This window comes from Clupea harengus, chromosome 15 (assembly GCF_900700415.2).
Source record: "Clupea harengus chromosome 15, Ch_v2.0.2, whole genome shotgun sequence".
In the NCBI taxonomy this organism is placed as follows: domain Eukaryota; kingdom Metazoa; phylum Chordata; class Actinopteri; order Clupeiformes; family Clupeidae; genus Clupea; species Clupea harengus.
This window is the reverse complement of record NC_045166.1, coordinates 5,265,085-5,337,173: the sequence shown is the minus strand read 5'-3', so window position 1 is coordinate 5,337,173 and position 72,089 is coordinate 5,265,085. Positions and strand designations below refer to the sequence as shown.

General features: G+C 41.0%; 4 protein-coding genes across 4 annotated transcripts; 1 reads left to right on the top strand and 3 right to left on the bottom strand.

Moving 5' to 3' along the window:
- Positions 1–9,810: 9,810 nt before the first annotated feature.
- Positions 9,811–11,746, bottom strand: LOC105900069. Its single transcript, XM_042709910.1, has 5 exons — positions 11,666–11,746; positions 11,379–11,509; positions 10,985–11,275; positions 10,640–10,891; positions 9,811–10,549 (listed from the first exon to the last, which is right to left on the bottom strand). Exons 2-5 carry the CDS (start codon positions 11,405–11,407, stop codon positions 9,913–9,915), a joined length of 1,209 nt encoding a protein of 402 aa, XP_042565844.1. The 5' UTR covers positions 11,408–11,509; positions 11,666–11,746; the 3' UTR covers positions 9,811–9,912.
- Positions 11,747–18,262: 6,516 nt separating this feature from the next.
- Positions 18,263–19,300, bottom strand: LOC105900070 (alpha-(1,3)-fucosyltransferase 7-like). The gene has a single exon (XM_031582117.1). It carries the CDS (start codon positions 19,298–19,300, stop codon positions 18,263–18,265), a length of 1,038 nt encoding a protein of 345 aa, XP_031437977.1.
- A 21,699-nt stretch (positions 19,301–40,999) lies between these two features.
- Positions 41,000–49,083, bottom strand: LOC116223865 (transcription factor EC-like). The gene is given in 7 exon segments (XM_031582115.2): positions 41,000–41,522; positions 41,524–41,626; positions 42,965–43,040; positions 43,161–43,175; positions 43,178–43,216; positions 48,472–48,497; positions 48,989–49,083. Coding segments are annotated over 7 exon segments (867 nt in total). The 3' UTR covers positions 41,000–41,009.
- Positions 49,084–51,819: 2,736 nt separating this feature from the next.
- LOC116223855 (feline leukemia virus subgroup C receptor-related protein 1-like) lies at positions 51,820–65,018 on the top strand. The gene is made up of 8 exons (XM_031582072.2): positions 51,820–52,334; positions 52,618–52,685; positions 53,839–53,942; positions 54,681–54,791; positions 56,432–56,537; positions 58,124–58,235; positions 64,294–64,361; positions 64,715–65,018. The coding sequence occupies exons 1-8, from the start codon at positions 52,124–52,126 to the stop codon at positions 64,799–64,801; spliced, it is 867 nt and encodes a 288-aa protein (XP_031437932.1). The 5' UTR covers positions 51,820–52,123; the 3' UTR covers positions 64,802–65,018.
- The last annotated feature ends 7,071 nt before the right edge of the window (positions 65,019–72,089 follow it).

Sequence of the window (72,089 nt, the reverse complement as noted above, 5' to 3'; positions counted from 1 at the left end):
TTCATGAAAACTGAGTTAGCCAAAACTGAGCTGGGAGGAGCAGTTATGCAGTGAACATTGACTACTTAAGACAACTTTACAAATCAGGTTCAGTTTATCATGCAAACAGCAGTAATTTAATATCAAACTCATCTTATCATCTCTAACCTTTCACTCTGATGGTGTGGGAGACAAGAGTCTGAACCTGCCCTCCTGCAGTCAGCTGGCATGTCCGAGTATGAACAGGGTTTGGACCTTTGAGCTCTTCAGTCAGTGTGATGGAACAGGGAGATGTGGTTCTGAGCTGGAGATTGTTATTGCTCTGCAGCTCTTTCCCTCCCTCATCCACCCAGCTCAGACTAACTCCTTTATGTGCCACTGATTCTGTACAGTTGTATGGTGTGTGCAGGAGGCAGTGGAGAGTCACATGACTGTCTGCCTCCATCTCAGTCTCACTGGGGGAAGCAGAGACTACAGGAGGAAATTACACCTTTACACTACATCAGATTTAGCAGATTTAGAATTTATTATATATTTATAATTTATATTTAATTATAAATTCATATTTTTTCATTCATCATTACATTTACATTTACATTTAGTCATTTAGCAGACGCTTTTGTCCAAAGCGACGTACAAGGGAGAGAACAGTCAAGCTGTCATCAGACACTATCCAAAGCAACTTGCAGTGTAGTACAGATATATCATTTTCCCCTGATCAGTATGTGTGCTCCCTGGGTATCAAACGCATGGCGTTTTGTCTAGAACTGGTGAGTTAATCCACTGAAAGCCAGCCTTGCCTTGCAAACACCAGCAACAGCAGAGTTGGCACTAAGAAAAGAAAACTAGCTTGCATACTGATTTATTTCAGTGAGTGTATGTGTCCTTCACATGACCATATAAGATGAAAATGAATTTTAGTATGTCATTAAAAATAGGTTACATACAAAACCTTAGACGAAACAGTAAAAAACTGAAGGATACATTATAATACAGACTAAATATATCCATCAAATCCATTTTATTTCAGTTACTGAGCCACTGAGTGCCTGAAAATAACAACAAATAAAACGACACCAACAACACCTACCCTTAAGAATAGACAGATCGACTTCAGCATCCTCTCCATGTTGGGGTCCATACTCTCTCCGGTACTGCCGACAGGTGTAGAGTCCAGCATCCTCAGTGATGACCTCAGTATTCTGGAGAGAACAGTCAGAGCCCAGACTCAGTGTCTTAGGTCTGTGTCTGGCTACATCAGGTTTGATCTTTCCAAGGGTGACCAATTCTACAGCAGGATTAGATCTGCCACTAACCCATGTAGTAGAAGAGCAGTTTGGATATGCCACATAACTGCAAGGAAGAGTGGCATCACCACCCACACTGGAGAAGACAAAAAGAGTCTTTCCCTGGACACCTGAATGATAAATAAAATCACATCAGTCAAAGCTAATGCTAATACTATATTAGAGATATTGTACAGATAGAGGAATACAGTGTAGAGTGTCAAATGGGGTGTAAAAATGAATGACTTATTTTGTTCCAGATTATATAAAAATGCAACAACACAAAGAATCAGTGAGCTCCGGTGTTGGAAGTGGGGTATAACAACACCATGAAACATCACACAGCATGGTGACACTAAGAATAACAAAATAAAATAAACACATGTATTTGTGAACGTTTGTGTGTGTGTGTATGAGTGTGTGTGCGAATATGTTTGTGTGTGTATGTTTGTGTGTATGTGAGTGTGCGTGAGATGAATGTTTTTGAATTTGTGTGTGCGATTGTGAATGTGTATGAGAGTGTGCTAGTGTGTGTGAACGTGTGTGAATGTATGTGTGAGAGAGTGTGTGTGTGTGTGTGTGTTTATGTGAGTGTGTGTTTATGTTAGTGTATATGTGAATTTGTGTAAATGTGTGTGTGTAAGTGTATAAAGTGTGTGTTTGTGAATGTATGTTTGTCTTTGAATGTGAACGTGTGTTAGAGTGTGAGTGTGTGTACAACTGTGAAACTCTGACTTTAATCAAGTAGGTATGTGTGTTAATCATATGCCTTTGTGAGCTGAAACATGACGTCTCTGTATAATTTTGATTCTTAAGTGCTAATGTTTCCAAACACCTTCTCTCTGTGCATAAGCATAGGCTGAAAACTAGTAGAATTAGTAGTCCTTCTTTTCTGCCTTGCTGATGTATTACATTGCATCAGGTGCAAAAAAAGCATAGCAAAAAGCATAGCAACTGAGAACTGAGCAAGATGACCTTGGATGTGGTAAACCCACCACGTGGTTATCTCTGCTGACATAATGCTTTGGCGTCAGAGAAACGCTAATCTCAACCTTTATAAACCTTGTGTGATGTGTTTAACTGTGCTTCTCTCTTGTCTTCTGCAGTCTGGGAGGGAGCCCGGCTGTGTTTGAGTGTGAGTGTGTGTATGTGAATGTGTGTGAGTGTGTGAACGTGTTTGTGTGTGTAATGTGTGTTTGTGAATATATGTGTGTATGTGTGTGAACGAGTTTGTGTGTGTAATGTGTGTGTTTGTGAATATATATGTGTGTGTGTAAACGTGTTTGTGTGTGTAATGTGTGTTTGTGAATATATGTGTGTGTGTGTGTGTGTGTGTGTGTGAACGTGTTTGTGTGTGTAATATGTGTGTTTGTGAATATTTGTGTTTGTCTGAATGTGTGTGTGTGTGTGTGTGTGTGTGTGTGTGTGTGTGTTTGTGTGTGTGTGTGTGTGTGTGTGTGTGTGTGTGTGTGTGTGTGTGTGTGTGGTTGTCTTTGTGTGGGAATGTGAGTTTATGTGAGTGTGTGAATGTGTATGTGCGTGTTTGAGTGTGTAAGTGTGTGTGTGTTTGTTTGTGTTATGGTAAGTTAAGCTTCAGGCAGCTGCAGAGTATCACTCTATATAAATGGCAGTGGTGGTCCTCAATTATAAACAAGAATAAATGTCTCATAGAAAACAAACCTACCTAAAACTCCTTGCTCCTACCTGTTCATATTTTCAGGCAGCCTCTTCATGAACAGCATTAGCTTAACAATAAATCCATGTCAGGTGTCCAAGTAATATGAAGACAGGCTAATACTTCATGTAGTGCCCTTGTTACATTACAGTTTACCTAATTATACCACAATATCAAGTGTAACATACTAGCCAACAGAGCATAAGATCATATTGATCTTGGGTCATAAAATCAGTGACGTACAGTCAGGGTAGGCAAGGTAGGCACTGCCTACCCTGCCAAAATTCAAACGTAAAAATGTTTATTAAATAATTGTATCTAATAAACTTGTATATGTATTTTTACTGATTATTCTTGTGATTTATATATGCAATATCTGTATTATTCCAATTGTTTAGACGTTACGATGACAACTGTAGCAGTTACGCATAATCAAATCCCCAAAAAATGGTAGAATAAGCAGTGCTTTTACTGTCCATTCATTGTGGACGACAACGAAAAACTCGTGTTGCGCATGCGCACTTCGACCCTGTATTCTTTAACATGTACGTCGAAAAGCACAACTCTGCTGTGCCTTTGCACGTAAATATGTTATGCCAGTAATCATTTACGTTACGTATCAAACATGGACCAATTAAAATCGAGATATTGCTGGACATTTGCGCAGCTGACGTCATTACACCAGCTAAACGTAATCCCCGCGAAATTCAAAGTCAAAATGACAGCAGCGGTGTCTAACGATATCATAGAACTGAAACATTTCTCCAAGCTCGATTTTAATGGAAAACATGAGTTAATAGCAAGAGGGAGGCCTACTAGGCCGCAACATGAACCACGAAAAGTCCTTTAGAAAACGAATCCCGCTCCACAGGCGCGCATCTACACAATCTTTAGCTCATAAAAAAGAACGAGTCGTGCTTAGCTACCAAAAAAAAGTTTGTCGCTGACTTTCCAGTCAATTTTTGGTGCGTCTATGTTTTATGCCGAACTAGTTTCTTCAGAGCGCACAAGGATCTTGGTCGCGAGTGCTGGCACTTTTCGACACGTGATCATGCTACACCAATAAGGTAGCTGCTTTTTGTCAACAGAGTTGCAAGATGGCGTCCACCATTCCTTCGTCGTGCAATACGGAAGACGAAGAAAATACACCGGAATGTCTTAATAAATCAAAAAACAAACATTGTTTTATGCATATTACTTCAGTCAAGCACGAGGAGGTACATTATTTCACCACTACACGATGGAATACATACAGGACAAGCCTACAAACGTGGCTCGGGTTGGAGGGTGAGTCTCCGAGACATGGCTGAGAACTTCAACACTGTGTTGATGTGGAGTTTGAAAATATTCCCGAGGATGCATGGGCCAGCTGAGGAAGGCCTTAATTGAACTGGTGAAAGCCAATGAAGGCCTTGATGCTTCAAACTACAGGTAACTGCAATGCATTTTTCTCTCAAGTCTTATTATTTGTCATGTGCAAGTCCAGCTTTACACAACATGTGTGTGACAGGCCTGAGAAACTGTTTTTAAGTCTTGCTGTTTGCACAGACATGTACCAGTTGGCAACAAGGAGAATAGCTGGTGTGTGTGTGTGTGTGTGTGTGTGTGTGTGTGTGTGTGGTGTGTGGTGTGTGTGGTGTGTGTGGTGTGGTTAGTGATGTTGTGTGCCTTTCTTGGGCATCTTTGGTGTTAAATGTGCTGTATGGCAGATATGTTCTAGCCTGTTATGTCTTGTACCACCTCCACCACTCTCTGCTTTTCATGATACTCCTGTGACTCTTAATTGTCACTGTTTTGTTGTGTTGCAGACAGGATATGTTGAAGAAGAGGCTGACTCGTGATTTCCCCCATCAGTATCAAAAACCTAGAACGGTCACGTAGAGCTGATGCAGGGTCACAACGCATACAAATCTTAGACCCGGATCAGAGGACCCCAACCCAATGGAAAAAGTTTCTCTCAGAAGGAACAAATAAGGAAGCACTTTGCCGAATTCCTGTATGTTGCATGGAAAAATGCAGACCTTACAATAGTGGGCAAAAACCTCTGCTTGTACATCGCACATACAAATCAATGTCACTGTGTGACTGTTAAGGAGGGTGTACAGTCTGTTCGTGTTGTTGAAGACCTGTTGTTGTTTTTACATGCACAACATGCTGCACGGGAGCATAAAGCTGTCATTATCAAGAGCTCTGACACTGATGTGGCAGTCATTGCTGTAAGTGTGCAGACAGATTTGCCATGCAGTTTATATGTTTTCACAGGGACTGGCAACAGGACACGTATCATTGACATTACCAAGGTGTCATCAGCAAACAAAATATAAGTGCTCCATCACCTGCTGAATGTGGTTGGCAAATAGAGGATGGGACCTTGCACCTGGATGACCAGAAATCCGGCCCCTGACAGTGTTTTGCATGTGATACACTGCGGCTGCAAAGGTGCCTGTGAGAGAGGAAGATGTTCCTGTTTTTCTGCAGGACTGTGTTACACAGACTTATGTCGTTGCTGTAATTGTGCCAACACAAAAGAAACTGAGGAACTGGAAGATGACTCTCCTGACACTGACAGTGAGGACTGAGTGTCCTTAATCTGTTATTTCTTATTTAGTTTTGTACAGTTTTATATATCATATTTTTCATAAAGATTGTTTTTATGCTTCATCAGTGTTGTTTTAATTTGTGGAAGAATGAATGAATGAATGAATGAACGAACGAACAAATGGTCATTGGTATAAGTACAATTACTGCCTTTTATTGATACAAGGAAGGAGGTTTATTGTCACATACATAGAAATACTAACGTAAAGCATGTAGTCATTGTGTGTGTTCAGGATACGGAATGCTTGAGGAAAGAAGCTCCTCCTCAGTCTCTCTGTTCTGGTCTTGTAGCAGCAGAGACGTTTGCCTGACCTCAGTGTTTTGAAAAGTCCATGGTCAGGGATGTTAGGAGTCCTTTACAATACTTTGGGCCCTGGTACGTAGTCCTTCTCTTGTAGGTCTCCTGCAGAATAAGGGAGAGGTGCTCTGATGATGCGGCACTGCAGTCACAGGCTGTACAGTTCCCATACCAAGTGATGATGCCTGGTCAGGACACACAGCTGATGGGTGCTGATGCTATGAACTTCCTCAGCTGACGTAGGAAGTACAGTCTTTGCCTTGATTTCTTCAGTGTGTGCTGGGTGTTCACAGTCCATGTTAAATCGTCAGTTAAGGTGTATTCCCAGGTATGTCAAACTTGATCTAAATGACTTAACATAAGCATAACATTATCGTATATTTGCCTCATTGTTCTTATGGGACGCGGCTATGTATACAGCACTATTTAGAATCCATTTAGCCCACTTTTGAGGATGTTCGGGTGTTTTCCTCTTTATCGGTAACGTTGAATCTAACCACGGGAGCCGCCATCTTGCCATTCTGTTGACAAAAAGCAGCTACCTCATTGGTGTAGAACGATCACGTGTCGAAAAGTGCCAGCACTCGCGACCAAGATCCTTGTGCGCTCTGAAGAAACTAGTTCGGCATAAAACATAGACGCACCAAAAATTGACTGGAAAGTCAGCGACGAACTTTTTTTTGGTAGCTAAGCACGACTCGTTCTTTTTTATGAGCTAAAGATTGTGTAGATGCGCGCCTGTGGAGCGGGTTGAAACGAAAACAGTGTTCATGTTGCGGCCTATACGCCAACCTTACATGAACTACTGCGTCTTTCAGCCCTTGCCATTCTATCAATTGAGAGCCAGAGACTATGCAAACTGAAGGCCTGTAAAGAGGAGTTTTACAACGCTGTGATCAACGTCTTCACGAGGAAAGAGCGGCGGATGGATTTTATATACAAATAATATACCGATTGGTGAGTCAGAAACTATTTTGGGCTTAATTTTGAATTGATAAGTGTGGTTGAATTAATGCCGACTGCAAGCCATTTGCCTTCATATTCAATTGAGCAGTGTGTGTTCTCATTGTTGCTGACTGACAAACATAATTTCCGCTGTGCAATAATTAAGGATAAAGATGGTTGCATTCTGATGCTGGACATTAACTGGTGTGTGTGGTGTGTGTGCGTGCGTGCGTGCGTGTGCGATGATGTGTCATCCTGATTGGAAATTTCTTGATATCGACCGTGCTTGTGTGCCGCGCTTGTGCATACTGTTTTGATGTAGCCTATTAGCCTAAACAATAAATTAGGTAATCTGGCTTTCATAACTCAGTGCCTACCCTCTTACTGACATCACCGCACGTCACTGCATAAAATCATGCATTCATTGTAGTGTGAATCTTAATCCAGAGTACGTTAAGAGAGTAAGTGAATAATGCTGAATAGAGCCTTGCACAATTATAGCCAAATGGGATCTAATCGATGTTAAATTGAACTCTGTTCCAATTAACTCTACACTGCAATCTTCACTCTTCATCATTCCTATCTAGTTTTTTTTGTCAGAGCTTTTTGTATGATCTCACACAAACTGTCACAGACACAAACACAGACTTGACCACACAAATTCAACCCCTGTGTTCAACCCCTCCTGTTCCTCCTATGGTGTTAAAACACATTTACACCAGCAAAACAGTAACACTAAAACCACACATGCTACTGGTGGTAGTTCTGAAAGCACATCATCACTCTTGTAAAGACATCAGCATGTTGGTGGTGTGTAAGTGTGAGACACCCTGAGAAAAAGACATGACACTACTGTCATATGTGTTCACTGTTCAGCAAAGCAAACACTCTCCATAATCAATAAGAACTTTTTTACTGAAGACCACTTTATCAAATAAATGACAGACAATGATAAAGGACAAGATCACACTGATTCCTTTCTCATCTCGAATGTGTGTCTGTGTGTGTCTGTGTGCCTGCATGGAAGTCTGTGTGTGTGTGTGGGACTGTGAATATGTGACTGTGTGTCTGCATGTAAGTCTGTGTGCATGTGTGTGTGTGTATGTTTGTGAGTGCGCGTGACCTTCTGTGCAAGGCCACAGCAGTTTGAAGAAGTAGCTTTAAGGCTGCAACGCCTCTACTGTGGCTTATGAGGTCATTCACAGATTTTTAAATGTTTAAGTTCAGAAGGGAACATGCAGATCTATGTTCAACCACAACCTAACAAGCAGGGTTTTCTAAGAATCTACCAGTAATATTAGATGCTTGAGAATTTGATGATGTGTGAAAAGAGAAGGACACATGAGTTCAGGTTAACTGTGCTTGACAATAAGCAAGACAGTGAATGCATGACATTATAAGAATTATTATAATATGACAAAAAATAATGATATAGTTCCTTTAAAATGGCTTCATTCAGTTTCAATGGCTTTAAAAAAGTTTAAAGTAAAGCAGAACACCATGGCACATCTGATCTAAAAACACTCAGAACTAACACTAGGAGCTACAAATAAGCAAAGTAAAACTCACAGGAACTTAACAGACACATGTTGCTCACTGTAATGCTGTAATGCCTTTCTGATATGGATATATATCTCCTAAATAATACTACACTGTTTGACAGACGTCTGGTTTGTACTGTATGTTTTCTGTCATTGCTGAGCATCTATAAGAAGCAAGCCATATCAGTGACACTTTGGGTACATGAGACTGGTGTGTGTGTGTGTGTGTGTGTGTGTGTGTGTGTGTGTGTGTGTGTGTGTGTGTGTGTGTGTGTGTGTGTGTGTGTGTGTGTGTGTGTGTGTGTGTGTGTGTGTGTGTGTGTGTGTGTGTGTGTGTGTGTGTGTAAGAGAAAGAGGCACACATTTCAAACCCGCAAACTCTGCACAGCAATGATGACATTCGACCTCAGAGCTACAGTCCCTTCGTCTACGAACTCTCTTCAGCCTGGCCCAACGAACATAAGACCCTCAGCGCACCCCTTTTCCCCAAGGACTGGTAACTCCAATATAATAACTGGGAGTGCCGCCGCTCCCATACACTGTGCGTAGGGCACCAAGTCCTGAGAGGGCACCAAAAAATAGGCTACTGAAAAATTATTTATAATGCCGATATTATTTCAGTATAGAAATATTAGGCACCTTTTAGGCATGTATATCACAAAACAGGCAGAACAAGAGATATATTTAATTTAATTGCTTTCTTTTGTGGGGCTTTCTCTGCTTCTTGTTTGACCTGTCCTCCTCCCCACTCTCTCTCTCTCCCACCTCTTTTTTAGGTTCCATGCTGTGGTTCTGGGAATCTTTCCCACGTCTGGACCCCGCTGCTCCAGCAGCCACTGCTCCGCCGCCGCCCTTCAGGGCCACCTTGCAGGGCGCAGAAAAACTGGCCCTTGAAATATGCGTGGCCGTCCTGGAGGGTTCGGGCTCGGCCACAAATGTCGCAGGGACCCCCCAGGCTCTACTTCTTCTCTCCTTTGTCTCTAATCCAGGCCAATATGAACAGTTTGACCCAGGTTAGACATTAAGTGAACTTGAACCCCTCCCCTCAACACCTCTGAACAGCAGGGTGGGTGGAAAGTTCCTTGAAACCTTTAAGGTTTTGAAAGCCCTCCCCTCTGGACAGCAGGGTGGAAAGTTACGTGCAAACTTTGGACAGTACACAATAACTATTTACAAATATTTAGGCGGGGCGGGGCGAGGGGGGGGCTGCCCCCTCCGCCTGTTTTTCTGCCAGCCACTGCTCCACCGTCTTAGACTGGCCACAGAGCCGGCAGTTAAACCTGCACGAGGTGGCTGAGGCTGAGGACGAAGATGTGCTGGCGCTGGCACTGGCACTGGCACTGGCGACGACGAGGTCATACGCACCAGTTTACCTGATTGCTGGATGAGATGTACCTCGCCATTATCTGATGGATGATTAAATGTAATGTGAATGGATTAAATGTAATGAAACTTTGACTGCTTGTTTGTTTTTCCTCTTAACTTTAAGATACATTTAAGAAAAACAAGTACATTTGTTTTTAAAAAGAAAAAGGATTTATTGAAAATTATTTACACACACACACAACACACACACACTAACTATTTACACTAACTATTTACACTATTTACATATCTAGGGGGGAGGGGGGGTTGAGCTGCCCCCTCCTGCCGTTTTTTGTCCGCCAGCCACTGCTCCACAGTCCTCCCGTCGGCCCGGGTGCAGAAGACCTCCCTCCTGTAGCGGCTGTGGCCATATTGTCTAGTCTTTGGTTGGCCACAGAGCCTGCAGGTGAAGTGGGAGGCCTTCTTGTAGTCTTTAATGTCTTTGCCTTCCTCCCAGGCACAACGCTCCTTCTCCTGCTGGACCTTCCACCTCCAGGCGGTGGAGCGTGGAACTGCTCCAGCAGGGGCGGAGGAGCTGGCAGATGGAGCAGTGGTGGCTGTGGAGGGGGCGCTCATGGCACCAGCGTTGGTGGACAGGGTTGCTGAGGCTGAGGAGGAGGATAAGCCAGCACGGGCGATGATGAGGGCATACAGCTCCGGGGCCAGCGGCCCTCTGATGGTGGAAGCCAGACCAGAGGCATCCGCGGGCAGGCGGTGTTGGGAAGGCTGGTCTGGCTGCTCGGGCCGCTGCAGCAGGGTACGTGGGGCAGACAGGGGCTCTGCTGCTGTCAGGGATGCGCTGGGCCCCGGTATTGCCATGGTGATGGTGTCCCTCATCATCGCCTGGTTCCTCTGATTGTGCCTGAGGGAAAAAAATAAATGCAAATTACAAATCGTGACAATACACACATCCTGCAACTATATTAAACCGACGTGATAAACAGAATCTTACCATTGCGTAAGGGTCAGTTGGCTAATGACGAAAAGCTGGATGCGGGTGCTCGCCACGAGGGTAGGATTGGTGTAGAGATTGTTCTTGATTATTCTGTAGTCCCTCATGACGGCACCCCAGCAACGGATGCAGACCCCGGCGATCGTAGTCCGGTCGTGGAGGTGCGTGCGGCACAGTTCCAGCAGGATGGCCTCCATAAGTCTGCTGGTCTTGGGAGAATGTGCCGGCCCCGCGCCCTGGCCCAGGACAGCACTGTACACACACACGCGCAGACATGCACTCTATTAGGCGGGTTACAGAAGAAGAACCAAACAAAGCATTGAAATGTGTGCCGTCACTGCTTACCGCCTCACACTGGCTGGATGGCTCGTCTTAAGAAGGTAGCGGGAGGGGAACACCGCTGCCTTGTCCCGGTCAGACAGTTTCTGCCAGAGAGCGATAATTTCTCTGGCCTGCCGTTGGGTTACAAAGGTGCGGTGACGCAGGTCCACGAGGGCGTGTGCCAGGGCCACGACGAGATGGTAGCCGCCGTGACCGTCTGGCCCGACTGCGTCCTGCAGGAAAGCACAGAGACAGCTCATGAAGCCACGCCGCACGATGACCCTCACAGGGTGCCTTCTCAGCCCGAGGCAGCAGCTGAAACACACAGCAATACCAGTCTGTTGGTGTAATGGCCTAAATGTAAATACACATACACACATAAACATATGGTACAAATACTGTTCATCACTGAGCACACCTGTATGCCGGAGACTGACTGCGGCACATCAGGCCGAGCCAGATTCATGGCCGTGGCAGGATGAAATACCGGTGTCTGCGGGGGTACGGCGAGAGAGGGGGGGGGCACAGCTGATGGGGTGTCCCTGACAACTACAAAGGATTGAAATCACAGTTATCCATTAATCAGGTGACATATTTGAACAACATTCGTTCATCTATGCAATACTTGCCTATAACGTTAAAGTTTTAGTGTTAACAAGTCATTCCACATTGAATCATTTGGTTTTCGTAATAACGTGCACTCACAACGAGTCGACCTCCATTGCAGTGGCAGAAAGGTCAGCATCAGATGTACCAGCAGGGTCCAAAGATGCAGCAGCGCCTGCTCACACACAGAACAGCATGCATACATACATTTTTACAAGTACATAAACATTGCAGATAGCTGTGTGTGGATATAGCATTTACCTGGATGTGGGAGACGATGAACTGGCTCATCCTTCCTCCCTGCATCCCGAGCCAGCACATACTTCTGCAAGTTATGCATCTTGCACCCTGCTCTCACCTTCTGCTTCCTGACCCACAGCACATAGCTATAGATATAACAGACAGTGCAAATGTAAAGGAGTGTGCCCGAGCGGTTGGTTTGGTCAGACTTAAGGGATGGATGAAAGGCAACACAGTACCTCCAAAATGTTTTATTTTTTTTATTTTCTTATAAGTTACCAGCAGGTTTAACAGACAACACAAACAAACAAAACACTGAATGCAAAATAAAAACAAACACCGGGACAATGCCCACTTAGCTCTTCACCTGGTTTCACACAACCATCAACTTAGGTTGCTGATGTGAGCAGACCTAACACCGGGACAATGCCCACTTAACTATTCACCTGGTTTCATACAACCATCAACTTAGGTCTGCTCGCGTCAGCAACCTTTCCCCAACTGAGCTGTGCGGCACGCATTTAAACAGCTGGTCGTTACCATTAAACGTGCATTAATCAATTAGCCGTTTCGCACGGTCTTCTCTCCTTACACACATACTGGCATAACACATTGCATATGTACCTGCATGTTTTACTATTAACTATGCCATTTAACACTTTATCAAAGACTTATTTAGACACACTAGGAACACCCCTGCCCCAATGAGCACTACCCTCGCAGAGCGCGAAATAAACACAGATAATCATTCTCAGCCCTGCATCCCCATTTGCTTCCCACGTTCCCGGAAGACACATGCAACAGGTGAGTACGCAGCTAAACCTTTTGTTCACGGATCAATGCACAGAAACCCCATCCCGTGTTAATCCCCCACATCGTATCACATCTATGCACATCACACAACATAATCACATATTCCACCGTTCATATATCTGTCCATCAGAACGTATCTTATAATCAGTGATCAAGCTCTGCGGGGAAACCCCCGCTTTACGTGACAGTCGCACTGCGCTCTGTCACAGCAAAAAACACAAGATTAATAGCAAAGAGCACATTACCAGGGGTGCAAACTCATCAGGGATGAAAAAGGTGACAACGATGCGAACCGCTTAGGAGAGTCCGGGGCATGCTCCCCGGGGAATTTATTTTATATATAAGAACATTTTTCACATTTTAAAGTTCAATACATCAAACTGGTAGCCTGACGATGTCATACTCATAATTCTAGTCAGAATATGAGTCTGATATCGCTCCATTGGGCTGTGATTATGGGGCGTGTTTCAACCGAACCAGGAGAAAAAATGCCTCTTCGCTCAATTGGTTACCTACAACCAATCAGAACAACGTAGTATGTGACCATTGGCAGCTGATACATTACACTTTTACCGGATCCCGTAGGAAGGAAGGCAAAAACATCTTTTCGATTGACAAATGCCTTAATCGCGTTTCTCTGTTCCTCTTTCAAAATGAATGCACTGTCAATGTCTAAATGGACTCGAATCTATACATTTCAGCTCTCCAGCGGCAGCCATGTTTGTTGAAAACGAATTCAACTCATGTGTTGGTGACGTGGTTGGTTACGTTACTGTTGATCATCTGTCCATCATCGTATAAAGCCCGCATTAACAATTTGATTGGTACGGCCGATATCGAGCCGCAGATAATTTCTCCTCAATGGAGTAATGCCAGACCGAACTTCCCAACCAAAAAATGTGTGGGCGGGGCTAAGTTCGGTCTGGTATCCAGGCTATCAAACTGGTGCACTTTGACAGCAAAATTATGAGGCTAGATCTATGAAGAACTTTGTGCTGTTGTAAACAATTTTGTGCTCTGGTAACAGTTTAATCATAAACATTCCTGTGTTAAATGTGGCACGGGCACAGGCCAACCCAACCACCCACCCCAATACCCTCCCGACCACCCACTCCAGTCCACTTCACCATTGGACTATTGGAACAGAAAATCAACAGAGGCTGCATCGGGCATGGCCTAGCTTCTCCCTTTACATTACATCGCGAGGTGAGGCAGAGACGAGCTGCGCCTTATCTCAGATAGTGTGTGAGGGATTGCACAGGGTTGAGCGCATGCCTTTTGCTTTCTCATTGTTTGTCATCACTGAAATATTTACATTTACATTTACATTTAGTCATTTAGCAGACGCTTTTGTCCAAAGCGACGTACAAGGGAGAGAACAGTCAAGCTAAGAGCAATAAAAAGCATGGTGTAACAATAAATACTACTTTACATGAGAATTAGAGTAATCCAAGTAATCTAAGTACAATTTAACTAGCAAAGCAGCACACTTTTATTATATGTCGTTTGTATCCATAGAATAGGTAATGTATTTCACGTATGTGTAGAAGCTATTTAGATCTGTCATAAAACCACAGTGAAAAAGCACATAGAGGAGGCAAACCTAACCTCTGCCTCAATGAAGGCGGTGTGCGAGAGCCTGGAAAATGGACTTCCAATCCAGTGAAGTGGTTATACATAGGTTTGCTTCAAACGACGAGACAGAAGACAACTCGATCGACTACTAACATTCAGAATCAGAATCAGATTTTATTGGCCAAGTAAGTTTGCACAAACAAGGAATTTTACTTGGTGTGCTTACACAGAATATACATCACAACACAAAAAAAGAATACAATACAAACAGTGCAAATTGCTTTGAAAATGTTTGGAACTTGGATTTTTTAATGTGAAGCTATTTAACATCACACAAGTGGTTGTGATCACTTTGAACCCAAGACTGCTTTTTATTGGTGAGCTGATTTTGAGAAATTAAACTTTTTCTGGTTGCTATGCTAGCTAATTAGCTAGCTAAGGACACTTTTAATAACCTGAAACGATTTAAATGGAAGAGTTAAATTTGCATTAAATGATAGCTAGTTATCTAGCTGATGTTATAGTCTCTGCGATTTAACTCGTAAAATGAATGGTAATTTAAGCTACTGTATTGGGTTTATATATTTGTAAATCTGACTGAGAGAGTCAGTGCCTCACCAGCCACGAACCTCACCGCACGTCACTACATACACAGTGGGTTATTTGGCCCAAATATGTTCATGTGCAAAGTAAACAACAATCAATTGTTTATGTTGACAACAACTCATGTGTTACAGACACACCATATAATTCATATCAGCATGCTAATGGTAACTTATTAGCAGCCAAACTCCGGACCAAACTCGGCTGACGGCCGTGTCTTTTATGTAAATGTACATTTACTTAGAGTTTTTGCAGCGCACCAACGTCACACGTTACCGTAAATGCCATCTTAAAAAGGCAGCTCGAAACCAACGGTTTTTGAAAATGCCTTCAATCGAAAGACATGTCTTGTAAAACACCTGTCTATTACGGCATCGGGGCAGCTACCTTCCATTTCGAACAGACCCGAAGACTCAAAATAAAAAGTGTGCCGGTCATGATCGCATGGAGTGGCCAATCGAACAAGCTTGAAAAAAATATTCGGGACAGCTTGCGTTCGCAGATTACTACCCCCCCCCACAAATCACACAAATTACCTATTTTGGATCAAAAACGCAGAATTTCGCCAAAAGGTGACGAGTTTGCACCCCTGATTACAGTGACTGACACACATACACAGCCATGGCAAGACTTACGTTCGACTCTCTGTGTCCTTTGCCTCGTACAGGGACTTGAAGGACACTTGGGCATGTGCCCCAAACCCCACCAGAGTGCTGTCCAGGCCCCTCACAGACTGGGAGCCCTCAGACATCCTACGCCTGGCGATGGCTGCCACCATCGCTGGGAACAGCCTGGCGTAGGAAGTGAGAGGGCATCATTATGCTCCATGAGGGGGCGTCTGGCTGGTGTCCCGACTCTCCCTCTCTCTCTCGTGGGACGCGATGACCCCACACGCGTAACCCACGTCGTTCCCCAGCAGCCACCATAACGTCAGACCCCTGTACTGTCCGAACTGGAGCTCGCTCATGGCCAGCACCTCCTGGGGATTTCTGGGGTCGCTTCCCATCTTGCTCACCCGAGCCCTCGCCTCCTCGCGCACCCTGTCAGGCGTCTTCAGCTTCCACGCAGGCGATGGCCCCTGCTGGCGGTAGTACAGGAAAGAATTCTTGTGTCAAGTGAACCGTCAGGGTTACCATCTTCACTGGGGCTGTCTGTAGTTGTTTGTGACATTTGGAATATATTTACTTGTTGGCCAAGACCCCGACCTGCAAAGTAATATGTTATTTGAATAATTATTCATAATTGTGTGGCATATCTCACTTTCATATGAACATTTTTAGTCATTCTTTCACTGTCTCATTCCTGGGTCTTTTCTTCTCCTCCTGGCAATCTAAACCAATTCCTCTCTTTGAGTCAGCATGCACCTGTTCTATGTGTACAATCAGCATATGTTTGTGTAAAGGAGTGTGCCCGAGCGGTTGGTTTATGTCAGACTTCAAGGATGGACGAATGCAAAGCAGCTCTTCCAAAATTTGTATTTTTATTTTCAAGTAAGCGACCGGCAGGTTTAACAAACAAAACACTGAATCAAAAAGAAACACCAAACGAGATCATGCCCGTGCGTAGTTGTAGACCCTTGTTGAAAGACGAGTGACACAATTCAGGATTCCGTATAATTTGTTTCTTTACTCGGGTCGGAAACTTGTGAAGACATTACAGGCAACGTGGGTCATGCTCGTCATTCATATTCATTCTGACTATACGCGTGCGCAGTGCCTAGTTATAGGAATTCAAACTGAACATTACTTAAACAAGATGAACATAGACGTATGTTCTACAACCCTGATTCTCAACAATCACCTTCTCTCCCCAACTGAGCTGTGCGGCACATATTTAAACCCCTGGCCGTTAACATTGAACGTGCGTTACACATTGCATACGTTCATGCATGTTATATTATTAACTATGCCCTTAAACACTTTATTAAAGAATTATTTAAACTCACTATGAACACCCCTGTTCCAATGAGCGCTTCCCTCGCGGAGCGCGAAACGAACACAGAAAATCTTTCTCAGCCCTGCATTCCAGTTTGTTCCCACGTTCCCGGAAGACAGGCAACAAGTAATAAGTACAACGCTAAACATTTTGGCCAAACCGATCAGTGCACACAGAAACCCCATCCAGTGTTAAATCACACATAGTATCACATCTCAGCAACCGACATCCTAATCACAATCCATCGTTCATTATGTCTATCCATAAGAACGTATCTTATGAATAAATGCCCATGATCCGGCGGGAAACCACTGCTTTACGTGAGAGTCGCAATGCGCTATGTTACAGTATGCCCTGGTATCAAATAATTGCTCTATGAAGCAAGTAAAACTAAACGCAAAGGTGGCATTTGGGGATTTTAGAGCCTTTATTCAATGGATTGGGACAGCCACCTGGATAGACTTAGTAACTTAAGTAAAAGTACGGCGGATATGCGCTGTGGGTATAGGTTTGACTGAATTGTATATTTCACATGTTTGTTAGGCTTAAAGCAAGGAAAGAGCCAGTGGAGTTTTATTCAGTTGTGGCTGGGAACACTTAACATGCTTAAGGTATTTGAAACATTAAACCAATCAACATCGCATGAAGGCAGACCTCAAAGTAACAGTGCATATTCAAACAGAAAAAAGCAAAGGTGGCTGGTGTTTCTGCCATATTGTGCATGGGTTTTAGAGAAAAAGCCAAGATGAAGGTTGTTTATACCGATATTTCAAATGTTTAATTTATCTACCTAATGTCAAACAATACCATTGCAAGACTTCTCTATGCTTTTTATCACACAAATACAATATAGTAGTCATAACCTTTCACTATCAACAGATCACAGCAACTGTGCTCACTTCTGCTGTATATAGGTCTAATTGTGCCCTAATAGCCCAAAATCCCATGGCATGTACATGCCCACTCCAAATGTGTTACTCAGTAAAGATTTGAGACTGACTTTGCTAGGTAATTATGTAACATCATGCACATTATGACACATAAGTAATGCCAGTCTGTTATTACCTGTGTGGTAATGTGCTGAACCATTGATTTTGGATAGCCAATTTGATCAAACTAATATTCTAATTGTCTAAGATATGCTGCGTTCTGCTCATTTATAGATCAAATGTAAATTGTATTTCAGGTGTAAATTATGTGTTTGTCAGTAGTGAAGACATGTGCTACCTTACCGTGTCTGTCGGCCCAAGTGTACTGCAGCCATATCTATTTTGCATAATGTCTCTTTTGTTCTTTTTTAGAACCTACTCTCTGTAATCAGATCTGTTTATTCTAATTGAACAGTCCTCAGATATAAAGTTTTCCATTACAAATCAACAATATTTAAAAGAGCACACTGACATTAGGGGAAACTTGGACAACCCAGGAGTCTGCGTCTGTTGTGCAGACAAATACATAACAAGTTTACCCTCTCTTGAGGCTGACATTCCTTTGTCTGTAACAATGAGCTTTAACTTCATAAATATATTTCTACTGCCATGTATCCAAGTTCTCATACACCTTATGTGGCGGCATGCTACTAATTTTGGGGCAGAATTTACATGCAAGCTCCACCCAGTGTGTAATCTCAACAGTGTATTTACGTCTCCAATTGAAGTATGAGGCATAGCGTTCCCTGTCCGCAGCCAGCGTTTTGAGGAATTCTCCAAGCTCCTCTACGGTATCGAAGTCATTCACATGGATGAAGGAGTCTTTTTCTGCCACTGCTTCATACTCCTCCCGAGTAGGACCAAAGACTACAGGCACAGCTCCACTCATGTAGGCATTGCGCCATAACTTCTCTGAGATGTAGTCTCTGGAAACAGAGTTTTCAAAGGCCAGGTAGAAGGAGCAGCGAGAGATTGTAGGTAACAGAGTCTGATCATCTAGACGCTTATTTACTGCTCCACCATACACTTTGATTGGTATCACAGTTTTCAGCTTTTCGTATATAGTAGTTCTCTTATGGTGTGGTGAAAAGTTGCTCACCACCCAACATGCCAAATCAGTCTTGTCTTTTGGAATGAAACTCTCAAGTGGCTCGTGAGTTTCAGATTCCTTTGGCACCATAAATCCATAGGGTGAATAAATGTCTGCATCTTGGTGGTAGGTCATGGTCCAGTTAAAGTATCCAGCAAAGGGCTTCACATCCCCATTGTTCGCTGGGCTCTCCATGGTCAACCAGACCCACCTTTGCTTCTCTGGGCGTTTCTGATTCACAGGCAACCTTTGTTGGCCTTGGATCAGCTCACGGTTGTGAAAAATCACAATGTCTGCCTCAGACAACCGGAACTGATTATCCATCATGATACAATTGGGTACCCCGAACTTGTCTTTGCAGAAGTCGCCATCTAGATTAAACGAGTTCCCAAATGGCCAGTGCCACACTAAAATCTTATGAGTTTTGGTGCCTGTCTCTGCATTAGTAATAGTTTGATCACTGTCCAGTAATGGTAGCCCCTGGAAGAGCAGGTATCCGAGGCTGAGACATACAAGGATGAACGTCGGTAGAGTCCATCGGTATTTCATCCATCGGTGAGACAGAAATCTCATTTTTTTTGCTTTCTCAATCTTTTTGCTGTGAATGAATAAAAAGTGTGAATTTCAATTAATAGAACATTAATATAAATATCAAAGATAAATATTGGCTAGTCCCTGTCACTATAAAACCCATATAACAACATTATCTAACTACACAAGAACCCTGAAATGAATGCTCTCATTTAAGATAAAACTCAAATACTATTAAATGGCTGTTTTGTGTCAATTGCAATTGCACTGTAACTCTTGAAACAACAGCAACTAGTTATAAGTGAATACATATGCATACGCAGAAGGTTCATCGTCATGTAGGTCTATTTAATAGCATAGCATAGCAGTAGTCTACATGGCATTCTTGTGTTGTTCCAGCATAAATTAAACATTGCTCTCTTTTTTTGTATTTTAAACATGTCGACATTATTTCAATTTATTTCCACGTTATTATATTTCGTTTCCGCCAAGTCTGCTTCAATTTCGCTACTGCCTTCAATATACTAATAATAAAAACAAAACTCCCAACCTGCCTGTACCACTGCTAGGGTGTGCACTGTGCGTAATTTGTGTACAGGTGAGGGCGCCACTGACTTCATCCACCATAATTTATCAGTGATGACTGAAGACAGTCAGGCAAATAAAGAACGCTATGGCATTCGTAAAATATAGCCTACCATAAGATGTAGGCCTACCTTGTTGTGTCAGTGTCTGGATGCACTGACTGCGATATGTGTTGCATTCACCTATATACTTTTAAAAAGTCGTCCGCTTGCCTTTTGCTCATTGGTTTTCGGGCGCTGTTTTGCCACTTGTTTTAAAAACATTTTGTTTTCTTTGTTCATTCATACTTTTTCATTCTTTTTCACCAACCCTTAATATTTTGTATAGATGTACAGTGAGTGTAACTCAGTCCCGGAAAGCAAGAATATATCGGTTCACCGGTGGATTTTGGTTGGCACCCCACTGGTGGTATGCTACCTCTGGTCCGCTCTCGGAACACCATCATCTTAAGTGTAACTGAACGTGGATATTAAGAAAATAACATAAAATGTTATGTTCACTTTGAGAGCCTTAGTGTCATGCACTTCTTCTGTTTAGCAGCTGATATTTTAAAAAGACAATGCCAAGGATATATTTAGAAATTCCAGGAAAACACAAAAAAAAATATTTAAGCCCAAAAGTTTAAATTGATGCATTTCAATTACATGACAATTTTCCATCTATTTTGATCACATAACTCCAATGTAAAAAATGAAATTTCAATCCATGTTTCTTAATCATGTTAATTCAACATGAATAAATTAGATAACTCAACATTAATCAATTAAATTGGACTTACTCAGGTATTATGCATAAACCCAATGTATTTGGTTAGATTACATTAACCTAATATTTTGAAAAAGCCACACGTCAAATTGAAGTCAAACATTTATTACTGTAAATATAATTTCCACAATACACATTTAGGTATGCATTTGCAAACAATGTGCAACATTTATAAAAAATTAAATAAAGTAAAAATAAAAATGATTTCTAAAATGTACATTTTAGACTGCTCAACCGAACTGCAAGTTACAAGTGCCCCTAAACACAGATCCATCATTCGTGTTGAATGGAATCTTACCGTAAATTTAAGCAATAAGTCCCAAGAGGCCGTGTTTTGCGCTGATTTTAGAACAGGTAAGGGGAGTTGTTAGGCACGACGCGAAGTGTAACTATAGGGGGTGCAGCAGGTGCGGCTGCACCTAGGCCCGTGGGATGTCAGGGCCCATAGCCGGGCTCAGAGATATACACGCGTCCCTTGACATGCCTGCGTGCCTTAGGTGGATCCAATTAAATCCAATGAAACGATTAAATAGACTTAATGTGAATAAATCAGATTTCATTTCCGATTGAACTGGTTTATGTTGTATTTAATGTATATGGATGAATATAATATATGATGTATTTACTTTAAACAGGTTCAATTTAAAAGTTTATTATGGCCCAAAATCATTTTTTTGAGTGTAGGTAACATTTTATGTTATTTTCTTAACAACCATACCCAATTCATCTAAATATGATGGTGGTTCCAGAGCGGACGAAAAGTAGCACACCAACAGTGGGTATAGATTTGCTTGCTATCTGGGCAGCTCAGCACCTCTACCACTTAAACCTATTTTTCCCTAAATGGCACCTTTCCCAGATTTTTCTTTCACTGAAAGGACATTCATACTAAACGTCGGTCAGATGGTCCCGCAATGCTCCAGGGCACCCTACCATCACCCTCGCCCCTGATTTTTCATATGGCTGTGGTTGAAGTGTATTGGAGAAAAAAAGTTTAACGCAGAACTGCAGTATACACTTGTTTACACTTTTATAGCAGCCAACTGCTACTAAATACAATAGGTTCTCAACATGCTTTATATGATGTGGACGCTATCTAAAAGCACATTTTTAATAAAATGCAATTTGCCTGTAATTGAGTCATCCAACATGCCTTGCACCTACAGTTTTCTTTTCATTTTCTTTTGACAGCCCTCATAAATTATTATGCATCGTTACTTACGAAGGCGACTTCTGCTACGATGCTCCTCTGAAGATACGTAACGCTGCTATCTTTTTGTGAAGGAATATGATAGTGACTGGCATTTAAGTGAGAAGTTACATGAAAAGTCACAGGTGTCATACCATATAACTAACTTACCTCTCTGACGCGCGTCAAGTACTTTTCATCGGGACAACGCCCTCTGACGTGTTTGACCAACAGTTGTATTTCTTGAGCGTCCGGTCCATAGAAATTACTCGGTTTTCAAGTAACTCCACATATTCGTGCCGTTTTCAACAATTTGATCCGCCTTTTATGGCGCTGTGGGTTAAAAGTTTGACTTTATTCCTTTGCAACCGTTGGCACTAAACAAAACTAAGTAACCTTACCCAGAATATGTAGCAAGTAGTGGGCTAATACAAATAATGACTTCACAGCATAATAATATCCGCTTACATACCGCGAGGAATGCAGGATCAAGACTGGCCCAAACACAGTTTTGCCTGAGAAATGCAAATGACTATGAACGAGTTGCCGAGACATTATCACATGTAAACCTAACACCTAAAATTGCCCCACATTCACGCTGTAACTGTGCGAGAAGGCACCCAAAACATGGCCAGAATTGTCCCAATTGCAGGTCATGTGCCAGTCAGATTTTTATACATTAAGGGAGATTAAACATATTAAACCAAATTTAACTTCTAATGAAGGATACTACTTTTTCAAAAGAGGGCCATGTCTTCAAAGATACCAGATCTTAGCTTAGGCTGAGGGGTAAGAAGAGTCCCACTTGTGCTGAACTCTGTGCTTGCTCTTAGGAGCTGAATTTCAACAGTAATGAAAACCGAGACACAATAAAGACTTCAGGCCAAGAACAGGTCCTTGACTCCGGAGGGGACGTAACTTCCTCTCGAGGAGAGGACAGGCGTTCCTCTGGAGGAACTGTCAAAATGTAAGATGACTGTGTCGCTGCTACTAAATGAGTGGTCAGATAATGAATTATCTTGGTCATGGGATGGAGATTCAAGGTTACAGGGGCTGACAGCACTCTCAACTGGGGTCACAGACCTAGATGTACTGTATGGAGTCCCTGGAATGCTATACCTAGTGCCGTCACATGGTAAGAATATCAGGTTTCAGAGTACCTCTGTCTTGAATTTCGCTGATCGACATCAGATTCATGGACTCATTTCCAAAGTCCACATCTTTCTACTGGAGCCTGAACTGCTCTTTCAGTCCAAAAACAGTCTTTATCTCAAGGAGAAGTGTCATCCACAGACGTTGGAATTCCTGACTTGAGGGTACGTTTTCTGGAGTCATCATCCCCTCCAAAAAGGATTCTCAGGTTGACTGGACTGGACATCTTTCACTCAACTTGTTCTAGAGAAAAAACGAGAGGGAGGAAAGAACAGTAGTTAGTACAGACAGCACTACACCATCGCTGCAGCTTCATCTGAATACTAAATGTAAAAAAAATCTCATACGCCAACCTTATATTAGGATGTGCCTTTTCAGAGCTACCATCCGACTTGCTCCTACCATGTAGTCGGATAGAGGATACGCATCAGTCAGCTGTTCAAGATTGACCAGAGCAACCTCTCGACTAGGAGATACAGTCAACTCAAAAGCTCCAAAATGTTCTCTTTACCATGCACAACATCAACCTCACAACAAAACTCAAACAGTTCTTGACAATGCACATTTTAATAATTTCTACAAACTCAGGCAGGCCTCCAGCTGACCTATGTGCAATTAGCATTCCAATTCTGTAATTGATCCCTCTGTTTGTGTTTTTTTGCAAAATTAACCTCATTCATTTCTGGGTATTTCTGCCTTAGACTTCCTTGTTTAGGACATCCACAGGGAGTATGGCGACATTTATAACTACCAAAGTGGATTTCTTAAGACCTGTAAAATGGATATGATAAGCAATTAAAAAAAAAGACTAAAATTAATGCCATCACTCATACTTACTAGAACTAAGAGGTTGTCCCCCGAATTTGCTACTGGAGTCCAAAATGAGGATAATGTCTGCTGTGACCTAAGAATACAAAAAAATCTAATCATTGGACCAAAATAATACAGACTAATGGTATGTAATTACATCACATAATAAGAATAGCGAAATAATATTCAGTCACGGCAAATCTATTACCCATTAAACATGTGGACATCTCTATACGGTTTCTGGTGCACTATAAAACTGGATAAAGCTTATATGTGGCACACATGTTTTGGGGAAAAATATTTATTTAATGTCAACAGTTTTTTTTCTTTCAATAATTTTACTATAATGAAAAGGTAATATTTTTGTGAATATTTTGAGTGAAAGACCAAGAGGATAAACAGCAAAGATATATTTTTTCATAACCGGTTTTGCTCATATTCACTAAGGATGCCAATAATTGTGGAGGGCACTGTATATTGTGTCTAATTTATATGGATAAATATATATATATATTTTTTCAATTTTAAATACATTTCATTTCAATTGTATGCTTCATGTTTATGAGGGCAAAGAATCATTTTGAGCGCAGAATGGACACGAGATATACCATGATGTACCAAAGAGATGTGAAATCATCAAAAGTGTGAGCTGTTTAGCTGAATGGTTAGGATGGCAGACTCTAAAGCAGTTCAGCATAATGACAGGGTTCAGGACTGAAACATTAAAACACATTCCAGACGAACAAATAAAAAAATTGAATTGCTTACTTCCACACCACAACTTCTGTATTCCTGAGGTGAGTGCACTGACAAAGAACAACTGGCAGGTCTAATGATTAATGTTCAATAATTTTCAGCCTTTTTGTATAATACAGTCTTCTTGGTACTCTAATATGTTAAACAGTAGATCACTATAAAATGACTTTACAATAATTTACTGGCCAATTGCTGCCAGTAAGATACTGCTTTTTGTTTTTACAGTAGGCTTATTCCAAATGTAAATTCAAAAACAGTAGAGTACTGAAAAGTATTAAAGTGACTTTCTGTTCACTTTCTTCTGGTAATTATCTGGAGATAATGTAAAACATTTTTCAAAACATCTCTTTATTGTGAATACAATGCCAATAAAATACTAGAAAAGAACTACACTGCTACTGGCCAATAGCTGCCAATAACATAGTTTTCACAGGAAATGTTTAACAGTGGGTCACATATAATTTAATTTAAATTGAATTTCTTGCTGTGAAAGCTGTTTTTTCTTCTTTCATATTCCTCTCACATTAATCATCAGTGTCCTGACCAGCTGTGGCTCCTTGTTTGAAGGGAATTTCAGGTTTAGTGTTCTTAGAACCACACAAGGTCACCCCAATACCCTGCATTACATACAGCATAAGTAATAGGCCAACCAAATTTCTGCCTGATCTGTCAGTTAGATTTGGAGTGGAAATAAGATTACACTTTTTTTTTAAATCAGGGGACCGCCAATGAGACTGTGTGGGTATATAACCAAGAAAAACCCATACATACGGTATGTCTTTCGTTTATCACAGAGAAACAACCTAGACAAAACAAACAAGGCTGACTTCAGTCAGTTCTTTATTGCCACAAGCGGCACACTGCAACACACACGTGTATTTTATGGAGGCGACACAGGACACACACACACAAACACACGCACACGCAGGCCTTAGGTCGCTGTGAAATGTACGCTCTGCATTTCACCCATCACCCATCCCGGACCGTCCTTCCTCCAGGACCCCCCAGGAGCAGTGGGCAGCTTCTCAGCGCCCGGGGACCAAGTGAACTGTCCGTCTCGGTCACGGAAGGACAGGAGAATGTTCTGTTTTTGTATGTTTTTTTCTGTTAGAGGAGTTGTATTACTGTATGAAACATTTCATTTTGTGCCTCTGGCCATGCTGCCGTGACAAGATTACAGGATTGGTGGTTCCAAATCAGGTTTTTCTGGTGTTTCAACTCAAGACTGCCACTTACTGTCACTTACTTTACGCCCTCTGCTCACCCAAGCCAGAAAAACTGGTGGGTGGGGTCATAGACATATATACATGTATATACTGTATGTCTATGGGTGGGGTGGTGTGTGTGAGTCCTGGGGCCTCCTCTGATGGTGTTGACGATGGGAGAATGGATGTGGTAAAGGGACCGTCCTGGAGGCTGAGTGAGAGGGGGCTGCTGGGTGGGGGGGGGGGGGGGGGGCATACGTCAAACCTGTTGAGAAACTGGTTCAGCTCGTCTGCCCACTCTAGATTCCCCTGCCCTACTTCTGGAGGCCAGAGATCTCGCTCATCCCACTCCAGAGAGACACAATAGACCTCATACACAAACACACACACACACACACACACACACACACACACACACACACACACACACAGTCCAGTGTGCAGTGATCCACAGAATATTCCTCTGACATACTGTCATAAGCACACTCTCAGTAGCCCAAACATAGAAACTCAGAAACCTTCCAGAAACTCAGACGTATACATTTAACACACTGTACCCTTCAATAAAACACACACACACACACACACACACACACACACACACACACACACACACACACACACACACACACACCTACTTGTGATCTTGCCAGTTACCTAACGTTAGCTAGCCAGTGAAGGGGTGTGACGTTCCTTTTTGCCATTCAGTCAAAGTCTTGTTGTTCGTTTGTATCTTATCTCATAGGATGACACAGAGAATATTGCATTTGGGTTTGGGGATGTAAGGCAGAAATGGATCCTGGGAATGGAAAATCACAGATGGCATTCTTCCTCTAGTATGGCATTCTTCCTCTAGTAACTTCTCATTTGGTGGGGCCTGGGTGTTGGTTTATGGTGGCCCCAACAAACATTCCAGAGATGCACTGTCCCAGCCCCTGCTGAGACTCTTATCTTAAACCTATGTCTAGGTTCTCTCTCTGTGCTTTTCCATGCTGGGGTGAAAAGCACAGAGGAATGAATGTAAGAGTGCTTAAGTGAAATATTGCATTGTAATATGATTTCTTTGTCATGTTTGGGTTTATTTTAATGGTCTCAGTCTGAGTGGGAAAATGGTCTCAGTTCTACAGCGGTATATATTAATTAAAACATAGATATCAGAGACCTGATCATTCTGGTCTCTGGGAGAGTACAAAGGTATCTCTCTTTGGAGGGGGTCCACCCCAAATTTGGGTGAGAAATCCCTCCATTTTGGTTGTTAATGTGTGATTCTCATCTTGAGAAACCTCTTATCTCTGGGGGAAATTATTAGACCAGATGCAGGACTAAAATGGGTACTTAAGGGTAAGACAGTCAAAGAACTTGGAGCATTCTGTCTTCAGATCTCCCTCACATCCGTGTGAGTAGCCACTTCTAAGCAGCCAGGTATGTTCATGTTCTCTAAGTGTTTTTATGTTTCATGTGGTGTTTTAAACTTCTATTTTTCACTTTAGACTTGTTAGATTGTAACTTGTAGTAGTCACTTGTACCTGACGTAATAAATTGGTAATTCTGACCCACTATGACCTCTGTTGAAATTCTTAACTGAGGATTATTCAGGTAACGGTGTTCCGGTAACGTCTGACTAGGATTGAGTTGCAGACCGAAAAGTGGACAACACGCTTTGAGGTTCCTGGCTAGAATCAACTGGGCTAGACATGCTGCTAGTGCAGTGGTTCTCAACCTTTTTTCAGTGATGTACCCCTTGTGAAATATCTTTTCAGCCAAGTACCCCCTAACCAGCGCAAAGCATTTTTGATTGACATTTTTTTTTTAAATACACATCGCTATGCCATCGTTGTCTGATTTATTAAACTGTCAACCACAATATAGAATGGGGCTAAACACACAGAGGCCTTGTAAAGTGGAACTGTCCACCTTTACAGCATTAAAGGTACAGTCTGTGGTTCTAATCATATACACTTCTTGTGAACTTCAGCGAATTGCTCCTCACGGTCTTCTAGCTGTCCGTGTTCACACTCAGGTGTCCATATACAGTCCTGGCTCTGTAAATGGGAAACAAACATAGTGGCTTGGGCCATAAACATTTTTAGCCAATCAGCACAGAGCTTCAGGAACACAGAAGGTAAATGTGTAATTTGATTAACTGCTCGGATATCAAAAACCTTTTTTACGAAAACCAAATTGCAGACGGCACCTTTGAATAGAGCAAACAGAACCCAACAATGCAGACAAGAATCAGAGAGTTTGTAAAACTCTCAAGAAAACACATAGAGTTAGGCCTCACATCTAAATCCCTAACCCTAAAACACATACAGTTAAGCCTCACCTCTAAACTCTAAAGTGGCATGATTTTGGCCAGTTGAATTGAATGCACTGATTAATCGTGTTTAAGTCAGTGTCTTGATAGTTCCAAACTGATATTAGGGATGAGGTTATCAATTTTGATGAATTATTGGTAATGTATTGATTAGTATGATGTTTGTGTAACTTGCATTGTGTAGCCAAGCACATTCCCCTACCACATTCAAACTCACAACCTAGCAAGGAGGCTTACACATCTGTTGCATCTGTTGCTGGTGTAAAGTAGCCTGTAGCCACCTATGTTTTTGCTTAACCCACACAGAGGATGGGCAGTATTTCAATTACTTGTATTTAAAATACGCATTTCAATGACTTTTGAGTATTTTGTAATTTGTATTTGATAGGGCCAAAAAAAATCTAACGTAATTTGTAACAAAATACTTTAGAGTGGAGTCATTTTGTATTTAAAATACTCAAAATACTTTCTCCAGTGTTTACGCAGAAGGAGATTTCTACCACTAGATCCGTCTGATCTGCCTCTGAATGTCATTGTCGAATCAGGCAACAGTCAGGCAAAAGTGGTGCTTCAAATGGCCCCGCCCCTTTTTGGGCGAAATGGAAATCGGCCCAGATCTCTCTCATTGACTCTCATGTTAAATCAATTTTTTCACAAAACAGGGCTGTGTTCAAAAACTTAGATAGCTATCTTGATCCTTGTCAATTTATCTTACTAACTAAAAGGATGTTCTTTCAAAGAACGAATCGTTGTTACATGTTCAGTGTTAGCCATCTTGACAGAATGTGACTTGATCAAAGCCGCATGACGTCCTTATACGCAATTACGTATGACGAAAGCACGGTGGGGCGAGCCCTCCCGGAAGCCATAGAGATTGCATTGAGAGCCCTGTTTTGTGAAAACACGAGAGTCACACAGCTGCTGCCTGCAAAAATATATACAGTATATACATAATCAATCAAGTTGTTGTCTTTTAATAGCTTTGCTTAGTTACACTGACATTCTGTGACTGTTCTTTCTTTTTGTGGGGTTCACCAGAGTTTTGTGTACATTATATAGCCCCAGGGGCGTAACTATAGGGGGTGCAGCAGTCTGGTCACACCTTGGCCCGTGGGTCTAGGGGAACCATAGACATATTTTTGTCAATCTAAATAGTCTGAATAGCCAAGTCGCATTGCCAAAAATACTGATGTATACCCATATTCAGCGAAAAAATTACACTGACAGGTGTTATAGGCGGAATATGTGCACGGGGAAGGGGTGTGGCTGCGGGGGCGTGGCAGCGGGGGCGGTTACAAACATGAAAAAAAAGGGTACGGGACTAAAATGTTTGGGAACCACTGCCTTACTCCACTGACAAGGGCCCGTCATAATAGCCTGCACCTGGGCCCGTGGTAACTACGTTACGCCACTGTATAGCCCAAACCTGAATGCTCTGCTATACCAAATTGTGAGAAAACGGAAAATCCAGAAAAAGTATTTCCTATATTTTAAATACAAAATACATGTATTGTATTTTGTTACATTTTCTGGCACCAGTATTTTGTATTTTATTTTAATACATTTATTTGAGGGGTATTTTGTATTTTGTATCAAAATACATTTTGATGTATTTTTGCCCATCTCTGAACCCACATTAGTCCAAAGAAAATGTACTATAAGGGAAAGTGACTTTTTAGCAGCACCATTCAATCAATTTTGATACATTTTACAGATTTGTGCTAAGCCAAGCTCCAAGAACATGTGACCGAAGTAAAGGTAATGTTCTGTTACAGACTTGGTTTAAGCTTCAGTGTCTTATGCTGATAGTTGTGTGCTTCCATGGGTTAAGCCTTTCTGATGTAAACAACAGAGCACAAATTCAGGCACGGCCTTGATATCTACCAGTCAGAGCTTCTGTCATTGATGAGAATTCAGGATGGACTATTAAAAGCAGACACACATACACACAGAAACACGCTCATACATACACACACATTCACACACACACACACACACACACACACACAAAGTGATGCACACACAAACACATACATACACACACTCAAGGCTATAGGCTATAAGAACACTATAAGGTAACATTGTCAGACAGATGTCTGGCAGACTTTGGACCTTATTTGAAATATGAGTTTTCATACCTGTCTGGATTTTACATATAGGGCTTAAGCTGTCATTCCGTGCAGTGGAAGATTTCCCCCATTTTTTTGTATGAATACCAGCTGTATGTGTGTGAAATTGATTGAAATCTGATGGCTCTACTGTGCTGTTTGTAGATATATCGTCTTCTCTTTCAAACCTCCTCTGTCTTGTCTTCCTGCTGGCATTGTAAACACCAGATGAGCACCATTGCAGCGCTATAAAATGATCCATAAAAAGCCAATATTTTAGGGGAATATCAGCCTTTCATCACCTGTTTTCTCAGTGTTTAGCTGCTTTAGACTACATGTTATGGATCCAAGATTCTGAACATATCTGAACAAAGGGCGTGTTCAAATGCCAAATAGGGATAGGAAAACATAACGTGGAGGACGAGAGCCCCGACGTAGTAAGAAAACTGCTATTTTCTAAGTTTGTGGCGAGTGGGTCCAAACATATCCACAGTGACTGACGTCAAATCAGAGCTACAGAGACAATATCCCAAACAGTTTGAAGGGGTTGGGAAACTGAACACCAAGCAAATAAGTCTGCATATGGATGAGAGTGTAGCCACGTGCTCTTCCACCAAAGGGAGGCACTGGAGGAAAAAAACAAAGCAGCTACTAGAAGCGGGCATTATAGAAAGAGTGCAGGGACCTAAACCATGAATGAACCCCATCGTAGTTACCCCAAAGGCACCAGAGGAGGACATCAGGGATGAACAGATCAAACTGGAGCTAAAGTGGGGCTACCAGCAGCAGTGACGTGCGGTGAGGTTCGTGGCTGGTGAGGCACTGATTCTTTCAGAGTCAAATTTACAAATACATAAACCCAATAGAGTATCTAAGATCACCATTCAATTAGCAGCTTTGACATTGACAACTGGTTGTTTTTCATATCAGCATTCTTTACACACACATAGGTAAGGTGCATACAGTAGGCAGCTGCTAGCTTGTGGTGAACTCATGTGTAAATATTATGCACTCATGAATATGAACTCGTGAATATGAACTCTTTCTTACGAAGTTGCACAAGCACCCTGAGGGTTTCTACCTTTTCCCATTATAATTGTAATAGTTAAATCGAGGAGACTATAACATCAGCTAGATAACCAGCTATCATTTCATGCAAATTGAACTCTTCCGATTAACTCGTAAGGTTATTAAGTGTCCTTAGCTAGCTAATTAGCTAACGTAGCAACAGGATAACCATTGCAACCAGGAAACACAATTTACCTACAATTTAAGTTTAATTTCCAAAATTAGCTCACCAATAAAAAGCAGTCTTGGGTTCAAAGTGATCACAACCACTTGTGTGATGTTAAATGGCTTCACATAGACATAAAACAATCCCAAGATAAATAATAGGAAATCAACGGAGCTGCCGCTGTAAGTTCAAAACCAAATTTATTCTTGAGGTTCCAAACATGTTCAAAGGAATTTGGCTTTGAATGTGAAAAGTCGATCGAGTTATCTTCTGTCCCGTCGCTTGAAGCATACCTTTTAGCTCCGGCATGGGTCTCCCATTATTAATCATTTCACGTTTGGACTGAAAGTCCAGTTTTGAGAACTGCTTCAACTTAGCAATAAAATCCTCCATTCCACAGAAGTGTAGAAGAAGAGCAACGTTCCCCAGCATAACCCCGACAGGTGCGCTCTCGCACGCCCCCTTCATTGAGGCAGAGGTACTGTGTGCCTCACCTACATGATTTTTCAATGCGTTTTGAGCTCAGCTGAAAGGTTCTACGCATGCGCACGCATGCGCAAAACCCAGTTTGGAGCGATTGCGCAAATCTAGGTGAGGCACTGCCTCACTAGCTCCCATAGACAATACATGGTGCCTAACCTGACCGCACGTCCCTTGTTTTCTCCCGTCTATTTGAATAGGACATGCGCAAATTCAGCGAATTCAGCGATTTTGATTATAAAAATGCTCGAAATTATTGGAATCATGCAGAAATTACACCTATACCACCGATTAGTAGAGAAATATGAATATTTATTTTATTTTATAATTTTTTTTATAAAATATATATATATATTTTTTTTTACTTTTCAAGATGACAAGTGAGGCTCTGCCTCACCTGCCTCATATGACCGCACGTCCCTGACCAGCAGCTAGAGCTCACATCAGAATCGAGAGGTACTGCTACGTTTGCCGTATACACTGGTACTTTCAGGTACAACAGACTCATATTTGGTGTGGCACCAGCTAGGGAGCAATACCAACATGAGATTGCAATGGCATTGGCTGGCATCGAGGGGGTAGAGAATGTCTCTGAGGACATGACCATGCACAGACCCCAGACCAGGAGACTCCATGCAGTTCTGAACAGAGTGGAGAGCTGTGGGCTGACCCTAAATCTAAAAGTGTCAATCAATATAGACAAGCTAATTCATGCTTGTCTATATTTCTCATCCACACTACTCTCACAGAAAGGCCTCGGTCCCACTGCTAAAAGTGGTCCGAAGGTAATCTGAGTTTGAGGCCGCTGGTTTAAAACGTTTTTTAGTGTGTTGACCAGCAATGAACCGAATACCAGTTGTTCAGTGATGCTGAATATTGAAACATCATTGACTCGTAGCCTAAAACTGCTACACAGATAGTGAGCTGCACAGTGCGAACATGGCAGCCTCTCACTCGCACTGCACAGCAGTCTTATGGGCGTGTAATTATTTATTATTATTCTATGCTACTGGGAGTGAAAATCCGAGAGTCTCACAGATAAAATGAGACTTGACAGGTATAGTCGTGGTCCAAGACGTTGGAGGAAGAACGACAGAGAGAGGAGAGAGTGTCCAATGCTGGCCAAATTTAACCACATCCATTGATTGTCACAAAATTGAATGAAGTCTTCTAAAACAGGTGTATGGTTTCTACTTCATAAGATAGATAAAAAGCTAGTAGCTAGTAGCATGAGTTTTGTTGTTGTGAGTTGGTCACACCACTGGTTGTTGCCGAGGTAGTAAACAACCATGGCCCGTTCAGGGGCGGTCCTTCCTATAGGCGACATAGGCGGTTGCCTAGAGCGTCACCCAGAGGGGGGCGCCAAAAACTGTGACCAGCAAAAAAAAAATTCCCTGTGTAGATAGATAGATAGATGGATACTTTATTAATCCCGAAGGAAATTTGTACTGTGTAATCAACGTTATTCACCTTGTATGGGATAGATCAGGGGTGGGCAATTCATTTCCCCAAGGGGCCACATGAGATAGTGGGACTGTTGTGGAGGGCCGGACCAATAGGCTGAATTCTGCTCAATATAAGTTGTATCTCTTTATAAAAAAAATTAAATTGTATGGTTTTGATTAACTGCTACTGATAAGAGTAGATGTTACATTTAGGCTATCAAAAAAAATTGATGCAAGCATAGTAAAAACGGCAACATTATTTAATCAACATTCACCTAAACGATTTTGAAAATGAGCATGTTTTTGCAGTATTAAAGGTGTTCCCAGACGATCAATACACATGGCACACACACACACACACGAGAGCAAGCTTGCAATGCAATAGTATAAGTATACAAATTAATAGTTATCAATTTTTATCAGCGCAAATGGTCGCAGGCACGCCCACACGCACGAATGTAGGCCTACGGAAATAAAAACATATCCCGCTTATTATACGATTACTGGCCAAAACAATAGAAGACATTTCTCCAAAATACCTCTTTTTAAGGATTTTGCTGCCGTTTAGTTCTTCACGCAAATGCGAAGCAACCCACCTTCTGACTTCAAGTTTCAATGACTTTCAGTTACGTTAAATGACCGGACTACTTGCGTTGCGGAATGATATGAAAGAAGCACAAAACCCGTTGCCAATGACAGCAGTCATACATATTTGGCAGCAGTGAATTTACAGACTTGCCAACGTTGGGATGGCCCATTCAAATCAACGGAACTTTTTGGAACATTCTGAAGAGCCGTATAATAAGTACAGGTATTTACGTTTGATCCCTAATTTACAATTGACCTCCGCGGGCCGCACAGGGACAGCCAACGGGCCGCAAATAGCCCTTGGGCCGCACTTTGCCCAGGTCTGGGATAGATGGTAGACTCATAAACCAGGCGACACAAAACGTTATAGTCTAACAAATATTTAATCATCAAGGTTTTTTTAGGGGGGTTGGGGAGGTAAAGGGGGGAAAGGTAAGAGGAAAGGGACCAGAGCCACAAGGAAAAGGTCGGTTAGTACACATCTTCCCCTGACAGAGTTCGTCTTTTTGCAGGGGCAGTAAACCAGCTCAAGGATCGCCTCTGGAGATGGTGGAAGTTACATCCAGTGTCAGAATTCTTGTCTTTGTTCATGTCAAACGATGTCCTCATTACAGTGCATGAAATGCCCTGTATTGTTATTCCTAGGCTTCTTATTACAGTGCATGAAATGCCCTGTATTGTTATTCCTAGGCTTCTTATTACAGTGCATGAAATGCCCTGTATTGTTATTCCTTCGTTTCTTATACTTCTTCTTATTCTTTGTACCGACTTCTGCGATTAATTCAGCTCGAACCGCTTAACGTAGAAACTTCGTTTAAACTTTGTCGCGTAGGTCTTGTAAACGACACTTATGCTATGTATTTTTCATTTTTCTGAACTTTATACTTTTTAAGATATTAAAGAAAAACTAATAAACTTTTTCCCATTGACTTACATTGGGCCATTATGACATCATAATAGGGTCATTAAACTGGCTTGCACCTGTGCTTCACTGACACCTGCGCCAAGGTTCCAAGGCTCCTCTTCTCTCTGTCCGACTCCATTCAACTGTATCACTAGGGATATTAAGAGACACCTTCCATACTCTAATTTGTTTTCTCTTTCCTTTCTTCTTTCCTTCTTCCACTCCTCTTCTTTCCTTCTTCCAATCTTTTTTCCTTCTTTCACTCTTCTTCCTTTCTTCTTTCCTTCTTTCACTCTTCTTTCTTTTCTTCTTTCCTTCTTCTACTCTTCTTTCCTTTCTTCACTCTTCTTTCTTTTCTTCTTCCACTCTTCTTTCCTTCTTTCACTCTTCTTTCTTTTCTTCTTTCCTTCTTCTACTCTTCTTTCCTTTTTTCACTCTTCTTTCTTTTCTTCTTCCACTCTTCTTTCCTTCTTCCACTCTTCTTTCCTTTCTTTTACTCTTCTTTCCTTTCTTCTTCCTTTCTTAACTTTTGCATTTCATGCACTGGTATTTCCTTCAGGAAATGCATTTTCTAGTTACAGTGCATGAAATGCCCTGTATTGTTATTCCTAGGCTTCTTATTCTTCATCTTCTTCTTATTATTCTCTTTACCGACTTCTGCGCTTAATTCAGCTTGAACCGCTTAACTTAGAAACTTCGTTCAAACTTTGCTGCATAGGTCTTGTAAAGGACACTTATGCTATGTATTTTTCATTTTTCTAAACTTTACACTTTTTAAAATATTAAATAAAAACTAATACAATTTCTCCCATTGACTTACATTGGGCCATTATGACATCATAATAGGGTCTTTAAACTGGCTTGCACCTGTGCTTCACTGACACCTGCGCCAAGGTTCCAAGGCTCCTCTTCTCTCTGTCCCTCTCCATTCAACTGTATAACTAGGAATATTATTCTTTCCTTCTTCCACTCTTCTTCTTTCCTTCTTCCACTCTCCTTTCCTTTCTTCTTTCCTTCTTCCACTCTTCTTTCCTTCTTCTACTCTTCTTTTCTTTCTTCACTCTTCTTTCCTTCTTCCACTCTTCTTTCCTTCTTTTACTCTACTTTCCTTTCTTCTTTCCTTCTTTCTTTTCTTCTTCCACTCTTCTTTTCTTTCTTCACTCTTCTTTCCTTTCTTCTTTCCTTCTTTCACTCTTCTTTCTTTTTCTTCTTTCCTTTATTCACTCTTCTTTCCTTTCTTCTTTCCTTCTTCCACTCTTCTTTCCTTCTTCCACTCTTCTTTCCTTTCTTCACTCTTCTTTCCTTTCTTCTTTCCTTCTTCTACTCTTCTTTCCTTCTTCCTCACTTCTTTCCTTCTTTTACTCTTCTTCCACTCTTCTTTCCTTCTTTCACTCTTCTTTTTTTTTCTTCCTTTCTTAACTTTTGCATTTCATGCACTGGTATTTCCTTCAGGAAATGCATTTTCTAGTTACAGTGCATGAAATGCCCTGTATTGTTATTCCTAGGCTTCTTATTACAGTGCATGAAATGCCCTGTATTGTTATTCCTAGGCTTCTTATTACAGTGCATGAAATGCCCTGTATTGTTATTCCTAGGCTTCTTATTACAGTGCATGAAATGCCCTGTATTGTTATTCCTAGGCTTCTTATTCTTCTTCTTCTTATTATTCTCTTTACCGACTTCTGCGCTTAATTCAGCTTGAACCGCTTAACGTAGAAACTTCGTTCAAACTTTGCTGCATAGGTCTTCTAAACGACACTTATGCTATGTATTTTTCATTTGTCTAAACGTTATACTTTTTAAGATATTAAATAAAAACGAATACAAATTTTCCCATTGACTTACATTGGGCCATTATGACATCATAATAGGGTCATTAAACTGGCTTGCACCTGTGCTTCACTGACACCTGCGCCAAGGTTCCAAGGCTCCTCTTCTCTCTGTCCCTCTCCATTCAACTGTATAACTAGGAATATTATTATTTCCTTCTTCCACTCTTCTTTCCTTCTTCCACTCTCCTTTCCTTTCTTCTTTCCTTCTTCTACTCTTCTTTTCTTTCTTCACTCTTCTTTCCTTCTTCCACTCTTCTTTCCTTTCTTCTTTCTTTTCTTCTTCCACTCTTCTTTCCTTTCTTCACTCTTCTTTCCTTTCTTCTTTCCTTCTTTCACTCTTCTTTCTTTTCTTCTTTCCTTTCTTCACTCTTCTTTCCTTCATTCTTTCCTTCTTCCACTCTTCTTTCCTTCTTCCACTCTCCTTTCCTTTCTTCACTCTTTCTTCCTTTCTTCTTTCCTTCTTTTACTCTTCTTTCCTTTCTTCTTTCACTCTTCTTTCTTTTCTTCTTCCTTTCTTAACTTTTGCATTTCATGCACTGGTATTTCCTTCAGGAAATGCATTTTCTAGTTCTTCTTCTTCTTCTTCTTCTTCTTCTTATTCTCTTTACCGACTTCTGCGCTTAATTCAGCTCGAACCGCTTAACTTAAAAACTTCGTTCAAACTTTGGCGCGTAGGTCTTGTAAAGGACACTTATGCTATGTATTTTTCATTTTTCCTAAACTTTATACTTTTTAAAATATTAAATAAAAACTAATACAATTTCTCCCATTGACTTACATTGGGCCATTATGACATCATAATAGGGTCTTTAAACTGGCTTGCACCTGTGCTTCACTGACACCTGCGCCAAGGTTCCAAGGCTCCTCTTCTCTCTGTCCCTCTCCATTCAACTGTATAACTAGGAATATTATTCTTTCCTTCTTCCACTCTTCTTCTTTCGTTCTTCCACTCTTCTTTCCTTCTTCCACTCTCCTTTCCTTTCTTCTTTCCTTCTTCCACTCTTCTTTCCTTCTTCTACTCTTCTTTTCTTTCTTCACTCTTCTTTCCTTCTTCCACTCTTCTTTCCTTCTTCTACTCTTCTTCTTTCACTTTCTTCATCTTCTTCTTTCTTCTTTCCTTCTTCCACTCTTCCTTCCTTCTTCAACTCTTCTTTCCTTTCTTCACTCTTCTTTCCTTCTTCCACTCTTCCTTCCTTCTTCAACTCTTCTTTTCTTCTTCCACTCTTCTTTCCTTCTTCACTCTTCTTTGGCTTTCTTCTTTTCTTCTTTTACTCTTCTTTCTTTTCTTCTTTCCTTTCTTCACTCTTCTTTCCTTTATTCTTTCCTTCTTCCACTCTTCTTTCCTTTTACTCTTCTTTCCTTTCTTCTTTCCTTCTTTCACTCTTCTTTCTTTTCTTCTTCCTTTCTTAACTTTTGCATTTCATGCACTGGTATTTCCTTCAGGAAATGCATTTTCTAGTTACAGTGCATGAAATGCCCTGTATTGTTATCCAAACTTTTCTTATTACAGTGCATGAAATGCCCTGTATTGTTATTCCTTCGTTTCTTATACTTATTATTATTCTTTGTACCGAACTTCTGCGCTTAATTCAGCTCGAACCGCTTAACTTAGAAACTTTGTTCAAACTTTGCTGCGTAGGTCTTGTAAAGGACACTTATGCTATGTATTTTTCATTTTTCTAAACTTTATACTTTTTAAAATGTTAAATAAAAACTAATACAATTTCTCCCATTGACTTTACATTGGGCCATTATGACATCATAATAGGGTCTTTAAACTGGCTTGCACCTGTGCTTCACTGACACCTGCGCCAAGGTTCCAAGGCTCCTCTTCTCTCTGTCCCTCTCCATTCAACTGTATAACTAGGAATATTATTCTTTCCTTCTTCCACTCTTCTTCTTTCCTTCTTCCACTCTTCTTTCCTTCTTCCACTCTCCTTTCCTTTCTTCTTTCCTTCTTCCACTCTTCTTTCCTTCTTCTACTCTTCTTTTCTTTCTTCACTCTTCTTTCCTTCTTCCACTCTTCTTTCCTTCTTTTACTCTACTTTCCTTTCTTCTTTCCTTCTTTCTTTTCTTCTTCCACTCTTATTTTCTTTCTTCACTCTTCTTTCCTTTCTTCTTTCCTTCTTTCACTCTTCTTTCTTTTCTTCTTTCCTTTCTTCACTCTTCTTTCCTTTCTTCTTTCCTTCTTCCACTCTTCTTTCCTTCTTCCACTCTTCTTTCCTTTCTTCACTCTTCTTTCCTTTCTTCTTTCCTTCTTCCACTCTTCTTTCCTTCTTCCTCACTTCTTTCCTTCTTTTACTCTTCTTTCCTTTCTTCTTTCCTTCTTTCACTCTTCTTTCTTTTCTTCTTCCTTTCTTAACTTTTGCATTTCATGCACTGGTATTTCCTTCAGGAAATGCATTTTCTAGTTCTTCTTCTTATTCTTTGTACCAAACTTCTGCGCTTAATTCAGCTTGAACCGCTTAACTTAGAAACTTCGTTCAAACTTTGTCGCTTCGGTCTTGTAAAGGACACTTATGCTATGTATTTTTCATTTTTCTAAACTTTATACTTTTTAAGATATTAAATATAAACGAATACAAATCTTCCCATTGACTTACACTGCACGTCTTGCACCTGTGCTTCACTGACACCTGCGCCAAGGTTCCAAGGTTCCAAGCCTCCTCTTCTCTCTGTCCCTCTCATGTCAGTAAACGAATTAAATACATATATCAATATTCAAAAGTCAGGGACATTAACTTAGCATAGCAATCACTCTGCATACCTCGATATGCTACTTTAAATTTGAGGGCGAATTATTGAAGGCTAGCAACTCCTTTTTTTGAGAGAGACAGGAAACGCATTGAAACCTCCAGGAGTCATTCTTGGGGACTTTGAACTCGAACATATCTTTTAAATAGGGCCAAGGGTGGCTCATATCAGAGGCCTCAGTTCAGGCCGACTCTGGATCCATGTTGAATAGGCAGTAGTCAGGCTGAATGTTCAACTATAACAGGCAAAGCTACCGCTAGTGCTGCTGCCAAACGCGCACTCTGATATCATTGGAGTTGATAGAGCCACCTGATTGGTTTAAACTTCCAAAACAGCAAAGCAATCCATAGTTTTGTGTAGGCAACATTTTGGCGAAACTATGTTCATAAAATGTAACGAGTAACAGCACATATTGTAGAAATGTAGCGGAGTAAAAGTATAGATAATAGCTAAAAAATGTAATGGAGTAAAAGTCAAAAGTATGCACTATTATTTTTACTTAAGTAAAGTACAGATACGTAAAAATGTACTTAAGTAAAGTAACGAAGTAAAAATACTTCGTTACATTCCACCACTGCACTAGGTCTCTATTGCTCGTAGCTTGACTGGTCTCTCCCTTGTACGTCTTTTTGGACAAAAGCGTCTGCTAAATGAATAAATGTAATGTAAATGTACATTTTGTAATATGTAAGAAATATAAAATGTATAAAATATTTGATACATAAGAGAAGACTGTATGACCCTTCCCAACCTCCTATTTGGGTATTGTCATAGCAACACAACAGCATCACAACCAATGTCCTCCTTTGGAACTGACAGGCAGTGCTTTAAAAAGGGACACAAGTGTTCAATGTATGATTGTTGTGTGTAATGTTTTGTAAAAAGTGTTTTATGAAATTGAGTTAAAAGTCGAGAATTAGCTCATAGTTTTGCAGATTTTAAATTTGATGCACCAACAATAGGCCTACTGTATAAAAAGCAGACAAACTTGATTTCATTGAAAATAAAAACGGGTTTATTTCTCTTTTCCCCCCAAAAAAGAATAAAAAAAGGTATCATGTTAGATGGTGTAAGAAATATAGTTTTTTTTATTATTAAAACACACTTAAGACAAGACAATAGAAGGATTTGTTAGGTATTTAGCTAGTACGATTATATTTGCATTGCTTTTTCTACTTTGATTAAGGCAACGTCGCCCATCTTCATAAATGTCAATAAAGCACGTTTAAAACACATCTCTTCTGCACGGCGCAGAGAGCAGATGTGGTCAGTGTAAGAACTGCATACAGTAAAAGAGTCATTCAGTTCAGTTGTGACACAGGCTGTACAGTGTTGTCAGCAGAGTTATGTCAGTACCTCCCACTATCATTGGCTCCCTTTTTCTCTCTTGTTAATGAATGAATGGTGGTAAGATCTGGGAGGAGGAAGAGGGAGCTGCGTTCTCTGTCTCTGTCTCTTCACAGACAGGAAAGGAGTTCAGGAGAGGTACTGGGTGTCAGACTTGCATGGAGCCCAAATGTCTTTTTGTCTGTTGTTGTTGTTGTTGGGAGCATGTCGGACTGGCAGGGGTCAGAGGTCAGGAGGGTCAAAGGTGACTTGGACATCAGAGGTTGTCGTCGTCTGTGCTGAAGCTGGAGCGGCGGCTGGAGCCCTTGGAGGCGTAAGGCGAGACAGCGGACAGAAGCGGGTCGGTGCCGAATGGCGAGAGCGTGTCGTCCATCAGCATCTCCTCCAGCCGGGGCTCCCCCTTCAGCGTGGCGCTGAAGAAGTCCGTAAAGTGGGACAGGGGGTCCAAGAAGGTCGTCGAGCAGTCGCCGGGCTCCCCAGGTGTCGCCCCTAACGGTGATGACGACGAGCGCATGCCACCTGCAGCCGCTCCGCTGGGCCCGAGAGGCACCCCAGTCGCCGTCACAGCAGCGCCGCCACCAGGTTTAGGTCCCGCGATCGGGGTGCGGGGCAGGTATTCCCCCCCGCCGTTGAGCTCCTCGGGGTAGAGAGGCGGCTGCTGTGGTGGCTGGGGTCCCTGCTCCTGTTTAAGGAAGTGGGTGGAGAGCTCTGCTGACCCCAGAGTGGTGGCCATGCTGGCCAGTCTGCGGTGTGCCTGTTCCAGCTTCTTTCTGTCGGCGCTCCAGCTCTCGGGTGTGTTGCTGCTCGTTCTGCAGCCACTTGATGTACTCCACCGTGGCCTTCAGGATGGTGCCTTTGTTCCAGCGCATGTCACTGCGGAGCCACACAAGGGACAGGGAGAGAGAGGGGCGGGGGGGGGGGAGTGAGAGGAGAGAGAGAGAGAGAGAGAGAGGGAGAAAGATAACCTTTTAAACACAAGTCCACGTGTCAGCAAGAATGCTCGCACCCTGAAAGAAACGCACTGTGAGTGAGCGAAAAAAAAAAGGTACAAAGGCTACATTTTTATATATGAATAAGAGATGGTGATTAAAGGATCAATTACACGACCAATTATTCATTCTCTGACATTATGTCGGACCCCTGAATGGGATTTGTAATAGTACATCTGGAGAAGTCTAGGGGTCCTTGTGTGGTCAAATTAATCCCTGAGCCAAAAATGAGTGTCACCCTCCATTTAAATTCCATCCAAAGTTCAATTGAGCTGAGCCAATGGATTCCCACTCTGGGCTGAGGTTCATTCTCAAAGCCAATTGTGCTCCAACCTGCCTCCTCTTCACCTCAGTGTCATTCAAGGACTCTGGAAGCTTCCAGTGAAGAAGCTAAGACTTCAGCACTCTTTATTCAAACATGAATCAGAAACTTTACCCAGCCCTTTGGGGCCTTTGGTAAGAATATAATCAAGAATGGACAAACAAACAGTACGAACAAAGTACGTGTGTGAGTTTGTTTACTCAGAGTTTGGCCACACTTTGAAATGGTAAATCGAATAAAAGATTATCAGTCTTAGAAATGTCTATTGCGATGTATTGGACTTTTTGTTTGACTGTTTTTCTTCCATCATTCAACATAATCAGTGTTGGGGAGTATTGAGCTACATGTAATTGAACTAGTAGTTTAAATACATTTTGCAGCAGCTTCCTGGTAGTTCAACCTCATTCATACTTTCATAGTGATTCAAGTAGTTTAATTACTTTTTGCCATTTTTGTTGTACTTAACTACTGAAACCAATTTTGGGCCATAAAAGGAAAGGAATGTTTTTATTTGTATTTTATTTTACCATTGCTTTGACCAGCCCCACCCCTCTTTTTCTTTCATCCTGTCAGCTGTGAAGACATGCCAATGCTTTGTGGGGCATGAGAGGGGTGTCAGTCCACCATGAGGGGCAGGCATACCTGGGAATGCGTTAGTCAGGCAGGCACCACCACAATCTTGACTTTTGTGTAGCGCATGTGCTAGTTTTGTTGCTATTTATTAACAAATGTTCAGAGAGGTTGTTTCATACTATTTTTGAGGTTACTCGGCTAACCTGGACTCGCAAGTTTCTGGAAGGCAGGTGTCTGACTGTATACAAAACCAAAGCTGGTACTTCCCCAGGAATAGTAGGAAATTACATGTCTAAAAATAAATTGAAAAACACTTAGAAAACTCACGGGTCATTAGACTTTGGTATGAGGGTTCCCAGCTCTTTGATTCTGTAGTTGATGTTGTACCTTCTCCTCTTCTCAACTGAAAGACAAACAGTGCAGTTCATACCTTCTGTTAAACTATTTTCACGCTTTTGAAAAAGGCAAATTAAATCAAGTGTTTACAAAGTAAAAATTTAACTTCAGTGACAAAAACGCTTACTCAGGTTGTGATTGTTTTTTTCTGTCGCTCTTTGGCCATAACTCTGGTGTCGTTCTCTGTGAAGACGGAGGAGAGAAGAAAGAACAGAGGAGAGATAAAGAAAGAGAAAGTTCACGTAAGTGGTGGCAGACTCAAGCTATCACATAAACACTAACACACAAACGCACACACACACAAACACACACACACTCACATAGAACATCAGTCAGCTCAACCCTTTCACCCTCTTCGGCCAGTCGAGGTGATCAAAGACTTACAATTGAACGTCTGACTCCGACTGCAGCATCCCACCTCAAAAGAACCCCTCCACCCTCCCAACCCCACGCGACCCCTCCGACCACAAACAGGATTAACCTTTTTACCCCCTCCATCCACCCTCAAAGGGCCCTTCTTCCTAGCCCTCAGAACTCCCTCTCTTTGGCCCTCAGTGCAGGCTCTGTGTCCTTGTTAACATACTGAGACTCACAATCAAGTCAACTTAACAAATTTGCTAATTTAGTATTTAAAGAAAATCCGGGGTCGGAGGGTGCACAAGATAATCCCTCAATCCCTTCCAAATTACATAATTGGGCAGCGTGATTGGATTTCTCAATCTGTTTTCTGTTGATTCAATAAGGTCCATTTAAAACTGCATGTAACACACCCATTGTCTGGGCCCACAAAAGATTGTAATTTACTTATTTGCGCATCGTAGTGAAGTGTTCTTTAGGCATCCTTTCTATTTACTAAATTAATTAGCTCTACTTGATGCATGACATTCATAAGAAAAAAGACGCCGTTCATTTTCACAGAGGCTTTTCTGTGTTGCTTGTATGCGCCATGGCAAACACACTGCCATTTTTTTTCTCTTTTTTCGTGTGAAATGATTTACTGATTATCAGAGAAGAGGGAGATCTAACTGCAACCCAAACACGTTTGGAGCATGCTTTGAGGGAAGAAATCTACAAAAAACACATAAACATATTTTTGTGTTTTCTTTTGAAATTCAGCCACATTTGATTTAAAAACCATTCGACAGACATGATCCAACCGTGTAACCAGGACCTAAATCAGTCAGTTTCTCCTCCCTAAGTGCATTTCACGCATACACACACACACACACGCAGGGCCGGCTCTAGCCCTTTGGTTGCCCTAGGCGAGATTGAGTTTTGCGCCCCCCCCCCACACACACAATACTTAACATCACTTAACTTTGCATAGCAGTTTTTTCACCCACTTATACTATTCTATATTGCAGTTCAACAATAAATGTTGCATGGACAACAAACACCAGAATAGTTTCAGAACATTTTCTTTTTTATTAGTTTAAATAATTTATTACACACTCAAAGTTAGGATTAAGTTAACTCCATAAACTGTGCAAAACACTCTTAAGCACCTGTAAGGACATTTAAGCAAATTATGACCCTCTATACCCTAACTATACCCTCTACAAACAAAAGTGCTTTTATGGATACTGTACGTACCACTACAAAATATCTCAAATACCTCACTACAATTCTTTCAGTCATTTAGGCCACTCCTAATGAAGTGGTCATTTTTCTGTGAAAAGAGCTTGCAGGAGAAGCAATACAGAGTATTGTTTTTCCTTGAATATACAAGCCAGCTTCTCTTGATTTTCTCCCCATTTACTAATTTCCTGTAGAAGTGGTTGTGGTGGCAGCTTCTCCCATCATCTCTTTTTGGAAATGTAAAGTCTGGACTGGTCTGGTATGGTCCTCTGCAAACTAACTCTGTCCTTACCGGATCACAGAGGGCTGGCCAGTCAGCAGGATCTATAGGTTCTCCCTGGATAGCAGGAATTGTGGAGGGTGAGGTGTCTGCAGGCGGCAGTGTAGTTTCACTGGTGCCCTGAGTGCTTGATGTGGTCCTGGAGGTCCCTTCACCTTCACCTGTATTCAAGCATATTGTATAGCCAGACACGCAGTGTTTAATATAATAAGTGAAATGACCATGAATGTGGTTTAACTTCTTTAAGAAAACAAGCTATTGTATTTAATACATGCTAACATGTTTCTATTGTACTTTAAAGTATGGATGTGGCTTGAATAAATACTATTAAATAGACTCACCTGATGCAGGCTGTGTGTTCCTGGCCTGTGTGTTACTGGCCCCTTGAGTACTACTGGATGTCCCTTCTCCTGCAGCTGTATTTAAACACAGAGTTCATCCATGCTGTTCGTTACACAGTTGCATTTGGTCATTTCTATCATCCTACCACATAGTTGCATTGTACAAATACATTTTATCTGACCATGTAACTTGTAGTAGATATATTACAATTACTGCCACAAGACTAAATAATACTAGGCTACTGATTACAATTAGTAGTATTAATGTGATGTGATTATGAAAGTAATAATTGCTAATAATAATAACAATAACAAAAACAGCAACAGTAGTAGGCTACTAGTTGTGTAGGCTACTTACAAAGTTCAGAGGGAGGCGAATCAGGGGTCCTTTCTACAGCGGCCTCTGCAAAAATTGCCTGAGTGCATCTGGCCAATTTAAAACAAAAATAAACAAAAATTTTAGTATATTCCTGGGGAGGAACTGTACAGAAGCGTGTACACCACCACTATCCCCAAACAACACCACCACCACACTACAACACCACCACTATCCCCAAAATGGTTACTGTGTGTGTATGCACCTGCTAGTTGTGAATTCACTAAACAGAACTTATGCAATTTATAATGAATGTAGACAGCAACTGTACTTTTCATAACTAGCATACGTTATCCAGATACTGGTCTTTTGACATTTACATCCATGTAGGTTATCAGTGAAGTTACGTTTGCTAGTAATAGCCTACGTAGCAAATTAGCAAATAACAGTCGCTAGCTAGCTATAGCTAGCCTAAGTGACAGCAATGAAACGTCCAATATTAGGTGATGCACAATACTACATGTATTTCGTTTGACACCTTAATGGCTGAGATGAGAAGACTTACCTCTATACTTGGCTTTCTTTTCCTCTTCTTCCTTTCTTCGTTTTCGTCCCTGTGCTCCAGATGGTTTTGACCGCTTCATTTTTGCGAATGTCATGTAGCTGACACGCTCACGGCTCACCCCACCCTGGTAGTGTGCAGGAGCCCTCACATAACTAACGTAACGTAACTTAACGCAACCTCCCCCCCATCGACAATAACCATCAATTCAATCTAAAAATCAGGTTGAAGTAAACGTATGGCTGAAGGGGCGCCCTCGGATGATCATGATTAATAAACATGTTTTCATTTGCTTGTTATTCTAACTATGATTAATGGGAAGTAGGTCCAAGGGCGACACTAGAGGGCGCCCCCAACCCATTTGTCGCCCTAGGCAGTCGCCTAGTTCGCCTATAGCAATCGCCGGCCCTGCTATTCCTCCCCTCACTTTTTACTTTTGGAATGCAACCTTTGGAAAGCAAAGCAAAACAATTGGAAAGATGAGCCTAGATGAGTCTCCATTTCCTTCCCTTTGATTCCCTTTTCACTGTCACACACCTCTCTCGGTCCCATGGCCTGCTGATTACCTGCTTTGGGTTGAACTTGGAAGTGCAAAAAGAGAATTAAACGTAGTAGACGCCGAAACAACTCAGATGATAGTTTCCAAAGTTTCTTAACAATATTTTAATCTATGCTTGGATTATTTGCCATTTAGGAGTAGGCCTATTCATTCAAGGAATATTAGCCTACTAGTGTTTCATGGACTTCTTTGCTGTTTCCTGAAAAGAAATACATATATATTATCATGTTGGCATCAATAGTTGTTTTGATAGTTGACTGTTTTGCCATTTTCTGTCTCTTATAGCGTGACCTTTGCTCGCAAATGCCAATGGCTTTGGAAACATTGTTCCTCATCACCATATCCATTAAGTACAACTACAGTGGGGAAAATAAGTATTTGAACCCCTGCCGATTTCGCAAGTTTGGCCACTTGCAAAGAAATGTGTGATCTATAATTGTAATGGTAGGTGTATTTTAACAGTGAGAAATAGAATATCAACAAACAAATCCAGAAAACTGCATTTTATAACATTTATGACTTTATTTGTATTTGATGCAGAAAATAAGTATTTGAACCCCCAAGCAAACAGCAAGAATTCTGGCACCCAATGACCAGTTATGTGCCCAAGAGGCACACAGATTAGTCCTCATTAGGCCTAACAAGGTACACCTGATCTCAACTGCTGACGTGTATAAAAGAAACCTGTCCAAAGAATCATACTTCACACCTTCAACCTCACCACCATGGGCATGACCAAAGAGTTGACCAAGGACGTCAGAGATAAGATTGTAGACCTGCACAAGGCTGGAATGGGTTACAAAACCATCGGCAAGCAGCTTGGTGAGAAGCAGACAACTATTGGTGCGATTATTCGTAAATGGAAGCAACACCAAACAACTGTCAATCGCTCTAGGTCTGGGGCTCCATGCAAGATATCCCCTCGTGCGGTATCGGTGATCATCCGAAAGGTGCAGAATAACCCCAGAACTACACAGGGGGAGCTTGTGAATGATCTCAAGGCAGCTGGGACCACAGTCACCAAGAAAACCATTGGAAACACACTACGCCGTAATGGTTTGAAGTACTGCAGCACTCGCAAGGTCCCCCTGCTCAAGGAAGCACATGTACAGGGCCGTCTGAAGTTTGCCAATGAACACTTGAATGATTCTAAGGAGGATTGGGAGACAGGATGTGGTCAGATGAGACCAAAATCAAGCTCTTTGGCATCAACTCGACTTGCCGCGTTTGGAGGGGGAAGAATGCTGAATATGACACCATCCCCACCGTCAAGCATGGAGGTGGAAACATTATGCTTTGGGGCTGTTTCTCTGCCAAGGGTACAGGACGACTCCACTGCATCGAGGGGACTATGGATGGGGCCATGTAACGTGGAATATTGGGCTTGAACCTCATTCCCTCCCATTGAAAACGCAACCTTAAGGATTTGGAGAGGATCTGCAAAGAGGAGTGGACCAAAATCCCTCCTGAGATGTGTGTAAACCTGGTGACCAACTACAAGAAAAGTCTGACGTCTGTGCTTGCCAACAAGGGTTATTCCACCAAGTACTAAGTCATGTTTTGCTAGGGGTTCAAATACTTATTTTCTGCATCAAATGCAAATTAAGTCATAAATGTTATAAAATGCAGTTTTCTGGATTTTTTTTGTTGATATTCTGTTTCTCACTGTTAAAATACACCTACTATTACAATTATAGATCACACATTTCTTTGCAAGTGGTCAAACTTGCAAAATCGGCAGGGGTTCAAATACTTATTTTCCCCACTGTATGTGTATTGGCAGCCAACTTCTACCCACTCACTTGTCACTTGTCTCTTTCTTCCCCTCCTAGTCTAGACTATCTTCACTGTGGGATGCTGCTGTAGTCTCTCCACCCAATCTACTTGTAGAAACCCTCTGCCTACACGTACCCACCCCAACCACACTGCCATACACTTATTCTACCCCATAATCTGTGCTAATATTTCCCTGCATAATAAATAATTGTCACCATTGGCATAGTTTTTCTGTTCCATTGCTCTACTTACCCTGGTAATAGTACACTGTATACCCACTAAGCTGTTCTACACACACACACACACACACACTGTATACCCACTAAGCTGTTCTTCAATACTTGAATGCTCTCTCCCGACCTTATCCACTATACATTTTTTATGTATCATGTACGTATATACCATATCATGTGTGTATGTATTGTTTACATTTACCAATTGTACTTGTGTATGATTTAATCTGCCATGTCTCCTCTCCCCTTTGGCCACAAACTAATCACTTCAATGACAGGGCGGTTTAGTTTAGTGCAACATTTAATGGACTTTCCAGTGTCACGTTGCCATTTCACACTTCCCATGATTAAATGGGCCATTATCTCCTCTTCTGCAATCTCAATGAACAGCTGTTTCTCACTCATGCATGAGTTCCCTCTCAAGGTGTTCTCTAGGACAGAGGTCTTCAACCGGGGGTCCGCGACCCCCAGGGGGTCCGCAGAAGTACTGCAGGGGGTCAGCCAAATTATTTCATCTGAAGCATTTTTGCATTTTTTCCCTCTTCCAAAAATTAAAAACTTCCAAAAGACAACAAAAACATAAACAGAACGTAACAATTGCTTTCTATTCCTTAAAAAATAATACATAGGCTACCCATGAGTCTTCACGCGATAATTTGATCATAATGGCAACATATGCACTTTTAGCTACATTTAGCTATCTGGTGCCAAAAGACGTTACCTGCCATAACCATACAATTTGAAATAATTTGGTTTTGTAATTTCTCGGAACAAAAGCTCCTCGTCAGACACCACTCATGGCGGTTCAGATGATCTACCTTCAGAGGATGCCAACACGCCTTCCAAAAGTGCAAACGGGAGAAGACATGTAAATATTCAGAGAATTATCTGAAGTTTGCCTTCACCTACAAAGAGACCGATGGTGAAGAATTAGCAGTGTGCGTGGTTTGCTCTTCCGTGCTATCAAACGAAACTATGAAACCATCAAAGCTGCAACGACACTCAAAGACAACCCATGCTCACTTAAAAACATTTAATATTTCCCGTTTAAAATCTTTTGAGGGCCAGCAGACCTTGATGAGACAATCAGCCAAAGTGTGCGAGCTAGCTTTAAAAGCCTCTTATCAAGTTGCATTACGTGTCGCTCATCTATTGATGAATTGCCAGTTGATGTGAGGGCACTACTAGTCGCAAAACTCCCGAAGGCAGATTATTTTGCACAACAATTAGATGAATCCACCGATGTGTCAAACGACGCTCAGCTTTTAGCTTTTTTGTGATTTGTCGACCAAAATGAGATGCAGGAGGAATTTCTATTCTGTAAGCAGCTGCCTGGAGGTAAAAAAAAGTTCAGAGATTTTCAAAGTGATTGACAATTTTTTCCGTGAACATAATATACCCTGGCCAAAATGTGTCACGATGTGCACAGACGGTGCAAGAGCCATGTATGACGCACTGCATGCTTCATAGGAAGATTGTTGTTGCCAAAGACATGAATGATGAATTCTCAAACGTCAGATCTCTCACTAGGTATGAGATATTTCATCCATACTTAAGCTTCTCAAGCTACTCAATTATTTGTCCCTCCCTAATTTAATACAGAGTGATGGCTAACTTTAAGGGAGAAAAAATGTCAATAATAAACAGAATAAATTGAAACGAGTTGTGTGTCACAGATGATTTGTAATTCTGTTCAAACATGTGTAGGGGCGTGTGTGTGTGTGTGTGTGTGTGTGTGTGTGACTGACAGTTCAAAATAAATTATATGAATATCAGGCCCAAATTTGGGGCGGCGGGGGTGGGGGTCCCTGCTCAGTGTCTTTCTCAGCCAAGGGGTCCTTGGGCTGAAAAAGGTTGAAGACCCCTGCTCTAGGACACAGCAGACATTACACTTTTTAGTGTACATCATTGTACAGTATCAAATACTTCTCTCTAACTGAATATAAAAAACGATCATTGCACAGTACTACGTACACAGATACATTGAGGATTATATTAAATAGAGATGAGAAGTTAATATCTTTTTATTAACTCATATTCCTCAGTCACTCACTAAACTGAGTCAGGTTTATGAGTGACTTCAGTCTGTATCACCAAGAGTGTATAAATCCTGTTGATAAATGAAAAGCCAACTGTGTCCAACCACATATTAATAACTTCAAAGTTCACATGCTACAGCAAGGGGGCTATCTACTGTGTTTGTGTGTGTGTGTGCAGCGAGGGGGCTATCTACTGTGTTTGTGTGTGTGTGTGTGTGCAGCAAGGGGGCTATCTACTGTGTTTGTGTGTGTGTGTGTGTGCAGCAAGGGGGCTATCTACTGTGTTTGTGTGTGTGTGTGTGTGCAGCAAGGGGGCTATCTACTGTGTTTGTGTGTGTGTGTGTGTGCAGCAAGGGGCTATCTACTGTGTTGTGTGTGTGTGTGTGTGTGTGTGTGTGTGTGTGTGTGTGTGTGTGTGTGTGTGCAGCGAGGGGGCTATCTACTGTGTTTGTGTGTGTGTGTGTGTGCAGCGAGGGGGCTATCTACTGTGTTTGTGTGTGTGTGTGTGTGCAGCAAGGGGGCTATCTACTGTGTTTGTGTGTGTGTGTGTGCAGCAAGGGGGCTATCTACTGTGTTTGTGTGTGTGTGTGTGTGTGCAGCAAGGGGGCTATCTACTGTGTTTGTGTGTGTGTGTGTGTGTGTGCAGCGAGGGGGCTATCTACTGTGTTTGTGTGTGTGTGTGTGTGTGTGTGTGTGTGTGTGTGTGTGTGTGTGTGTGTGTGTGTGTGTGTGTGTGTGTGTGCAGCGAGGGGGCTATCTACTGTGTTTGTGTGTGTGTGTGTGTGTGTGTGTGTGTGTGTGTGTGTGTGTGTGTGTGTGTGTGTGTGTGTGTGTGTGCAGCGAGGGGGCTATCTACTGTGTGTGTGTGTGTGTGATTCTAATCCCATACACTTTTTTTTGTCAAATTTAGCAAATTGCTCATCACGGTACTCTAGTGTATTCAGTTACCAGGTGTCCCGCCTTATTTTGGGCTGGATAAAGGACTACTTATCCATAATGAAAAATGCCTAACTCCTCCTTCACATGACACCTTTTTGAAGTTTAAACCCCAGGAATGAGTTTAGGACTGTGGCAACTATGGGGACAGGCAGGGTTTTAATTACTTCCACCTTGTCTAACCTGCATTGGGTGACACAGTTTCACAACAGACTTGAACTTGCAACCTCTGACATGGGAGGTGGGCAAGGAGGCTAAACCCCATAGGTGCTAGTGTTTGTCCCTTCTATGATGTGTGTGTGTGTGTGTGTGTGTGGGGTCCTCATGAATATGACCTTCAGCCTCAGCACCTTATATGCAGTTTTCAAGGACTTTCAATGGCTTCAGAACATCAATGGAAATTCCCAAAGTTTGTTCTGAATTTTAAATGAACTGTCGGTCACTGAAATGTTTCTAGGGTGGAATGTGTGATGTATCGTATGGGAGCAGAATGCAAGATAGAGCAGAATGAGACTGATAATGCTTGCTGTGTCTTCACAGTAATAAAAGACAGACCTCCCCTGCCTCCAAGTCGTGCACAGGCTGTTCTGGTAAAGAGCCTGCCAACCAACTACACCTACAGACAGTCTATTATCAACCTTTTCAAGAACAAGTCTTTCATTCTACTGGTTATCAGCTATGGTGAGTTCATTTTTTTTAAGACCTGTATGGTCACAAGTGTTATCAGACCAACAGGAGTCACTGCCTCTTCCCAGTCTCTGGTACTAGCACTATTCAGTCATTACTGTGTTTTTGAATTAGTCTTGCAGTAGTATTAGTTGAGTAGAGTATTACTAATTGGTGTAACAATTTCTCTGTCTACAAAAGTCCATTTAAATATGTCTTCTGAGTAAATGCGTCCTGCAGTGTTAATACAACCAATTGGATGCTCTTTTTTTTTAATACAACCTGCTTCTTTCTTTAGGGATTATGACAGGATCTTTTTACTCGGTTTCCACACTGCTCAATCAGATTATCATATTCTATTTCAAGGTAGGTTTATGCTGGCACACTGGTACATACACCATGAGGCTGGACACGCATTGGGAATGGTGCAAACACATGTTGTGCTGAGATACCACTGATTCATACACTAATGCATCTCTGCCTGAGGTCTCTATTGGAGCGAATTCATTTTGTCTTGCAGTTAGTGAGTACTTGATAGCAAGTAGGATGGCACTCTTCGGATATAACTAACTTCTTCTTTCATACCAACCATGATTAGATGAGCCTAGTTGTATTGAGGAAGCACAAGAATTAAAAAGAAGGAAGTCGAATGTTGAATGGTGAAAGGGTTATTTATGGAGCTTTGTTGATTGACAGGAAAGGGGAAAGAGCTTCAAAAGAGTTCTCTGCATTTACATTTACAGTTTCACTATATCTAGGCTAAATCATGCGTAAGTACAACTCAACAAAACAATAAGTATATTAAGTAGTATTATTATAAGCTTGTAGTATATAGTACGTTTGAGTAGTTTGTATTGTGACTGTAACAACACCACTGTGTACCTAATTTTCAAATTATATGTCATCCAATTTTCTATACTCCACCAGTACGACTGTTTGTGTAACCAATAAGTGAAAAGGTACTCTCAGCAGGCAATACACCGTTATAGCGATGAAACTGAAACAATAGGAATCCTTAGTAACAAGTGATATCAACTTCGAGAACAAAACGTACAAAACCTTTACTCAAATAACAAAAGAAAAAGATAGGGGCATAGTGTAATTTTTGTCATTTACAAAATAAAATAATTCATTTGATCACTATTTGTACATATGCTTCTATATGAGTAATATTTTAGAGTAGTGTATGCCTTTTCAAAACATTTAAGTATATTGCTAAGCATCCATAATCTGGATCTGTGGCATATGAACCACAACACATTAATAATGATAAACAACAACAACAATAAGAAGAAAAATAATAGTTTCAGAAACATGTATTTTTATGGTCATACAATATTAATTCCTAATTATGCTCACTTTGATTCTGCCTCTTGTGCTTTTGCCCCAACAGAGCCCTCTCCAAGACACCTGACATACAAGCATGCATTTGGGGATTGTGTGGGGCTTCTCATGCTGCTTCTCAGTGTCATGTCATATGCTTTGTACTCTCACTAACTCTCTCAATGTTTGCTACCAGAATGAAGAGATGAATGCTGGTAGGATTGGACTAACCCTGGTTTTGGCTGGGATGGTGGGCTCAGTCATTTGTGGGGTTTGGCTGGATTACACTAAAACATATAAGTATGTGAATTTAACTATGATTAACTGTGAGTGTGTATTCCATTTTAAGTGTACTGGGGCACTATGAAATCTGTTTTAAATTTCCTGCCAGATTCCATGTTTTTTGTTTTATTTGTATTAGTTTCTAAGGGGTTGTAATTTAATTACCATCAACTGTATGTCCAATTCATTGAATTCTCCTTCATGATGTAGGGTACTGTGCTTTTTACATCTATTTTCTATCTGTCTAGATAATGGGCCTATATCTGAGTATAGGATAACATTGATAGGTTTGCAGTGTGGGGGGTTAAACTGTCATTTGAATTGGCATCTCATCAAATGAAAAAAGTGATTTTAGGGTAATTACCTTGACGTTTCATTCCAAGACTTGTACTGAGTCAGTGTCAGTGTCAGAGTCATGTATATTCTAAAACATATATGGTTATTCTAAGATTATTTAGATGCAACTCCAATGGCCAGGTTTAGTCTGTGTTTAGACAAGTAAATGTGTCAGTTAGCCATCAGTTTGTCCATGCAAATTCCACATTTAACTGATTTCCATTTTTGTTACTGGCTTCTGCAATTCCATCTGCACTGTCACCATCACAGAAATCATAGGGCCCTAGTGTCTTATGCTGTTTAGTAAATTATGAAAAATGTACAATGACCCACAACTATTAAAATGGTTACTAACTGCATGTTGCAAATATATTGTATGTATCCGAACCCATAGCTATTTTGTTTTTTTGTTTTCCTTAGAATGACCACATTGATTGTCTACATCCTGTCCTTCATCGGAATGCTAATGTTTACATTTACACTGGGCACGGGATATCTATGGGTGGTGTTTTTCACTGCAGGAGTTCTAGGGTAAGTAGGGTATAGTGATGACTCAATTTGATATATATATATAGTTTTTTGTGTGTGTGTGTGTGTGTGTGTGTGTATATATATATATAGTTTTGTGTGTGTGTGTGTGTGTATATACAGTGGGGAAAATAAGTATTTGAACCCCTGCCGATTTCGCAAGTTTGGCCACTTGCAAAGAAATGTGTGATCTATAATTGTAATAGTAGGTGTATTTTAACAGTGAGAAACAGAATATCAACAAAAAAATCCAGAAAACTGCATTTTATAACATTTATGACTTAATTTGCATCTGATGCAGAAAATAAGTATTTGAACCCCTAGCAAAATATGACTTAGTACTTGGTGGAATAACCCTTGTTGGCAAGCACAGACGTCAGACTTTTCTTGTAGTTGGTTACCAGGTTTACACACATCTCAGGAGGGATTTTGGTCCACTCCTCTTTGCAGATCCTCTCCAAATCCTTAAGGTTGCGTTTTCAATGGGAGGGAATGAGGGAATGAGGTTCAAGCCCAATATTCCACGTTACATGGCCCCATCCATAGTCCCCTCGATGCAGTGGAGTCGTCCTCTACCCTTGGCAGAGAAACAGCCCCAAAGCATAATGTTTCCACCTCCATGCTTGACGGTGGGGATGGTGTCATATTCAGCATTCTTCCCCCTCCAAACGCGGCAAGTCGAGTTGATGCCAAAGAGCTTGATTTTGGTCTCATCTGACCACATCCTGTCTCCCAATCCTCCTTAGAATCATTCAAGTGTTCATTGGCAAACTTCAGACGGCCCTGTACATGTGCTTCCTTGAGCAGGGGGACCTTGCGAGTGCTGCAGTACTTCAAACCATTACGGCGTAGTGTGTTGCCAATGGTTTTCTTGGTGACTGTGGTCCCAGCTGCCTTGAGATCATTCACAAGCTCCCCCTGTGTAGTTCTGGGGTTATTCTGCACCTTTCGGATGATCACCGATACCACACGAGGGGATATCTTGCATGGAGCCCCAGACCGAGAGCGATTGACAGTTGTTTGGTGTTGCTTCCATTTACGAATAATCGCACCAATAGTTGTCTGCTTCTCACCAAGCTGCTTGCCGATGGTTTTGTAACCCATTCCAGCCTTGTGCAGGTCTACAATCTTATCTCTGACGTCCTTGGTCAACTCTTTGGTCTTGCCCATGGTGGTGAGGTTGAAGGTGTGAAGTATGATTCTTTGGACAGGTTTCTTTTATACACGTCACCGGTTGAGATCAGGTGTACCTTGTTAGGCCTAATGAGGACTAATCTGTGTGCTTCTTGGGCACATAACTGGTCATTGGGAGCCAGAATTCTTGCTGTTTGCTTGGGGGTTCAAATACTTATTTTCTGCATCAAATACAAATAAAGTCATAAATGTTATAAAATGCAGTTTTCTGGATTTGTTTGTTGATATTCTATTTCTCACTGTTAAAATACGCCTACCATGACAATTATAGATCACACATTTCTTTGCAAGTGGCCAAACTTGCGAAATCGGCAGGGGTTCAAATACTTATTTTCCCCACTGTATATATATTAGTTGTGTGTTTGTGTATATATATATATTTATAGTTTTGTGTTTGCATATGTAACATGATGATTCATAGACTTATCTCACCATCTTCTATTTCAAAGATTTTTCATGACAGGATATTTGCCTATCGGATTTGAGTTTGGGGTTGAGATCACATACCCAGAATCAGAGGCGACATCATCTGGTCTTCTAAATGCATTTGCCCAAGTCAGTATGTTGTATATTAACATTTCTATGCTGTAGCCGTCCTTAATTAAGGAATGTAGTAATAAAAGCAGATTTAACCAGTCAGTTCACTTTTTAGTTATCAGTTACCTTTGTGCAAAGCAACTATAATACAGTAGCCTATACAGGTATCCGACTCATGATCAGTTATAGCAGTCAATGCCACATAAGACTGTAGAAATAATTATGTTTTTAAGGATGATCCACACTGTCAGTTCTTTCTATGCTATACAGTAGGCCCGAAAAGATCTCTGAAAATTTCAACACAAGCCATTATGTTTATTTAAGATTCTGCACTATTTCTAGGCCTCAATCAAATGTAAGCACATTTGTGGCATTGACCATGTTAAGGTCAGATCATCTTGAGTTTATCCCTTCCATTAAATCATGTGACGTTCATGGATATCTACTCATCAGATATAATTATTAGAATACAGTATGCAAACACACTGCACACAATACTTCTTTCATACAAATTTCATTTTTTTATGGCCCATCAAATAATACTTCAGAAGTCTGGAAGTCATGACATTTGCAACACAATTCTGATGTGAGTGAATTGTTTGATGACTAGTAATGGAACACAGGTGCTAGGGCCCTTTATCGCCGCCTGCGTGTTTGTTAAAACAAATCCAACACAGACACAAAAGAAACACACAAACACGCACGCAAACAGAAAACACAGAATATACAAATGAAATATAAATAAGCAAAATGGCACAGATAATAGAACACCTAGTAGCAAAATGCACTGGCACAAAACAGTGTGTATTGGGAAAAAATGATTTTCCCTGTTAAAGCTTTAACCATAAATGCATCTAAGAACACTCACCCTTCTTGATGTCTATGTTAACCTGAAGGGAGCTCTTCTGAAGATTTGACTAAATAATCAATACATGAGTAGACTTGAACATTGGAGATAAAATAACTGAATAATCAATACACAAGTCAACTTGAACATTGGAGATGAAAAGAATAATGACAGGCTAATGATTGTTTGAGTATAGACCCAACACCTTATAGATTCAGCTCAAATTGACTACAACTGTTAGTCACAATTATTACATATTCTTACACAGTCCAAAGCTACTTTTTACTATGTGCTTATTTTGTAGTTTCAGAAAAAATACAAATATGACATGACTTGCTTTCTATTGTAGCTGCCCATGTGGCAGATATAAAGAAATACTTTTGGAGACAGTGTTTACATTTGCTTAAAACTATGAGAAATATCACAGCATGACACAGTCAAGCGCCTAATTCTGCCCTCCAACTCCAGATGCTTACCTGGGTTAAATACATGTTTCTATAAATGCTTGGCATTATGTGATATCCCAAAGCAAATATCCTTCTATGTGGAGCGCATGGAAAACATCATAGACAAGGGTTTGAATCTGCTAAACAGGCAAACATTGTTGACATTTTTTCAGCAAATTTGTTCAAGTTTTGAAGCACTCTGAGAGTGCCATCTCTATTCTGTGAGTTTGTCTCAGGAGGATGTTATTAAGCCTACTTGACTCAAATATGACATCAATTGGACCCCAAGTATTGTCTCCTTTTGTCCTCAGATATTTGGGATCCTTTTTACCCTTATTCAGGGAAGACTCAGCACAACCTACAGTCCTCTGGTTGGAAACATCTTCCTCTGTGTTTGGATTTTTGTTGGCATCATTCTAACAGGTAACATTTAACATACTATTCAAGAATTGTCACACAATGGTTTTCCAGAAAGACATATTTCACTATGTTAATTCAAGTAATATTATCTTTATTCTCCTGGATTGTAGTGCCACCCTGTGACATTTGTATTACTGTTTTGAACATATTTCATCATATCTGTAACATTGCCAGAATATCATTTCATTAAGAAATTTCAAAATATATTGCAAGCTTTTGACTAAATAATGATGTTGCCTTTAATTGGAGAATCACTGGTTTTATGCAAGTCAGATCATTGATCAAGTCAGATCATTGCTAGTCATGAATTTTGTGTGGATTTTGTTTGGATCCCAACACCGTCACAGGTCACAGGTGTTATTTTGAGCATATTATTGCAGTTACTTAAAGCAACCAGACCATATATATGAGCCATTTCTTCTCCTTTTTCAAATTGCTGTAAAAAATGTAGACTGCCTGATAATTTGGCATTACATCTATGCTGATTAGGAAGCTTATCATTTTGCTGGTAGGGTACATTTGAAAGAGGATATCAGTGCATTATGAAAGGCTTTATTGGTGGACATCGTTCAGAATCTCAAATATCCAAAAGGACAATTTGGAATGTTACCATGGCAATCACATCCAAAACTTTATAAAACAAAACAATTATCCTAATTGGTTGTAGCCTCTTTAAGGGTAAAATATACCGGCATACTTTCGGCAGTAAGTCAGTGTATCACACAGACTAGGTTGGAAAGCCTCTATGTACCATGTCAACTGGAAAGATCCATGTCTGGCATTTTCCTTTTGTGAGCTATTGTCTGGACGTTGGAGCATCATTGAAATCATTCTTCCCTCTCAATGAAAAAGAAGTCTCTATGTTTCTTCAACGGAGTCGACCTTCGACACGTTCTCTTGACTCCATTCCCACCAACCCTCTCCAGTCTATCTTGCCTACAATTGGACCTGCCATCAAGCATGTAGTCAATGCTTCACTCAGTTCAGGAAACTTTCCTACATCATTCAAACATGCTCCGTTTACTCCTTTGCTTAAGAAAGATTCACTTAACCCTTCTGATGTGTAGAATTATAGACCTGTCTCCTTTCTTCCCTTTTTCTTGAGAGATTCTTGAAAAGGTTGTCTTCAAGCAAGTTTCTGATCTCCTGTCTCAGAATAATTAGCTAGACACTAAGCAGTCTGGTTTTAAGAGTGGTCATTCTACTGAAACTACTCTTTTATCTGTGACTGAAGCCTCTGATGTCATCAGTTCCGATTTTTACCAGACTTGTCAGCAGCCTTTGATACAGTGAACCAAGACATCCTCCTCTCTACGCCGTCTGAACTGGGAAAATTGGGGAAAGCATAGAGTTGGTTTGAATCATACCTCAGAGGACATTTATTCAGTGTTTCTTGGCAGGGTCAAGTATCAAAATCTCATCACGTCTCCACTGGTGTACCCGAGGGATTGCTACTTAAACCCCTCCTATTTTCTATCTACACCACTTCCTTAGGTGAGATTATCCGTCCCCATGAATTTTCTTCTCACTGTTATGTGGATGATACTCAGCTGTACTTGTCTTTCCCCCTGGATCATTCCACAATATCTGCATACCTCAGTGGTATTTCAGTTTGGATGAGGGATCGACACCTTCAACTCAGCTCCTGGTATTACCAGTCAATCCTATCCCACAAAATGGTTAATCATCATCCAACTAAAACTGCACATAACCTGGATGTTATAATTGACGACCAATTTCATTTCTCTGAGCATGTAGCTTCCGTCTCGAGGTATTGTGAATTTACACTTTAACATTCAGAAGATCAGACCTTATCTCACACAATATGCTACACAAGTTCTTGTGCCGACCCAGGTAATTTCTAAACAAAACTATTGCAATTCAATTTTAGCGGGCCTGCCTGTATACATTGCACATTTAGTTTTCGATCAGCCCATACACATGTTACTCCTCTGCAGGTCACCCTTCGCTGGCTCCCTGTAGCTGCTAGAATTAAACTCATAATTGCCTATAGGACAGCCACTGGACCAGCACCAGCTCATTTAAATGGCAAAATGTAGCACTATTGACCATCTCGACCACCTCACTCCTCTGATGAGTGACTGTTGTCTTTGCCTTCTCTCTGCAGCAAGACTCTTTTCTTTCATGGTACCACCGTGGTGGAATTATCTATCTAGTGACAGCCTTGGTGCATTTAAAAAGGGTTTAAACGCTCACCTTTCACTTTGGACAAGTCTGCTAAATACTTTAGCCAAAACCGCAGTGGACAAGTCTGCTAAATACTTTAGCCATACCGCAGTGGACAAGTCTGCTAAATACTTTAGCCATAACCACAGTGGACAAGTCTGCTAAATACTTTAGCCATACCGCAGTGGACAAGTCTGCTAAATACTTTAGCCATAACCGCAGTGGACAAGTCTGCTAAATACTTTAGCCATAACCACAGTGGACAAGTCTGCTAAATACTTTAGCCATACCGCAGTTGTCAAGTCGAAAATGTGTGTAAAAACCCTGGACAGAAGCCCTGCACAGGCTCTATGCACACAGCCAGGTATTCAATCAGCCTTCCATGCATTCATCTTGCTCAGGGTGGAAATCAATGGAAGCCAATCACAAAACATTAGCCTTAGAAATATGTGCTGCTTGTGTACAAATTGTACTACATTCCTTTCCAAAATGATTGGCACCCTTTAGTAAAAAAATGTAAAACAAGATGTGAAAACATTTCTTTATTGTTTATCCTCATGATCTTTCATTCAAAATATTCACAAAAATCTAACCTTTAATTGAAGTAACATACTGTAATTGAAAGAAACATTCAATTCTTATCATGAAACAAATATTTTTCTCAAAAATATCCGTGCCACAATTATTTGCACCACTTCATTTAATATTTTGTGCAGCCTCCCTTTGCCAAGATAACAGCTCTGAGTCTTCTCCTACAATGCGTGATGAGGTTGGTACGGGATCTGAGACCATTCCTCCATACAATATCTCTCCAGATCTTTCAGATTCCAAGTTCGACGCTTGTGGACTCTACTCCTTAGATCATCCCACAGATTTTCTATGGGGTTTAGGTCAGGGACTGTGATGGCCATGGCAAAACCTTTATTCTGCGGTCGGTGAACCATTATTGTGTAGATTTTGAGGTGTGCTTAGGATCATTGTCCTGCTGGAAGGTCCAACCACGGCCCATTTTAAGCCTCCTGGCTAAGAGGCTGTTAGGTATTCATTTCATAGCTGCTGGTATTTGATGGAGTCCATCATACCATGTATCCTAACAAGATGTCCAGAGCCTTTGGAAGAAAAACAGCCCCACAACATCAAAGATCCGCCACCATTCTTCACAGTGGGTATGAGGTGCTTTTCTGTATGGCTATCGTTCTGTCTAAGCCAAACCCACCTTTGATGTTTGTTGCCAAAAAGCTTTATTTTGGTCTCATCTGACCATATAACCCGGTCCCATTGAAAGTCCCAGTAAAATTTGGCAAACTGTAGGCGCTTTAGTTTGTTGTTGATTGACAGCAGAGGCTTTTTTCTGGCAATCATCCCAAACAACTTGTGGTGATGTAGGTGGCATCTGATGGTGGTTTTGGAGACTTTTTGACCCCAAGACTCAACTAACCTCTGCAATTCTCCAGCTGTGATCCTTGGAGATTCTTTTGGCAGTCAAAACATCCCCCTCACGGTGCGTGGGGTCAATGTACACACACGTCCTCTTCCAGGCTGATTCTTAACATCTCCTGTCGCTTTAAACTTCTTAATTATTTCCATGATTATTTTAAACTGTTTAGAGAATTTCTTAAATCCATTTCCTGATTTGTGCAGCTCAACAACTTTTCGTCAAACATTGTTACTGTGTTCTTGGGTCTTTCCCATAGTGATGAATGACTAAGGGAATTTGGCCTGTGGCACCTCATATTTATACCCCAGTGAAACAGGAAGTCATGGTTGACCACTTAAGAGTTCCTAATCGAACAGGTGAACTTAAAAATGTAAAACATGACTGGAAATATACTTCAGTTAGATTTTGATTATAAGATTTTCTAGGGGTGCCAATAATTGTGGCACACCTATTTTGAGTGAAAGACCAAGAGAATAAACAGCAAAGAAAAAAAAATTCATAGCCTTTTGCTCATATTCACTAAGGGTGCCAATAATTTTCGAGGGCACTGTACCTCCTAGATATTTAAACAGCCATCTGTAGAAACTTTAAATAGACCTCTTTTGAGAATGTATGTAGTGACAAATTTGTCACTACATACATTCAAAAGAGGTTTATTTTAAGTTTTTAAAAACTTAGCGGGGCTACGTTATTTGTTATGGATGAGAGAAAAAAGCCTAATGTGACTCCTATTAACACAAAAACATGCAACTGATAATCTGCCAATCTAATATCATGACAATTGAATGCCAGTGGAAGCTCAGAACCCTTCAGCTATGGAATCAGCATAGCGTTGGCGACTTATGCGCCTTAGCAGTCGTTGACACTGCTTTGTGATTTGACATGGTCTTCCGCTTCGTGGCTGAGTTGTTGTTGTTACTAAACGCTTCCACTTTCTAATAATATCACTTACAGTTGACAGTGGAATTTCCAGCAGGGATGAAATTTCACGAACTGTCTTATTGCAAAGGCGGCATCCTATCACAGTGCCATGCTTGAAGTCACTGAGCTCTTCAGAACAACAAATTCTGTATCACAAATGTTTGCAAATTGAGACTGCATGGCTAAGTGTTTGATTTTATACACCTGTGGCAACGGGTCTGATTGAAACTCCTGAATTCAATAATGACCTGATGTGGCCAAATACTTTTGTCCATATAATGTATCAGAGTAGGCCCTTGCTCCATTGATGCCCTATTATTTCTCTCAGGATTGTTTAATGTCTATATGAATGTCTATCATTGTCTATCTATCATATGTCTATCATTTAACATCACCTGCAAGTGGTTGTGATCACTTTGAACCCATGCCTGCCTTTTATTGGTGAGCTGATTTTGAGAAATTAAACTTTGCAGCTAATGATGTTTCCTGATTGCGATGGTTGTGTAGTTGCTATGCTAGCTAACTAACTAGCTAGCTAAGGAAACTTTGAAATAACAGTTTAAATGGAAGAGTTCCATTTGCATGAAATGATGGCCTAGTTATCTAGCTGTTGTTATAGCTTCTTATAAGATTATACTAGGAAAAGGTGTGAAGTTTCATAGTAACAAGTTCATATTCACACATATTACACACAACTGTTAAAATAGTTCCCTAAACTACAGAAGGCTAGTTAAAAAGCTACGATAGGTTGAAACCCTATGTTTGCCCATGAGTTCATATTCACTTCATATTAAAATTAGTTTATATTAGACATGGTACCAACTACAAACTGTTCCCTAAGATAGAGATCGCTAGGATAGTTCATAACCTCTGGCGGAGGTTTGCGCTCAATGGCATCCTGATAATATAGTCTGGTGGGAATACAGGACACCCGTTACATTATCGTTATGGAAGACTGAATGTGACCGAGTGCAAATGAAAATGTGTTATCCATCCGATTTAGTTTTAACCTGATACATTAATTGGATTCATTTGTGAAAGGGAGAGAGAGAGACCCATTCATGCTGGACCTGGCAAAGTTACTGTGCTTGTTGCAACTACTAGGCGAAAAGAAAATGTGTATAGGAGGCACCCGAGTATTAACCACAGGGCTGCAGATATTTAGCTTGCTTTGCATTTTTGGTTAGTCATTACAAAATGTTACATCTTCCTAAAAAAAAGTGCAGCACTCGCAACTATAATTTATTATAATAATGTATTTAGGTTGTTCATTACAAAATACATCACGTTATAAGAAAGGTATGCTTTTTGCTCAATTAATTTTTACAGGGTTTAAAAGCTTTTATGAAATGAGATATGTAATTGTTTTGGACTGCACTGTATATAAATGCTCCATATAATAATAATAATAATAATAAACTTGATTTACTAGTAGTTCATCAATAGTACAGCAAACATATATATTGTGCAGCATTATTTGATTATTATAAGAATGTGTCTTTTTTCCAATTCCAGCCTTAATAAAATCTGAACTGAAAAGACACAATGTGAATATTTGCAGTGGGCACCTGACTCATCAAGCAGTAAGTCCTCCTTCCCAACCACATGACACTAGAATAAGATGTAGGTGGGGAATTATCTGGATCTGTGAATAATAAATGAAAGAATTGTTCAAAACACCTTTCTGAGTTATGTACAGATAAAGGGTATAGACCTGGGTCTGGATTTACCCTTCAGCACTCCAGAGAACCACTTTCTTGTAGGATATGTCACAAGTTTTGAATTATAACAGGAACCCTCCAACACATATACTGGAAATGTAATGACAACCTAAAGGAATCGTTTTTTTTATCATATAATTAAATAACTGAAAGGTAATCACATTGTCATTATAATATGTCAACAACCTTCATGTATATTTCTGTGTTCTTTCAAGGTCCCCAGTGAATGTCCATCTGACAAAGCCTCCAGCAGCATCAAACTAGATTGTCCTCCAGCATTTCTTCATGAGACTTCACTATAATTGTCCATATATTCATGTGCTCTTAACTCTTTTTGCTGTAAATTGTCTCTAGCAGACGTTTACTTTGAGACAGTGAAATATATTTGTTTACACATGAAACAAGCTTTATTCTCCTCATAATACTCTTGCGCTCCATATCATGATGTCATGAATATCTTCATGAGATAGTATATCTGTATCCCCTAAAAGAATAAACTCACAATACTACAAAAAAAAATTGTTTTATCTAGAAGTGCTTATTTATGTTGGAGACTTAACAAAAAACACCCTCAACTTTCAAATTTGAACCAAAATGTCACACATTCATCTAATAATGTCATTAAATGCAGCCACTCTGTTAAATATGTCACCATTCTGTTTTACTATCAATGCTTTGATTAGCATTTTTACATTTACAGAATAAACAACACAGCAACTGTTCTTAACTGTGATCTGTATGAAACCTTGTCTGAAATATACATTCTCTACAATAAATGTACAAATGCATATGATGTGGTTTGTTATTAAAAATTCAAATTTCATTGTGAGAGTTGAGTTGAAATGTCCTTTTTGCCTTCCATCATAAGATGTCCATCATTAGTTGCCATGAGGATTACACACAATGATACAACTGTGTGATTTTCCCAAAACTCCCAACTTTAGTTTTACAACAGACTTCTTTCACAAGTTGAACGGACTGTTACGGAGCTCCAGGAGAGTCTGCAGAAGCCGAGGGCTCTGGCTGCTGGTCTGGAGAAACTGCACTACGGCACCACCGTGGGCAGCCTGACTGGAGGGGTTTTTGGAGCCGCTGGAGGGATCACCTCCATAGTGTGTCTCATCCGGGCCCCTATCACTATGGGTGCCTCTCTGATCGTGACCGGGGTGGGAGTTGGGGTGGCAGTCGCTGGTGGTGCAGCCGCGTGCGTATTCAACATCACAAACATGGTCAACCAGTCCATGGAACTCCAGAACGTAAAGAACATCATCCGCGAGTTCCAGGAGAAGCTGAACTTGGTGGTTTTCAACCTCCAGCACATCTGTGAATCTCCCCAAATCTGAGAATTCCTCAGGAATAGGGGCGCCGAGCGCGGCCAAGGCGGGTGTCAGAGTGAGGAGGGGGCTGGGCTGGTGCGCCTGGCACAGGTGGCGAACCTGGGGAAGGTTGCGGCACAGACCGCCAGGGCCGTGGGGGTGGCGGAGGTGGCCACCGGTATCTTCTCTGCCTCCTTCCTGGCCGTGGATATCTTCTTCATCGCCATGGATGCCAAGGAGATCCACCACATCCAACAGGGAAGGGCACGGCAGAAGACCCAAGCCAGCTGAAGGTGCTTGAGGGCGCTGGTGCCACTGGGGATATGATGGAGCTACGAGAACTCGACTCCATGACTGAGCTGCGCCCCGGTGCAGCAGAGGAGGCCAAGCCAGAGGTGAAGTCGGAGACCATGACGTTTGTACAGCAGATCAGGAAGACAGCAGCCCAGCTGCAGGACAACCTAGACGAGCTGAGCGACGTCATCACCTTCATCCCAAGAGTTGAGGCCTACAGCCTCTAAGCCAACCAAAACATGGTGGCACTTTTCGATACAGGGCATTTTTGTACCAAGTTTTTCACACATAGGAATATGGTCCCCCTAACTGTTGAGGGTAATCTATCTCAGGTAACTTCTTGGGTTTGCTCCAGTCAATTGAGGGCTTTTAACACGTGCATTGTCCTTTATGTTTTAACTGAAGAAAAATGTTAAAAGTTCTCAGTGCAGCTACGCACCAGTCGGATAACAACTGATCAGAACTGTCACCGTGCAATATTTAAAAATGTAAATTTTAGGGGTTTGTATGAATATGCTCAAAGTTTGACAATTAACCTCTGAGTTTTATTTAATCATTAACCTAGACAGTCAGGGATACAGCTAGATCAAGAAGTATTTTATGATTTATGATTTCAGTTGGTACATTTTTTGCTGCAGTTATTATATGATGTCATACTTGTCTTTACTGGAAAATCTCAGTTCTCATAGCCTGTTGTGTTAGGGTCATATAATTAATTACTTCCTTGACAGTATTATGATAGTGTTATGCTTAGCATCTTATCAGACGTCCTACCCAGCTGTGCACGTGTCTGTTCACCCTGTGGAATCTGACAGTGCAGGAATGAGAGGAGCTATGTTTCATGACCTTTGACCCCTATGTGTTAGAGGGTGCTGATGTCTGATGTACTTCTGAACATGTTCTCCGGTGTGGTGAACTATCTCCACCCAGCTTCACCATTAACCAAACCAGCTGCTTCCCTCGTTGTGTGTTGTGTGAATCTGTTTAGTTCTCTCAGGTGTTCTCCTCCTACTCAGCATCTAACTCTCATCATAAAGTTTATAGTGGGACATCAAAAGGTGTTACTTTGCAACTTTGGATGGGATGATAGGTCCCTGACACATCCCTTATAATTCTTTAAACTCTAGCCTCTGAAAGGGTCCTCTCAAAATCAACACAACTCAACACTGAGATCCTGATACTAGTGAAAAAAAACAGCATTGTTATCCACTCAAAGTCACCTGAACTTATGGAGAAGTCACCCAAACCTATATCCCACATACAGAGGAACCAACAGATCAGCCTAAAATCCTACTCCTAAGCCACAGAAAACTGTAAACAGAACATGGAACTGATCTGTATTAAAAAACTGTCAAGTAAATGTATAACTATCTTTTTCCTGAACATATCTCCACAACTGAACCTCCATAAAAGCTTATGGTAAGGCTTCCATAAAAGAATAATTTATTATTCTTTAACTCAAGTCTGCTAAAAGTAGGGTATGTAAGTCGATGGTTAGGAAAGATTTCATTGAAAGTGGATTGTGTTTGAACAGACTGGAGGCCAGCGAGACAAAAGTAGTGGCCTTGGAGAGTGAGCTGCAGACCAGCAGGAGTGAGATTGAGCAGTTACAGAGAGGTGGTTGAGTTGATGGGAGTGAGAGAGAGACATATATATAGAGAGAATATACAGTATATATACTGTATATACTGCACTTTGAGCTGCATTCTGTGCAAGGAAAGGTGCTATACAAATAAAGTTGATTATTATTATTATCATTATTTTGTCTTTTCCAGGGCCCTATTCGTCGTAAGGGCTGAAGCTAAGTTAATCAATTGTCCTATTAGCCCGTTAACATTAGCGAGCTGATTGAGAACAGGATATATCGGCTCGTCAAAGGCTGGTCATTAGCATCTCTAGTTTATTATCTTCATTCTGCTTGTTGGCCTTTCAATTTCAGCGCTTACAGGTCCACCCTAATGCTTTGTAGTGTGTTTGTACTCCGCTAATTGATTGGCCTGCTGGTTTAGTTTTAATTGCCATTTGTAATAGCTTATTTTCCCATTGAAAATCAATTGGGGGGGGGGGGCTAGTGGGTTAAGTATCTTTGTTTGGCCTGATTTCGCTCCACCAGCCAGCACAACCTCAAGAAGAGAGTTGGATTAAATCTGCGGACACTCAATAGGATATCTTAATTGCAGCTGTAAATGTAAATGCTGTAAAATACTCGCGCGCCTGTGGATTAATTCAATAAATTTTTCGGTTGATGTTTTGCTTGTGTTAGGCTGAATGTAAACAGCTAACTAGTTAGCATGTTTGCTAGCAGCCCAACATAAGGTATACTAATGTAACCTGGAAAGCCGACATTAAAGATAACAGGGGTCTGACAAATTATAGTTTCTAACATTACAGTGTGTTAAATTATAGATAATGTAACGTGGTGGTGATTCAAGAATAAAAGGTTACTCGAACTCAAACAGCCAATTGGCTCACTTTGCAGCTGGGAAGCAACTAGGCTACTAATAGCAAGCAAGCTGCTAACAAGTGAAGTTACTGCAAGCCATGACACTAATATAAGTTCATGTGTAAATATATGCTGATATTTAGCCTTTAAAAAAAATTCATGTCAGTTAATAAATCACAAACATTTGGCACTGTCGGTTTGGTTTGCATTAAACGTCCATTCAAATAGCTAGCCAGCAATCACAGACAATCCGTAAACCAGACCCTCCCATTAGAAAGAGAGCTATTCTTGTGATAATAATATGGTAAATCTGCTGTCTTTACGAGGTGAAAACACACATAAAAATGCCCAATGTGACTCCTATAAACAAAAGCACATGTTTGGGTTGTTCAAACTGACCATAGAGATAAGAGAAGACGGTATAGTCACTACTATGTTCTGCATTGCCCTGGTTGTAACTTTTGTCATGTGAGGAACAACATTGCCTTTTTGAAATTGTATTTGATACAATTGAGGATTTTGTTTATGACTAGTATGTGTGATTTGTGAATAGGTTAGGTGAGGTACATACCCAGGGGCGAAGATGGCACTGGGGACGGGGGGGACATGTCCCCCCCAGATTCATAGTGACTCCGATCCGTCCCCACCACTCTTCCTACGTAAGGCGACCATCATCAGTTAATAACTCTGCACAGCTGATTAGGCGATGTTAGCGTCCCCCCCAGTTCAGAAATCCCATCTGCACCGCTGTAGATACCTTATCTCAGTTCTGCGATTCATGGTGTGTGTACTGTAACACTTACGGTGCAAACCCATGACAGCGACGCGATACGCTTCCATCGCTTTGAGTGGGCGTGGTGTAGTGTGTGGAAATAGCATAACAGACTGGACTAAACAACGACACCAAGCAATCTGATTGGCCGCTGCCTGGAAAAATCGCTCCTCATTTGCACAGGATTCAACTTTTTCCAACTTTTATCGGTTGCGTCGCCCAAAACGGTGGTCTACGTCACAATAGACTGGCTCCCGTTGAAATGCATGGCATTTAGGATATCGCGTCGCTCGTAACGGTGTCATGGGTTTGCACCGTTAGCCTGTCTGTACCGATGTTTAGAGTAGAGTCTGGATTAGTTTAGCGTAAGCATTGTCAACAATGTTTGTTCTGTGGTAGTCCTGCATTGATACAAATAATATCTGTTGGTAGCATATCATATTGCAGCCAGCTGGATAAGATACAGCAATTCATTTTCTACATGCAAACTGTTTTTATCACTCTATCTTTATTGTGAGTACAGTAAAAACAATCATTAAAATGATATTAAAATGTTAAAAGTATGATCTTACAGAGATATTCGAAATCATTTTAGGCTTCATCAACATTTATGTTGGCGCAGTAAAGATCAGTACTATATTAGTATGATCTAGTAAAAACTGTATCTGTACTGATTTCTATCTCATTTCATATACGCGATCACACTGAGGATGATTTTGCGACGAATGTTTCAAACAAATGCTGGATCCCCTAAACAGGCGGTTCAATAGTTTATCAGCTCTGCAACTCAAATAAGATTAACTACTTACTAACCAAGAGTGAGGTCATGCCGGGAAATATCAAAGCCGAAGTTTTGATTTTTCGCTCCTTTCATTTTGTAAATGAAAAGAAATGGTAATTGTAAATAGAAAACATGTCGTTTTGTTCAGCTCTCAAGTCTTCTCACGACACCATGTGATTCAGGTGTTGCGTAGCACAAGTGATTCAAACTATAGTTTCTTGTCTTCATCATCACTTTCAATAACAAATCTTCGCTTCTTCTGAATTTCCTCATGGCTGTTAATTTTTTCATTTTCGTCTGGATGGTAAAACTCAGACTGATGCTTTCGCTCATTTTGAAAATGTCGTCAGAGGGCAATACTATAACAATTATTATAACCAGTATTGATTGGAACTCCATATAACAATGCATTGTGTTCTATGATTTCAGTATACCACTGTGTTGCATTCTATTGTCATTTGACCAATTCATTGCAGCTTTACAACAAATGTTTCAACAAATTTCAGGTGTTTTGTCATTTTAGGAAGGAAGTTATTATTAAACCCATTGACAGGATGTTTATGTCACAGATATTTTGGAAGAAACCCTGAAAATCATAGCACCTGTACAGAAAAGGCTTCCTGTATTGTACATTTTAGATGCTCTCAGCTTAGATCCATTCTCCCACATTGCATAGAATATTTTTGGCATTTTGAAGCCACAACCAGTTTGGCAGCTACAGCACCACTTCTGCGACGCTAGTTTTTTTGAAGACTCTCAAAAAGACTATTTGCTTAGATCTCTAGAAGTGTTGTATAAGACATTCTGACTGAAATGATTTAAATGACTTGAAACACATGTTTTACTTAGGAGTCCGAGAAACTGGAGACTGTTAATGCGGATCTGAAGGAACAAATTGAGCAGCTGAAGCAGCAGAAACAGCAGCTGGTCTACATGCTCAATCTTCACCGGCCCACCTGCATTGTTCAGGCACAGAATGAACAAACTCCCAGACATGAGAGAAACCTCTTTATCCAGCACGCTATACCAATAGGAGAAAGCTGCTTTTGAAGGTAGTGGCTGTTGGACGAAATGTTTGTAAAGTAACTGCTGATAGTTGACCATACGCTGGCAAAATAGCACTGGATTTGGACACATGATTTGACTATGTCCTGGTGAAATAAAGCTGGGTTTATGACCAGCTACTATTGAAATAATGCAGCCCATATTTTTATATACCTGATGCTAAGGTTGTCGAATCATCTACTTGATTGGCTGCATACATGCTCTGGGCACAGTTTGATATCCACTGTAGGTCAAGGTAACGAAAGGGTGGTATTTTGGTATTTTATGACAATCATTTCACTTATTGGTGCAGTTGAGTTCTGATAAGGGCGTCATATTTCTGGGTATTTTCAAAGGCGGAAACTTTCCATTGGTAATTTTCAAGAATTTCTGGGGAACTTTTGGTAATTGCCATTTCATTCAACATCTTGCAGAGTTTAGATTTTTGGGTTTAGTTGTGCCTGTGTCAGATGTACTGAACAGAATTAATACGGTATTGTTAAGCAAGAAACACTGGACACTTTTTGTTTCAAGTCAGCAAGACATTTACTTTTGCAGTGGAAAAAATGTGGAAGATAAAATGTTGCCTACTAGAAACATTATAGTCAAGACCAAATGTGATGCTGTGCAAGAACAAATCCCAGCAGAAACCTTGATCTGTTCATCTTTGTCTTAAACTAACGTGTCATTTGTTTCATTTGTTACAACCAACCCAGAGAAATTGCATAATGCACCAGCAGTCTCTCACAAAATTCAAGTCTATAGGCTAAAATCCTATCTTCTAAATTTTCTGAATGAATATTCATAAAGAGTACTTCTAGACAAACATGTGATTTGCTTTGTGATATGTGCATGTGATAACATTGCTTTGAGAAAACAAAGCATTTTTCTCTGGAATCTGTTTCGTTTTCAGCATTTTTATCTCAATTGATTTTGAATG

Coding starts and splice junctions, on each gene's coding strand:
- LOC105900069 (XM_042709910.1), bottom strand. CDS start 11,407: ATGTGCCGCAGTCAGTCTCCGGCATACAG. Junction 10,892..10,984: donor CATCCAGCCAGTGTGAGGCG/GTAAGCAGTGAC, acceptor GTGTGTGTACAG/TGCTGTCCTGGGCCAGGGCG. Junction 10,550..10,639: donor CAACTGACCCTTACGCAATG/GTAAGATTCTGT, acceptor TTTTTCCCTCAG/GCACAATCAGAGGAACCAGG.
- LOC105900070 (XM_031582117.1), bottom strand. CDS start 19,300: ATGAAATACCGATGGACTCTACCGACGTTCATCCTTGTATGTCTCAGC.
- LOC116223855 (XM_031582072.2), top strand. CDS start 52,124: ATGTATCGTATGGGAGCAGAATGCAAGATAGAGCAGAATGAGACTGAT. Junction 53,943..54,680: donor GATTACACTAAAACATATAA/GTATGTGAATTT, acceptor TGTTTTCCTTAG/AATGACCACATTGATTGTCT. Junction 56,538..58,123: donor TTCTAAATGCATTTGCCCAA/GTCAGTATGTTG, acceptor TTTTGTCCTCAG/ATATTTGGGATCCTTTTTAC.